This window comes from Carcharhinus amblyrhynchos, chromosome 2, assembly GCF_965287045.1.
Source record: "Carcharhinus amblyrhynchos chromosome 2, sCarAmb.v2.hapA, whole genome shotgun sequence".
In the NCBI taxonomy this organism is placed as follows: domain Eukaryota; kingdom Metazoa; phylum Chordata; class Chondrichthyes; order Carcharhiniformes; family Carcharhinidae; genus Carcharhinus; species Carcharhinus amblyrhynchos.
Window position 1 is genome coordinate 150,362,146 of NC_137325.1, and position 66,029 is coordinate 150,428,174.

The 66,029-nt window shown below is 49.7% G+C and overlaps 2 protein-coding genes across 2 annotated transcripts; both read right to left on the reverse strand.

Annotated features, from left to right (window-relative positions):
• Positions 1–3,339: 3,339 nt before the first annotated feature.
• Positions 3,340–22,973, reverse strand: LOC145359648 (uncharacterized). The gene is made up of 7 exons (XM_080214367.1): positions 22,622–22,973; positions 17,740–17,881; positions 13,062–13,255; positions 10,062–10,197; positions 9,735–9,785; positions 9,201–9,302; positions 3,340–4,318 (listed from the first exon to the last, which is right to left on the reverse strand). Exons 1-7 carry the CDS (start codon positions 22,855–22,857, stop codon positions 3,356–3,358), a joined length of 1,824 nt encoding a protein of 607 aa, XP_080070493.1. The 5' UTR covers positions 22,858–22,973; the 3' UTR covers positions 3,340–3,355.
• A 4,484-nt stretch (positions 22,974–27,457) lies between these two features.
• LOC145360072 (spectrin beta chain, erythrocytic-like) lies at positions 27,458–58,568 on the reverse strand. Its single transcript, XM_080215015.1, has 6 exons — positions 58,424–58,568; positions 52,104–52,162; positions 50,958–51,053; positions 48,354–48,452; positions 40,243–40,335; positions 27,458–27,592 (listed from the first exon to the last, which is right to left on the reverse strand). Exons 1-6 carry the CDS (start codon positions 58,464–58,466, stop codon positions 27,458–27,460), a joined length of 525 nt encoding a protein of 174 aa, XP_080071141.1. The 5' UTR covers positions 58,467–58,568.
• Positions 58,569–66,029: the final 7,461 nt, after the last annotated feature.

The following is a 66,029-nucleotide window of genomic DNA, read 5'->3' on the forward strand; positions in this document are numbered from 1 at the left end:
TGTTTCAAATCAAGCTTCCATTTAACTTTTAACAGAATCCAACATCTGGGTTTTTACCACTTCCCCTTCAGGATTTCTTTGACTTGACTGTTGTACAAACTGTTCACAATTGTTTTAACTCTCAATTCCCAGACTTGATAAAAATGGCATCAGATTTTTGATTTATCTCCGAAGTCTGCTTCCCCATTTCAAATCTGGCCCCTGTAACTATCTCAAAGTCAGAGTCAAACTGGACTGCGAATTGGATCTGATTGTTACTGGTCTAAACCTTGATGACTCGAATTGGATGAGGTTTTTAATTGTGATTCTTATTGATTGGATATCTATGCAGTTGATAAAGAGACACATCTTCATTTTGTACATGTTGTCCATGTTGCTCTGACAACATTCATTTTGTTTATAACTCTTTATTCATACTTCATCCAGGGAGTTTCAATTTGAGATATGTGGGGGGTGGGGGGCGTTAAACATCCACATTATTAAAACTGATTAGTCACACTGTAACTTAATTCATGAATAACTCAATCAGGCTTTTGGGGAGAATTACAATTGATTGCTTTCCTACAATGATATTAAGATATAAAATAACATTGTCTAATTAGTCAAGATGTTGGTGTCACATAATGAATATACATCGAATCATCAAAATCTGCCTACAAAAGATTAAGAACCAGAGGGTACAGGCTTTAAGCTAATTAGCAAAAGAAATATAGGCGACATGAGGAAAGTTTTTTACACTGTGGTTAGGATCTGGAATGTACTGTCTAAGAGTGTTGTGGAGACAGATTTACACAGCGAGTGGGTAGGATCTGGAACGCACTGTCTGAGAGTGTGGTGGAGACAGACTCACACAGTGGTTAGGATCTGGAATGCACTGTTTGAGAGTGTGGTGGAGACAGATTCAATTGAGGCTTTCAAGAGAACATTCGATGATTATGTAAATAAAATCAACATGCGGGGTATGGGAAAAAGGCAGCAGAACGGCACTGAGTCATGATGCTTGTTTGGAGAGCTGGTGCAGACATGTTTTGTCAAATGGCTTCTTGCAATATAACAATTCTGTGATTAGCTTTCCAAATAATCTGCTGTACCTGCATACAAACCTGTGATGCGTGCACTCAGACACCCAAATCCCTCTGCCTTACAGAACTCTGTAATCTCTCACCATTTAGATAAAAACTTCTTTTGTTCTATTCTTGAAATGGACAATTGTAACATCAGATTTAGCAATGATACCTTCAGTCCATTCATTCAAGTCATTTATATAAACTGTAAAATGTTGAGGCCCCAGTACTGATCCCAGTGGTATATAACATGTTACACCCTCCAACCAGATAAAGACCCATTTATGCAAACTGTTTCCGTTTATCTGCCTATCTTCCATCGCTGAGAAGATGTTACCTCCTAATTCATATCCTTAAATCTGCTCTCATACCAATTAATCTCTGAGAATCCAAGCACACGATATCCACAGCTCTCCCTTTCCTTACAGTATCTGTTACTCCTTCAAAACCCAATAGGTTGGTTAAACATGATTTCTGTTTGCAAAACTATACTGACTCTGCCTGATTAGATTGAATTTTCTGAGTGCCCTGCTGCAACATCTTTAATAACGGCTTCTAACATTTTCCCAATGACAGGTATTAGACTAACTGGTCTGTAGTAATGTTTTTTTGAATAATGGAGTTCTGTTTGCTATTTTCCAATCGGATTAAACCTTCCTTGAATCGAGAGAGATTAAACCTTCGCAGCATCGACTCACTGGCTCCTTACTTTAAGGCTCTAAGATGAAGTCCATCTGCACCCAGGGATTTTTCAGCCGACATCTCCAACAATTACCTCAGTACCACTTTCTAGCTGATTGCAATTTTCCTGAGATTTTCTCTCTCTTCCATATCCTGAATTAGACATTTCTGGAATGTTACTTGTAACCTCTGTAGAAAATTCCTGCACCTCCTTATTTTCCATTATTAATTCCCCATTCTCCTACTGTAGGATCAGTGCTCACTGTGCTAACTTGTAAATAAACTCTTAAAGAGTTTAGAGGGAGCTTTACTCTTGTGTCTAACCCCATGCTGTACCTGTCCTGGGAGTGTTTGATGGCGACAGTGTAGAGGGAGCTTTACTCTGTATCTAACCCCGTGCTGTACCTGTCCTGGGAGTGTTTGATGGGGGACAGTGTAGAAGGAAATTTACTCTGTATCTAACCCTGTGCTGTACCTGTCCTGGGAGTGTTTGATGGGGGACAGTGTAGAGGCAGCTTTACTCTGTATCTAACCCCGTGCTGTACCTGTCCTGGGTGTGTTTGATGGGGGGACAGTGTAGAGGGAGCTTTACTCTGTATCTAACCCTGTGCTGTACCTGTCCTGGGAGTGTTTGATGGGGGGACAGTGTAGAGGCAGCTTTACTCTGTATCTAACCCCGTGCTGTACCTGTCCTGGGAGTGTTTGATGGGGGGACAGTGTAGAGGGAGCTTTACTCTGTATCTAACCCCATGCTGTACCTGTCCTGGGAGTGTTTGATGGGGGACAGTGTAGAGGGAGCTTTACTCTGTATCTAACCCCGTGCTGTACCTGTCCTGGGAGTGTTTGATTTAAAGTTTAATTGTTAGAGTCATAAGTATGCTTGCATTAACCCTGCACCCTGGGGGCGGTGACGGGGGCACAGTTTGTGTTTTTAACTCAGATCGCCAGCATCCAGCGATGTTGCTGTTACTGCTGTGATATCGCTGTCTGCGGAGCGAGAACCTTTCTCATTGTTAACACTTCATTTGAATAGTCACTGAAATTATTCTGGGAGATTATTTACTGAAAACCGGATTGGGAGAAGTGATTCGCACAGTGTGAACCCTTCTCCGTACCCCAACCCCCTTCACCCTTCACCCCCCACCCCTTCACCCCACCCCTAACCACCTTATTCCCCCAACCATAACCTAACCCCCAACCGTCACACCCCCCACCCCTTACCCCCAACCCCCCCCCTCCCCATCCCACCAACCCTAACCCAAATCCCGAATCCCCCAACCTTAACCCCCCCACTTACCCCTGACCGCCCACAAACTCCCATCCCGAGCCACACCACCAACTGCAAAACCCCTCCCCCAACCCTCTCATTCCCATCCGCTCACCCCTAACCCCCCTCAAACCCTGAACCTTGTACCTTCCACTCCCTGACCTTTGACCTTCACCCCCTGAACCCCACCCCTCCCTAACCCCTGAACCTCTTCTCAGTCATGAACCTCGCCACATGAACTCCCCCCCCCTCCCAACCCCAGAACACACCCAACACCTCTTGAATCGCAGAACACCAGCCATGAACCCCTTAAATCTTCCTTCACCCCCTCTTCCCCTGAACACTATCTTTGAACTGACATGAAGTCCACTTCCTCGACCTGAGCTTCAGTGCTGAGTGGATTGTGGGTGTTCAGAGATCCACTCCCCCTGAGGGGAAGGAGCAGTAGGCCAGTTCCAGGGTCACGGACACAGATACGGGTCAGTTGCAGGTAGGTGAGATTCTGCTGAGTGTTGGGGTCAAAGAAACCCTTTGTGTCATCGCTGGGGTCAGAGAGTGTGGCATGGAGCTCCCGGTCAAACAGACCACGCCGGTAGGCAGTCTCCACGGGCAACCGGTGACTGTGCTGAGGGTCAATGATGCCCCCAGTGGCCACCTGAGCTTCAAGGAGACGGAGAGCATGAGTGTGGACAATCAGGCCTTTCTTCATGGCCTGGAAGAGGGAGATGAGATCACCTGAATCAGGATCAGTGTACCCAGTCACTGCCCGCTCAGCCGATAACAGCTTATCCATAAGATCCCGGCTAACCAGTCCCTTCCTCACTGCCTGCTGCACAGTTAACCTGAGATTCCGCACAGGATCCACCATGAAGCCTGTGGCTGCCTGGGCCTCCAGGAGCAGGAAGCCTGTGCCAGGCCGCACTCTCTGCTCCAGCATTGCCTGAAAAATGGATAACTTCCTGTTGCTCTCTCTGAGCAGGATGCCTGCCACACAGCTCGATCCCTCCAGGTAGGTGCGAATGTTACGGCTCACCTCCTCAACCGAGGCCTCTCCCTCCTCCAGCTTCTGAGCTGTCGAAGGGTCGATAATCTCAGCGTCCAGCAACTGCTCAATGGTCACTCTCCTCCGCAGCCCACGGAACTGGGGTCTCCGATTTAACAGCGCACTCTCCCGTGGCTGGACCGATTCTCCAGCCTCACAGTCCCCCTCCAGCTGCCCCCTCGCACTGCCTGGGTGAGGGTGGCTCATTGCAGAAGGCTGACTCCTCCCAAAGGATCTGCCAAAGGATCCCACAACCTCCATCACCTGTGAACAGGATAACTGATTGAGGACACAAGCTGGAACTCCTTCATCACCACACGGATCAAAACTCCCCTTTCACTGAAACTCTCTCTTACCCACAGCTTCAGTTCAGCTTAGGAACGACTGAGTTCAATGGTCAAAGTTCAATTCCCACAAGAGATTTCAGTGGAATATCTGCTAGCATTCAGTGTGTGTCACTGAGAGGGTGAAGATGAACAAGAATCACAAACAAAGAAAATTCCAGCACAGGAACAGGCCCTTCGGCCCCTCCAAGCCTGCACCGACCATGCTGCCCGACTGAACTAAAACCCCCTACCCTTCCGGGTACCATATCCCTCTATTCCCATCCTATTCATGTACTTGTCCCTTAAAATCTCTACCATATCCGCTTCCACTCCCTCCCCCCGGCAGCGAGTTCCAGGCACCCACCACCCTCTGTGTAAAAAATCTGCCTCGTACATCTCCTTTAAACCTTGCCCCTCGCACCTTAAACCTGTGCCCTCTAGTAATTGACTCTTCCACCCTGGGAAAAAGCTTCTGACTATCCAAACCCCTCTGGTGGTACCATAGAATCCCTACAGTACAGAAGGAGGCCATTTGGCCCTTTGGGTCTGTACCATCCCTCCAAAAGAGCATCTTACCCAGGTAGGGAGAAGGTGCAGCCTTTACACATAGTCATTCAAGCTGGGAATCAAAAAAGTATGTAACTATTGGCTGATCAGCTAAACATCTATTGTTAGAAAAATTGTTGGTGATAATTAAGGAAATAATCGCAGCATATTTGGAAAACCACAATCTTATCAAGCGGAGTCGGCATGGTTCATATCTGACTAATTTATTAGAGTTTTTTCACAGTCTCAAGCAGAGTGGATAGAGGGGAACCAGTAGGTGTGTTGTATTTGGACAAAAGATGAAGTTATAAGATAAGAACAGTGGTGTTGAAGGTGGTTTATTGGCACAGATAGAGAATTGGTGAACGCACAGGAAACAGTGAGTGGGGATACGGGGTTCTTTTTCAGGTTGGTGACCTGTAACCAGTGAGATTCCACAGGGATCAGCGCTGGGACTGCAACTGTTTACAGTAAATATTAATGACTTGGAGGAAGGAAGTGACTGTACTGTAGCCAGATTTACAGACAATACACAAACAGATGGGAAGACAAGTTGCGAGAGGGATACAGTTTATAAAGATGTTGATAGATTCAGGAAGTTGGCAAAAAAAACTTGGCAAATGGTGTATAATGTGGGAAGATCTTCGTTTTGGAAAGGAGAACAGAAGAGCAGAGAATTATTTAAATGGAGAAAAACTGTAGAAAGCTGCAGCACAAAGCAACTTGAGCATGAAAGCTCGCTCACAGGTACAGCAGGTAATCAGGAAGGGTAATGGAATGCTGGCCCCTATTTCAAGGGGGTTCGAGTATAAGAATGGAGAAGTCTTGCTGCAGTTGTACAAGGTGCTGGTGAGACCACATCTGGAGCACTGGGAGCAGTTTTGGTTCCCTTATCGAAGGAAAGGTATTATTTGATAGGAGGCAGTTCGGAGAAGGTTCACTAGGATGACCCCTGGTACAGAAGGAGTGTCTTATGAGGAAAGGTTAAACAGGTTGGGACTCATTGGAATTTAGAAGTGAGGTGATTTCATTGAAACATAGAGGATTCTTAATGGGTTTGACAGGGTAAATGCTGAGGGGATGTTTCCTCTCATGGGAGAGTCTAGGATCAGAGGGCTCAGTCTCAGAATAAAGGGGAACCAATTTAAAACTGACATGAGGGGGAATTTCTTCTCTGAATGTTTTGATTCATTGGAGCTGTGGGGACAGAGTGTGGCAACTAGGGGGGATTTCATAGTAACTTCATTGCAGTGTTAATGTAAGCCTTATTTGTGACACTAATAAATAAACTTTTTAACTGAGGGGGTCAGAGTCCTTGTGTATAGTTAAGGCTGAGATAGATTTTTGATCAGAAAGGGAATCGAGGATTACGGGGAAAGGGCAGGAAAGCAGACATGAAGAATATTAGATAAGACATGACCCTACTGAATGATGGATAAGGCTCAAGGGGCCAAATGGCCTACACCTATTCCTACTTCTTGGATATTGTCCAGGTCTTGCTGCATTTCCACATGGACTGCTTCAGTATCTGAGGAGTCTCGAATGTGCTGAACATTGTGTAATCATCAGTGAACATCCTCACTTCTGACCGTGTGGCAGAGGGAAGGTCATTGATGAAGCAGCTGAAGATGGTTGGGTCTCAGACACTCCCCAGAGGGACTCCTGCAGAGGTGTCCCGGAGCTGGGATGACTGACCCTCCACAACCATCTTCCCATGTACCAGGTATGATTCCAACCAGCGGAGAGCTTACCCCGATTCCCATTGACTCCAGCTTTGCTCCTTAATGCCACACTTGGTCAGATGCTGTCCTGATGTCAGGGGCACATTATATCTGAAATAGTTACGTGAATATTATAGATATTGTGATATTATAGTGAGTATTATTGATAGGTGGAGCTAGGTCTCTTCTCCCTGGAGGGACGAAGGTTGAGAGGCAACCTGATAGAGGTTTATAAAATGTTGAGAGGTATAGATCGGGTGGATTCTCAGAGGCTTTTTCCCAGGGCTGAAATGGTCGCTATGAGAGGACACAGGTTTAAGGTGCAGGGAAGCAAGTACAGAGGAAATGTTAGGGGTAAGTTTTTCACTCAGAGGGTGGTGAGTGAATGGAATCGGCTGCCGTCAGTGGTGGTGGAGGTGAACTCGCTGGGGTCTTTTAAAAGACTTCTGGATGAGTATATGGGGTTTTATGGGATTGGGAGTTACAGATAGTTCTATGGCCTGGTAGGTATGGGTGTGATTGGTGCAACTTGTGGGCCGAAGGACCTGTTTGTGCTGTAGTGTTCTATTAAAGCAATTCCATTTGTAAATTGAAGAAGGAGAGTGACACAGGGTTAGCATTGCTGCGTCACAGTACCAGGGACCCAGGTTTAATTCTGGCCTTGGGTCACTGGCTGTGTGGAGATTACATGTTCTCGGTCTGCATGGGTTTCCTCCTACAGTCCAAAGATGTGTGGGTTACGTTGTTTGGTCAAGCTAAATTAACCCTTAGTGTCAGGGGAGTGGCAGGGTTCCAGGGATAGGGTCTGGTTGGAATTGTGTCAGTGTAGGCTCAAAGGGCCAAATGGCCTTTTCTGCATTGTAGGGATCCTATAATTCTAATTCCTATTGATTGTATGGAGCTGTTTATTGTCATGGTAAAGATTCCAACTTCTTTCAATCAATGACTGGCCAGGAATCTCTCCTCCTTTGAATGATTGTCATTGTGGGTGTTGGAAGAATTTCTAGGTTGAGGTTCAATCTATTTCCCTGTGTTACACCATCAATTCATAGTCTGGGATTTGGATTTGAACTTTCCGCCAGGGCCACAGGAAATCCTCCTCAGAAATCTGCTATAGACCTAAACATAGTAAAAAAAAAACTGTAAGAGGGCAACTTGGAACCAAAAATTGGATTTGGGCGGGGGGCAGGGGGCAGGGCTGAGGTATTAAATCAATATTTAGCACCTGTCTTTACTGTGGAAAAAGATAGTGTGCAGGCCATGGTGACAGAGGGGGTCATTCCAACACAAGAGGGGTTTAAAATTGATAAGGATGAAGTATTGGAAAGGCTGACTGTATTTAAACTTAATACATCACCAGGACTGGATTAGATATATCTGAGGAAGGATAGAAACTGCAAAGGCACTGGCTTTTAATCCCTAATTCTCCTTGGATAGAGGGTTGGTGCCAGCAGACTGAATAATTGTAAATGTTACTCTCTTGTCCAAAAAAAAAGCATGTTAGTTTAACCTTTGTGGTGGGGCTGCTTTAGAAATGATAATCCAAGATAAAATGATTGGTCTCTTGGGCAAATCCGGGGTAATTAAGGAAAGACAGCTTGGATTTCTCACGGACAAGTCGTGTCTTAACTAACATAAGAACATAAGAAATAGGAGCAGGAGTAGGCCATCTGGCCCTTCGAGCCTGCCCCGCCATTCAATAAGATCATGGCTGATCTGTCGTGGCTCAGTTCCACTTTCCCGCTTTCTCCCCATAACCCTTAATCCCCTCTCTTATCAAAAACCCATCAACCCGCGTCTTAAAAATATTTAGCGAGGTAGCCTCCACCACTTCAACGGGCAAAGAATTCCAGAGATTCACCACCCTTTGAGTGAAGAAGTTCCTCCTCAACTCCGTTCTAAACCGCCCCCCTTTATCTTGAGGCTGTGCCCCCTAGTCCTACTGTCCTTTCTGAGCGGGAAGAGTCTCTTCACCTCTATCCTATACATTCCATTCATCATCTTATACGTCTCAATGAGATCTCCCCTCATTCTTCTAAACTCTAACGAGTACTAACTAGCATTTTGAAAAGGTGACTGAGAGGATTGGTGAGGGCAGTGTTGTTGATGTGGCTTCCAAAAGGTGTTTGATACTGTGCCACACAACAGCCTTGAGAGAAGTTAGAGCTCTTGGAATAACAGGGACAGAGTTGAGTGAGTGACTGAAAACAGGGAGTAACGTTGAATGGATATATTTCAGACTGAAGCAAGGTTTGTAGTGCTGTTCCTTAGAGGTCATTTTGGGACCCGTGCTTTTCCTGATATTTAATAATGAGCTAGAATTTGGTGTGCAAGGGACAATATCATAACTTAGAGACAGCAGGAAGCTTGGAAGGATTGTGAAGTGTGGGGAGGACAGTTAGAAGTTCAAAAGGACAGAGACAAGTTAGTGAAATAAGCAGACAAGTGGCAGCTTCAATTCAATGTGAAGTGATTGATTTGATAGGAAAAACATGGAAGGATTTTTTTCAGGAACAGTCAGTAAAAGGACACTTTATTTAATTCACTCCTCACCTGGTGAAATATTGTCTCCAGCGCTGAGCTGGTTTGCTCTGTCACTGGCCACATGTCTGGTTCAACTAAGCAGCGAAACACTGCCGCCTGTACCTCGTATCTCTGGGCAATGGGGAAAGCAGAGGAACAAACATTACAACTGTGACCAGACTCCCCGAATAATCTATTCCCTGATACTGAACGCACCCCTCCGACCCCACTCCCTCCCCCAAACTCCCCAACCTAACCCTGACCCCCGAAACCATACCCCCTCCCAAAAACCTGCCCATCCTTAAACCAAACCCTGTCCCTGAGCCCCGTCCTGCTCCAAATCCCACTGCTCTGTAATCTCCGCTCCCTCTGTGAACCCAGGATAGTGCTGAGTTTCTGAAGTGTTGTTGGAGCTCCAGCCATCCAGAGAACCTTCCATCACCCTCCTGACTTGTTGCTGGTGGAGAGGCTTCAGGGAGTTAGGAGGTGAGTTAATAATAATAATGAGTCTGAAGCTCCCAGAGGGTGAGGCAGTTTGCTGTAAATATTCCTGTGGTTAATTACCTGACAGGCTGCAACATACAGTCCCCCCGATTCCACCAACAGCTCCAGCTCCTGTAACACACAACAAACTAACTCAACTTCAGGGGCAGCAATACAACACCCAGTCTGTGAGACACAGATGGTCACCGCGAGGGGCCCCCCCCCACTCACCGTGAGGCCCCCCCCCCACTCACCGCGAGGGGCCACCCCCCCCCCCACTCACCGCGAGAGGCCACCCCATTCACCCACCGTTCAGGGTCCCCTCACTCACGGTGTCTGTACAGAGTTTCTTCCAGAATAACTGTGTGTACTCCCTTCACCCTGAGCTGCTCTGTCTCAGCTTCCTACCTTTCTGCTCCTTTGCTGATTGTTGTGTTCACTGTGGATGTGAGTTGGTCCCACAGGCTGCACACGTTGCTGTACTTTCTGATAACACTCCTCATATCTCCTCAATCTGAGAGATACAACCTCCAGAGAAATCAGTCTGTGAGATACAGAGAAAGGATCACCCTCAGCGACAGAGTGGATCACCCATCACCCTCAGCGACCAAATGGATCACCCTCAGTGATGGAGTGGATCACCTAACTCACAAAATAACAGAGTGGATCACTCCACACTCAGCGACAAAGTGGATCACTCATCGCCTACAGCAGCAGGGTAGATCACACCCTATCTCACTCTCGTTCTCACTCACTCTCAGTTACTCGGTCAAGTGTATTAACCAGGGTTGAAGGTAAACACATTCCTCTGAGAGTGAAAGGCAAGGCTGGTAGAGGTTGGGAACCCTGGGTGTCTCGGGATATTGAGACCCTGATCAAGAGGAAGAAAGAGGCACATGACATGCATAGGCAGCTGGGATCAAGTGGATCCCTTGGAGAGTATAGGCGATGTAGGAGTAGAGTCAGAGAGAAATCAGGAGGGCAAAAAGGGGACACAAGATTGTTTTGGCAGAGAAGGCAAAGGAGAATCCAAAGAACTTCAATAAATACATAAAGGGCAAAAGAGTAACAAGGGAGAGGATAGCGCCTCTAAAGAATCAACAAGATCATCTATGTGTGGATCCACAAGAGATGGTGAGATCCTAAATGAATATTTCTCATCAGTTTTTACTGTTGAGAAACACATGGATGTTAGGGAACTTGGGAAATAAATAGTGATGTTTTGAGGAGTGTACATATTACAGAGAAGGAGGTGCTGGAAGTCTTAAAGTGCATCAAGGTAGATAAATCCCTGGGACCTGATGAAGTGTATCCCAGGACATTGTGGGAGGCGAGGGAGGAAATTGCGGGTCCCCTAGCCGAGATACTTGAATCATCGATAGTCACGGGTGAGATGCCTGAAGATTGGAGAGTGGCAAATGTTGTGCCTTTGTTTAAAAAGGGCTGCAGGGAAAAGCCTGGGAACTACAGGCCAGTGAGTCTCACATCTGTGGTGGGTAAATTGTTGGAAGATATTTTGAGAGACAGGATCTACAGGCATTTAGAGATGCAAGGCCTGATTAGGGACAGTCAGCATGGCTTTGTGAGTGGAAAATCATGTCTCACAAATTTGATTGAGTTTTTTGAAGGGGTAACCAAGAAGGTAGATGAGGGCAGTGCAGTTGATGTTGTCTACATGGACTTTAGCAAGGCCTTTGACAAGGTACCGCATGGTAGGTTGTTGCATAAAGTTAAATCTCACAGGATCCAGGGGGAGGTACCTAAATGGATACAAAATTGGCTTCTTGACAGAATGTGGGTATGCCGGCGTTGGACTGGCGTAAACACAGTAAAAAGTCTGACAACACCAGGTTTTAGTCCAACCTATTTATTTGATAATAAACTCACAAGCTTTCGGGGTTAGTCCCTTCGTCAGGTGAATGGAGAGTTCTGGCCTCAGACAGAGCATATAAAGCACAGACAGTTTAGAGATTACTGATTAGAATGCGAATCCTTACACCTAACCTGCTGTTCAAGACCTGAAGTGGCTGATAATGTGAGTGGAAGGAGCACTGATCACTCACTATACTGTCTGGAGACAATACACATCTCTTTAAACTGTGATCAGTGATCCTTCCTCTCACATTATCAGCCACTTCAGGTCTTGAACAGCAGGTTAGGTGTAAAGATTCGCATTCTAATCAGTAATCTCTAAACTGTCTGTGCTTTATATGCTCTGTCTGAGGCCAGAACTCTCCATTCACCTGACGAAGGGGCTAACCCCGAAAGCTTGTGAGTATATTATCAAATAAATAGTTTGGACTAAAACCTGTTCTTGACAGAAGCCAGAGGGTGGTTGTAGGGAGTTGTTTTACAGACTGGAGGCCTATGACCAGCGGTGTGCCTCAGGGATCAGTGCTGGGTCCACTGTTATTTGTCATTTATATTAATGATTTGGATGAGAATATAGGGGGCGTGGTTAGTAAGTTTGCAGATGACACTAAGATTGGTGGCATAGTGGACAGTGAAGAAAGTTATCTCCAATTGCAACGGGATCTTGATCAATTGGGCCAGTGGGCTGACGAATGGCAGATTGAGTTTAATTTAGATAAATGCGAGATGATGCATTTTGGTAGATTGAACCAGGGCAGGACTTACTCAGTTAATGGTAGGGCGTTGGGGAGAGTTACAGAACAAAGAGATCTAGGGGTACATGTTCATAGCTCCTTGAAAGTGGAGTCACAGGTGGATAGAGTGGTGAAGAAGGTATTCGGCATGCTTGGTTTCATTGGTCAGAACATTGAATACAGGAGTTGGGACGTCTTGTTGAAGTTGTACAAGACATTGGTAAGGACACACTTGGAATACTGTGTGCAATTCTGGTCACCCTATTACAAAAAGGATATTATTAAACTAGAAAGAGTGCAGAAAAGATTTACTAGGATGTTACCGGGACTTGACGGATTGAGTTATAAGGAGAGGTTGGATAGACTGGGACTTTTTTCTCTGGAGTGTAGGAGGCTGAGGGGTGACCTTATAGAGGTCTATAAAATAATGAGGGGCACAGATCAGCTAGATAGTCAATATCTTTTCCCAAAGGTAGGGGAGTCTAAAACTAGAGGGTATAGGTTTGAGGTGAGAGGGGAGAGATACAAAAGTGTCCAGAGGGGCAATTTTTTCACACAGAGGGTGGTGAGTGTCTGGAACAAGCTGCCAGAGGTAGTAGTAGAGGTGGGTACAATTTTATCTTTCAAAAAGCATTTAGACAGTTACATGGGTAAGAAATTGGGATTAGCTTAGGGGTTTTAAAAAAAAGGCAGCAGGAACAAGTTGGGCTGAAGGGCCTGGTTCCGTGTTGTAAACCCCTATGACTCTCTGATACTCACGCTCACTCACACTCACTCATTTACTCAGATTCAAGTGCCTCACCTTCTGTGTATCTCTCCATTCACTCGTTCCCAGCGTTGAACTGTGTCTTTCAGGCAGTCTTTATATTTGTCCAGTTTGATGATCCAGCTCTGAGCACACTCTCTCACTCTCCCATTTATCTTCTCCACTTCCTTTACGCTGCTCGCCATCTCCTTGTAAAGTTCCTGCTCCAATTTCAGCCGATTGTCCAGACTCTACAGAAGCAAACATGCCCAAGGTTAATCCCCAGGCAGTCACTCCCCACCAGTCAACACAGATTCAAAATGGAGCCTGTCTGTGTTCAAGAGTCAGAGGGAGAAATCAGGATGTCTTCTCATTCGTGTGTGTTCTACACACGTGTATCAGTGTGTGTATCAGTGTGCGTGTGTGTGCAGAGCTGGAATAAATCCCTGCTGCCTCCCACAACCCCACTGCCGTGCTGCCTTTAACTCTCCAATGTGCATTGATTGACCATCAGACAGGCGTTTGGCCCTGACTGGAGAGAAGATCCCACCTCAGTGATCTACCAGCCAATCGCCAGTCTGCAGTGACAGCAGGAGAACCTTCTAGAATCATAGAGCAATGATGCATGGAAACAGACCCTTCGGCCCACTGATCCATGCTGACCATGGCACCCTCCCAGCTGGTCCCAATTGCCTGCGTTTGGCCCATATCCCTCACATCCTTTCCCATCCATGTACTAATCCAAATGCTTTTTAAATGTGGCTATTGAACTAGCCTCAACCACTTTCTCTGGCAGCTTATTCCATACACGTATCACCCTTTGTGTAATTAAGTTACCCGCAAGTCCCTTTTAAACAGGGTCAGGAATGGATGTTGCAGGTTCCGGGGTACAAATGCTTTAGTCGGAGTAGAGAAGAAGGTAGAAGGGGGGGTGGGGTAGCATTGCTAGTCAAGGACTGTATCACAGTGTCGGAGAGAAAGTTTGATGAGGACTTGTCAGTTGAGGTAGTATGGGCGGAGATTAGAAATAGGAGAGGAGAGGTCACCCTGTTGGGAGTCTTTTATAGACCTCCTAAAAGTTCTAGAGAGGTTGAGGAAAGGATTGCGGAGACAATCCTGGTTAGGAGTGAAAGTAATAGGGTAATTGTTATGGGGGACTTTAACTTTACTAATATTGATTGGAGTTGTTATAGTTCTAGCTCGCTAGAGGGGTCAGTGTTTGTACAAAGCGTGCAGGAAGGTTTTTTGTCTCAGTATGTAGATAGGCCAACTAGAGGTGAGACTATATTGGATTTGGTGCTGGGAAATGAGCCAGACCAGGTGCTAGACTTGGAAGTTGGTGTGCATTTTGGTGATAGTGACCACAATTCGGTTACGTTCACCTTAGTGATGGGAAGAGATAGGCATGAACCTCGGGTCAGCAATTTTAGCTGGGGTAAGGGCGATTATGAGGCTATCAGGAGTGAATTAGGAAGCATGGATTGGATTAGGGGATTACAGGGACTGGGAACGTCTGAAATGTGGAGTTTTTTCAAGGAGCAGCTACTGCGAGTCCTTGATAGGTATGTCCCTGTCAGGCATGGTGGATTTGGTAGATCTAGGGAACCGTGGTGCACTAAAAGAGTTGAGTCGATGGTTAAAAAGAAAAAGGAGGCTTATGTTCGGATGAGATTGGAGGGCTCAGATAGTGCACTAGAAAGCTTTAGATTGGCTAGGAGGGAGTTGAAGAGTGAGTTGAGAAGGGCTAAAAGAGGACATGAGAAGACTTTGGCTGATAGGATTAAGGAGAATCCTAAGGCGTTCTATAGGTATGTCAAGAACAGAAGGTTGGTCAGGGCAAGATTAGGGCCAGTTACAGACAGCAGGGGGAAGTTGTGTGTGGAACCGGAGGAGATTGGAGAAGTATTGAACCAATATTTCTCTTCGGTGTTCACGCAGGGGGACATGAATATAGCTGAGGAGGACATTGGGTTGCAGGGGTGTAAAATAGACAGTATTACGGTTGATAAAGAGGATGTGCTGGAAATCCTTGAGGGGCTGAAAATAGATAAGTCCCCTGGTCCGGATGGGATCTACCCTAGGATTCTCTGGGAGGCTAGAGAGGTGATTGCAGAGCCTCTGGCTCAGATCTTCAGGTCGTCATTGGTCTCTGGTGTAGTCCCGGAGGATTGGAGGATAGCGAATGTTGTCCCATTGTTTAAGAAGGGGAACAGAGACTTTGCCGGGAATTATAGACCGGTGAGTCTTACTTCTGTTGTGGGCAAGGTTTTAGAAAAAATTATTAGGGATAGGATTTATAGTTATTTGGAGTGTAATGAATTGATTAGAAATAGTCAGCATGGTTTTGTAGCGGGTAGGTCGTGCCTTACTAACCTTATTGAGTTTTTTGAGAAGGTGACCAAAGAGGTGGATGGGGGTAAGGCAGTTGACGTGGTATACATGGATTTTAGTAAGGCGTTTGATAAGGTTCACCATGGTAGGCTTCTGCAGAAAATGCAGATGTATGGGATTGTGGGTAATCTAGGAAGTTGGATCAGGAATTGGCTATCAGATAGGAGACAGAGGGTGGTGGTGGATGGTAAATATTCATCATGGAGTGCAGTTACGAGTGGTGTGCCTCAGGGATCTGTTTTGGGGCCACTGTTGTTTGTAATTTTTATTAATGATCTGGATGAGGGTATAGTTGGGTGGATTAGTAAATTTGCTGATGACACCAAAATTGGAGGTGTGGTAGATTGTGAGGAAGGGTGTCATAGTCTGTAGGGAGACTTAGATAGGTTGCAGAGCTGGGCCGAGAGGTGGCGGATGGAATTTAATGCGGAGAAGTGTGAGGTAATTCACTTTGGTAGGAATAACAGATGTGTAGAGTATAGGGCTAACGGGAGGACTTTGAATAGTGTGGATGAACAGAGGGATCTAGGTGTGTGTGTACATAGATCCCTGAAAGTTGGGAATCAAGTAGATAAGGTTGTCAAGAAGGCGTACGGTGTCTTGGCGTTTATTGGTAGGGGGATTGAATTTAGGAGTCGCAGTGTAATGTTGCAACTGTACACTACTCTAGTGCGGCCGCACTTGGAGTACTGTGTGCAGTTCTGGTCCCCGCATTACAAGAAGGATGTGGAGGCGTTGGAGAGGGTGCAGAGGAGGTTTACTAGGATGTTGCCTGGTATGGAGGGGAGGTCGTATGAGGAGAGACTGAGGGATCTAGGGTTGTTTTCGTTGGAAAGAAGGCGGCTAAGAGGGGATCTTATTGAAACATATAAGATGATTAGAGGTTTAGATAGGGTGGATAGTGATAGCCTTTTTCCTCGGATGGAGAAAGCTAGCACGAGGGGGCATGGCTTTAAATTAAGGGGGGGTAGCTACAGGACGGATGTCAGGGGTAGGTTCTTTACCCAGCGGGTGGTGAGGGATTGGAATGCCCTGCCTGCTGCAGTTGTAAATGCGTCTAGTTTGGGGGCGTTTAAGAGATCTCTATTAGGTTTATGGACGAAATGGGATTGGTATAGGCTAGTGGGTCATTGTTTTTGTAACTGGTCGGCGCAACATCGTGGGCCGAAGGGCCTGTTCTGCGCTGTAATGTTCTATGTTCTATGTTCTATGTTCTAAACCTTTCCCCTCTGGGAAGTGACAGGAGAGGTAACTGTCCAGGGTACCGGGGAGGTAGAAGCAGTCTTCAGATGCTATCAATTCCCAGGCAAAAGGTTTGGGATGGTGGGGGCTGGAGGAAGGTCCAGGGGAGTGGTGACCCTCTGAAAGAGACAACTTCCCAGCTCTTTACCCTTTCCTGTGATATGGCTATCCCTGACTATCCCTGACTATCCCTGTGTTATTGCCCACAAAGAACAGTACAGGCCCTTCGGCCCTCCCAGCCTGTGCCGATCATGATGCCCTAACTAAACTAAACAAAAACCTTCTGCCCTCACTCGGTCCGTATCCCTCTATTCCCTCCCTATTCATGTACCCATCTAGATGCCTCTTAAATGTTGCTATTGTGTCTGTTTCCACCACCTCCTCTGGCAGAGCATTCCAGGCACCCACCACTCTCTGTGTGAAAAACCTCCCCCATACATCTCCCTTAAACTTTCCCCCTCTCACCTTGAACCTGTGTCCCCCCGTGTAACTGACACTTCCACCCTGGGGAAAAGTCTGTATGTCTTTGTGTGTGTAAGAGAGAGTGTGTGAGTGTGTTTGTGAGAGAGTGAGTGTGTGTGTGTGTGTGTTTAAGAAGAGAAATAGACTCCTGGAAGGGGGTGAAGAGTCACAGGGAAATGTTGGGAGAATGGGTTTGAGAAATTTATCAGCCAGGATCAAATGGTAGAGCAGGTTTAATGGGCCAAATGGCCTAATTCTGCTCCTGTGCAACCATGTGTGTGAAAGTGTTTGTGTGAGGGGTGGGAGGGTTAGGGGGATGTGAGGATAAACCTTTTTACCCAGAGAGTGGTGAGGGTCTGGAATGCACTGCCTGGGAGGGTGGGGGAGGCGGGATGCCTCACATCCTTGAGAAAGTCTCCAGATGAGCACTTGGCACATCATAACATTCAGGGTATGGACCAAGTGCTGGGAAAAGGGATTAGATGGGCAGGTCAGGTGTTTCTAATGTGTCAGTGTAGACTCAATGGGCTGAAGGGCCTCTTGTACATTGGATGGTTCTATGTGAGTGTCTGAGTGGTTGAGAGTGTGTGTGTGTCTCTGTGTTGCAGAGTGTATGTAGATTAGTGTGTCTGAACCATACCTGCAGTAGTTTTCTGTGTCTCTCAGTCTCTGTGAGGTTGCTGAGGATCTTGTTCCTGATTTCCAGCAGCTGCTGTTCACCCTCCTGGAGTGATTTACAGATTCGAAACAAGTTGCCCACAGAGACCTGGATAATGTTAAACCTGAGAGAGAGAGAGACCAACCGAGGGTGAGGATCACTCCCAGACCAGCCCAGGGTGAGGATCACTCCCAGACCAGCCCAGGGCAAGGGTTGTTCCCAGGCCATCCGAGGGCGAGGGTCACTCCCGGGCCAGCCCAGGGCGAGGGTCACTCCCTGACCAGCCCAGGGCGAGGGTCGCTCCCTGACCAGCCCAGGGCGAGGGTCACTCCCTGACCAGCCCAGGGCGAGGGTCACTCCCTGACCAGCCCAGGGCGAGGGTCACTCCCTGACCAGCCCAGGGCGAGGGTCGCTCCCGGGCCATTCGAGGGCGAGGGTCACTCCCTGACCAGCCCAGGGCGAGGGTCACTCCCTGACCAGCCCAGGGCGAGGGTCACTCCCTGACCAGCCCAGGGCGAGGGTCACTCCCTGACCAGCCCAGGGCGAGGGTCACTCCCGGACCAGCCCAGGGCGAGGGTCGCTCCCGGGCCATCCGAGGGCGAGGGTCGCTCCCTGACCAGCCCAGGGCGAGGGTCACTCCCTGACCAGCCCAGGGCGAGGGTCGCTCCCTGACCAGCCCAGGGCGAGGGTCACTCCCTGACCAGCCCAGGGCGAGGGTCACTCCCGGGCCATCCGAGGGCGAGGGTCGCTCCCTGACCAGCCCAGGGCGAGGGTCACTCCCGGACCATCCGAGGGCGAGGGTCGCTCCCTGACCATCCGAGGGCGAGGGTCACTCCCTGACCAGCCCAGGGCGAGGGTCACTCCCGGGCCATCCGAGGGCGAGGGTCACTCCCTGACCAGCCCAGGGCGAGGGTCACTCCCGGGCCATCCGAGGGCGAGGGTCACTCCCTGACCAGCCCAGGGCGAGGGTCACTCCCGGTCCATCCGAGGGCGAGGGTCACTCCCTGACCAGCCCAGGGCGAGGGTCACTCCCGGGCCATCCGAGGGCGAGGGTCACTCCCTGACCAGCCCAGGGCGAGGGTCACTCCCGGGCCATCCGAGGGCGAGGGTCGCTCCCTGACCAGCCCAGGGCGAGGGTCACTCCCGGTCCATCCGAGGGCGAGGGTCACTCCCTGACCAGCCCAGGGCGAGGGTCGCTCCCGGACCAGCCCAGGGCGAGGGTCACTCCCGGGCCATCCGAGGGCGAGGGTCGCTCCCAGGCCATCCGAGGGCGAGGGTCGCTCCCAGGCCATCCGAGGGCGAGGGTCGCTCCCAGGCCATCCGAGGGCGAGGGTCGCTCCCAGACCAGCCCAGGGCGAGGGTCGCTCCCGGGCCATCCGAGGGCGAGGGTCACTCCCTGACCATCCGAGGGCGAGGGTCGCTCCCGGGCCATCCGAGGGCGAGGGTCACTCCCAGACCAGCCCAGGGCGAGGGTCACTCCCTGACCAGCCCAGGGCGAGGGTCACTCCCTGACCAGCCCAGGGCGAGGGTCACTCCCTGACCAGCCCAGGGCGAGGGTCACTCCCTGACCAGCCCAGGGCGAGGGTCACTCCCTGACCATCCGAGGGCGAGGGTCACTCCCGGGCCATCCGAGGGCGAGGGTCGCTCCCTGACCAGCCCAGGGCGAGGGTCGCTCCCTGACCAGCCCAGGGCGAGGGTCGCTCCCTGACCAGCCCAGGGCGAGGGTCACTCCCTGACCAGCCCAGGGCGAGGGTCACTCCCTGACCAGCCCAGGGCGAGGGTCGCTCCCAGGCCATCCGAGGGCGAGGGTCGCTCCCGGGCCATCCGAGGGCGAGGGTCACTCCCTGACCAGCCCAGGGCGAGGGTCACTCCCTGACCATCCGAGGGCGAGGGTCGCTCCCTGACCATCCGAGGGCGAGGGTCGCTCCCAGACCAGCCCAGGGCGAGGGTCGCTCCCGGGCCATCCGAGGGTGAGGGTCACTCCCGGACCAGCCCCTGTCCCACCCACACCCCCACATCCACCCCATCCCCCCACACGCCCCCTGGGACCTCAGCTAATGATACCATTTGGAGGAAGCACTGAGGGTGGTGGGTGCAGGATGTGTTCTGGGTGGGGAATTCAGTGTCCATCACCAAAACTGCTTCATCTTCACCTTCCCTCCATCATAACGTTCGCCACTCCTCACATACTGAAACAACCCCGGTCTAAATGCAGCAAGATCTGGACAATATCCAGGACTGGCAGTAACATTCACGCCACACAACAGCCAGGCAATGACCACCACCAACCACAAAAATTTAACCATTATTCCTTGATATTCAATGGTGTTACCATTACTGAATCCCCATTGTCAATATCCTGGGGATTATCACTGAGCAGAAACACTGCAATAACCGTATAAACACTGGGGCCACCAGAGCAGCTCAGAGGCTGGGAATCCTGCAATGAGGAACTCACCTCCTGACTCCCCAAATCCTATCCGCCATCTACAAGATACAAGCCAGCAGTGTGATGGAATACTCCCCACTTGCCTGGATGGGTGCAGCTCCAACATTCCAGAAGCTCAACACCATCCAGGATGAAGCAGCCCCACTTGATTGGCACCCCATCCACAAACATCCACTCCCTCCACCACCAACACACAGTGACAGCCGTGTGTACCATCTACAAGATGCACTGCAGCAACTCACCAAGGCTCCTTAGGCAGCACCTTCCAAACCCACCACCACTTCCATCTAGAAGGACAGGAGCAGCAGATACCTGGGAACACCCTCCACCTGGAGATTCCCCTCCGAGTCACTCACTATCCTGATTTGGAAATATATCGGCCGTTCCTTCACTGTCGCTGGGTCAGAATCCTGGAACTTGCTTCTGATTCTGAAAAGCCATTGCCCAGTGTTTCCTGTCCCTATTTAATGTCCCTGTTCTTTTTAACCAATAGAATAACAGAATAGTTTTAGTATAGGAGAGAGTTTGGGCTGACAATGTATGGTTAGTAACAGGAGGAGGTCTGTGGTTGATGCAATGTAATGGTGAGAAGTATATTACTTACGTGGCGAAAAACTGCAGCAGGCGACGGTGCAGAGGGACCTCGGGGTCCTTGTGCATGAATCGCAAAAACCCAGCTTGCAGGTGCAGCAGGTGGTCAGGAAGGCGAATGGGATGCTGGCCTTCATAGCGAGGGGGATTGAATATAAAAGTAGGGAGGTCTTGCTGCAGCTGTATAGGGCATTGGTGAGGCCGCAGCTGGAGTACTGTGTGCAGTTTTGGGCGCCACACCTGCGCAAGGATATTTTGGCCCTGGAGGGAGTGCAGAGGAGGTTTACTAGGCTGATACCGGAGTTGAGGGGATTGAGCTATGAGGAGAGGCTGAATAAACTAGGCTTGTACTCGTTAGAGTTTAGAAGAATGAGGGGAGATCTCATTGAGACGTATAAGATGATGAATGGGATGGATAGGATAGAGGTGGAGAGACTCTTCCCACTCAAAAAAGACAGTAGGACTAGGGGGCACAGCCTCAAGATAAAGGGGGGGCGGTTTAGAACGGAGTTGAGGAGGAACTTCTTCACTCAAAGGGTGGTGAATCTCTGGAATTCTCTGCCCGTTGAAGTGGTGGAGGCTGCCTCGCTAAATATTTTTAAGAAGCGGGTTGATGGGTTTTTGATAAGAGAGGGGATTAAGGGTTATGGGGAGAGGGCGGGAATGTGGAACTGAGCCACGACAGATCAGCCATGATCTTATTGAATGGCGGGGCAGGCTCGAAGGGCTAGATGGCCTACTCCTGCTCCTATTTCTTATGTTCTTATGTATACACTGGTATGTTTTGGAAGGAGATAGTGGTAATTGTTACTGTCTTGGTAATTCAGAGATCCAGGGTAAAGCTCTGGGGACCCGACTTCAATTCCACCATTGAATTCAATAAAAGTCTGGAATTAAAATTCTAATAATGGCCATGAAAGCATTGTCGATTGTTACAAAAACCTTCCGGGCTTCAGTAATATCCCTTCAGGAAAGAAAGAACAAAGAAAATTCCAGCACAGGAACAGGCCCTTCGGCCCCTCCAAGCCTGCACCGACCATGAATCTCTGGAATTCTCTGCCCGTTGAAGTGGTGGAGGCTGCCTTGCTAAATATTTTTAAGACGCGGGTTGATGGGTTTTTGATAAGAGAGGGGATTAAGGGTTATGGGGAGAGGGTGGGAAAGTGGAACTGAGCCACAACAGATCAGCCATGATCTTATTGAATGGCGGGGCAGGCTCAAAGGGCTAGATGGCCTACTCCTGCTCCTATTTCTTATGTTCTTATGCTGCCCGACTGAACTAAAACCCCCTACCCTTCCGGGGACCATATCCCTCTATTCCCATCTCATTCACGTATTTGTCAAGATACTTCTTATCTGCTGTCTTTACCCAGTCTGGCTCCAGGAAAACATCCTGAAGCCCTTCCCAAGAGAAGCTGTGCCAGGGATTCACTCAAATAGTTCCAGGGAGTTCAGTGAATGTGGAGAGGCTGCGATTATTGTCCTCGGAGCAGAGGAGATTTCATCAGTGCTCAGAATCAGAAGTGTTTTTTGATGGAGAAAATGATGTGAAAATGTCCTCAGTGAGGGACAGAGGGACAGAGATTGAAGGTGAATCAGAGAAGGAGATGTGGAAACACACTTTACACAGTGAGTTATTGTGATCTGGAAGGTGCTGCCTGAATAGAGAGTGGAATCAGATTCAAGAGAAACTTTCAAAGGAATTGGGTAAGTACGTGAAGAGCTGATATTTACAGGGCTACAGAAATAGAGCAGGCAGTTATTAGGAAAGCTCCTTTGAAGATGTACAATAGGCCAGACGGTCATTTTCATTGTCACACTCACATTTCCATGTAGAGGCTGGCCACTTCACGAAGGTGTTTCAATTCAGAGAGAGTGTCCTGGAGTTCCCTCGGTGAATTTCTCATCCAGCCAGTCACACTGAAACAATCCAATGTTCCTGCTGCTTCTTGATGAACATTCTCAACTTTCACCATCTGTTCCTGCAGCCCAGAGAGTGCTGCCTTCCACAGAGAATAGACAAGGTCACAAGTATTGGACAGGAATACAAACAGGGTCATTAGATAGAGAATTAAACTGCCTATGTCCCTTCAAACACTCCCAGAGCAGCTTTAACATCAGCTTGTGGCTGGAAATCTCCCATCCCACCTGCCACTGGAATTTTAGCGGGTGGGTTGCGGAGAACATCAAACCCCATCGACGATCAGGCAGGATTCAGCCAGAAAATTCCATCCTGTGTGTTCAGATAGGAGGGAGGAAGGAACTGGAGTTGGGGCCAGGGTCAGGTCAGCAATATTAGAAACTGGGAACAACAGGAGGACAGTCTGCTCCACGTTCGATATGATCAGAGTTGATCCTCAATCTTTATGTCATATTCCTGCTTTCTCCCACACCCTTGCTGCCATTAAAATGTCCATTTCAATCCCAATAACTCTTCCATAGAACAGTTCTGCAGAAGCATCGAACAGGCACAAAACATTAACTCTGTTTCTCTGAAGGTATTGCCAGACCTGCTGCCATCTCCAGTATTTTATCTTTTTGGTTCAGATTTCCAGTATCCACAGTCTTTTCTTTTATGATCTTATTGAATGCTGGAGCAAGCTTGATGATAAATGATCCTCTCTGCACTGTCCCCATCAAACACTCCCAGGACAGGTACAGCACGGGGTTAGGTACAGAGTAAAGCTCCCTCTACACTGTCCCCCCATCAAACACTCCCAGGACAGGTACAGCACAGGGTTAGATACAGAGTAAAGCTCCCTCTACACTGTCCCCCCATCAAACACTCCCAGGACAGGTACAGCACGGGATTAGATACAGAGTAAAGCTCCCTCTACACTGTCCCCCATCAAACACTCCCAGGACAGGTACAGCACAGGGTTAGATACAGAGTAAAGCTCCCTCTACACTGTCCCCCCATCAAACACTCCCAGGACAGGTACAGCACGGGATTAGATACAGAGTAAAGCTCCCTCTACACTGTCCCCCCATCAAACACTCCCAGGACAGGTACAGCACGGGGTTAGATACAGAGTAAAGCTCCCTCTACACTGTCCCCCCATCAAACACTCCCAGGACAGGTACAGCACGGGTTAGATACAGAGTAAAGCTCCCTCTACACTGTCCCCCCATCAAACACTCCCAGGACAGGTACAGCACGGGGTTAGATAGAGAGTAAAGCTCCCTCTACACTGTCCCCATCAAACAGTCCCAGGACAGGTACAGCACGGGGTTAGATACAGAGTAACACTCCCTCTACACTGTCCCCCATCAAAGATGCGGGTAAGATTAAGGAGAATCCCAAGGCCTTCTATAAATATGTGAAAGGTAAAAGGATAAGAAAAGAATGGATAGGACCTATAAAAGGTGAGGGGGGAAAGGTCTGTGTGGAACCAGAAGAAATGGCAGAGGTGCTTAACGAGTACTTCGCCTCAGTATTCACAGTGGAAGCTGATCTGGGAGATTTTGTTATGGATTTGCAGCAGATGGAAAAGATTGAGTATGTGGATATTAAGGAGGAGGATGTGTTGGAACTTTTGAATTCTATCAAGATAGATAAGTCGCCGGGACCAGATGGGATGTACCCCAGGATACTGTGGGAAGCGAGGGAAGTGATTGCAGAGCCCCTGGCGATGATCTTTGCGTCGTCAATGGAGACGGGAGAGGTTCCAGAGGATTGGAGGATTGTGGATGTAGTTCCTATTTTCAAGAAAGGGAACAGAGATAGCCCGGGAAATTACCGACCGGTGAGTCTGACCTCAGTAGTTGGTAAGCTGATGGAGAGGCTTCTGAGGGACAAGATTTACGACCATTTGGAGAGGTTTGACGTGATCAGGAATAGTCAGCATGGATTTGTCAAGGGCAGGTCGTGCCTTACAAGCCTAGTTGAGTTCTTCGATAATGTGACTGAACACATTGACGAAGGAAGTGCCGTGGACGTGGTGTACATGGACTTCAGCAAGGCGTTTGATAAGGTCCCCCATGCAAGACTTCTTGAGAAGGTGAGAGGGCATGGGATCCAAGGGCCTTTGGCCTTGTGGATCCAGAACTGGCTTGCCTGCAGAAGGCAGAGAGTGGTTGTGGATGGGGCTTTTTCTGAATGGAGGTCAGTCACCAGTGGAGTGCCCCAGGGATCTGTTCTGGGACCCTTACTGTTTGTCATTTTCATAAATGACCTGGATGAGGAAGTGGAGGGATGGGTTAGTAAGTTCGCTGATGACACGAAGGTCGGTGGTGTTGTGGATGGTCTGGAAGGATGTCAAAAGTTGCAGCAGGACATAAATAGGATGCAGGACTGGGCGGAGAAGTGGCAGATGGACTTCAACGTGGATAAATGCGTAGTCGTCCATTTTGGCAGAACCAACGGGATGAACGAGTACACTATCAAGGGCAGGAGTCTGAGTAGTGTTGAGGAGCAGAAGGATCTTGGGGTCCGGGTCCACAGGACTCTTAAATCGGCCTCGCAGGTGGAGGATGTGGTCAAGAAGGCGTATGGTGTACTGGCCTTCATAAATCGAGGGATTGAGTTTAGGAGTCGGGAGGTAATGCTGGAACTTTATAAGACCCTTGTCAGGCCTCATTTGGAGTACTGTGCGCAGTTCTGGTCGCCTCACTATAGGAAAGATGTAGAAGCTATTGGAAGGGTACAGAGGAGATTTACAAGGATGTTGCCTGGACTGGGAGGCATGCCTTATGAAGTTAGGTTGAGGGAGCTGGGACTCTTTTCCCTGGAGAGACGAAGGTTGAGAGGCGACCTGATAGAAGTTTATAAAATGTTGAGAGGAATAGATAGGGTGGATTCTCAGAGGCTATTTCCCCGGGTTGAAATGGTCACTACGAGAGGACACAGATTTAAGGTGCAAGGAGGGAAGTTCAGAAGTGATGTTAGGGGTAAGTTTTTCACTCAGAGGGTGGTGAGTGAATGGAATCGGCTGCCGTCAGTGGTGGTGGAGGCGAACTCGCTGGGGTCTTTTAAAAGACTTCTGGATGAGTATATGGGGTTTAATGAGATTGAGGGTTATAGATAGGTCTGTAGGTTGGTAGGTGTTGATGTGATCGGCGCAACTTGTGGGACGAAGGGCCTGTTTGTGCTGTAGTGTTCTATGTTCTATGTTAAACACTCCCAGGACAGGTACAGCACGGGGTTAGATACAGAGTAAAGCTCCCTCTACACTGTCCCCATCAAACACTCCCAGGACAGGTACAGCACGGGGTTAGATACAGAGTAAAGCTCCCTCTACACTGTCCCCCATCAAACACTCCCAGGACAGGTACAGCACGGGGTTAGATACAGAGTAAAGCTCCCTCTACACTGTCCCCCCATCAAACACTCCCAGGACAGGTACAGCACGGGGTTAGATACAGAGTAAAGCTCCCTCTACACTGTCCCCCATCGAACACTCCCAGGACAGGTACAGCACGGGGTTAGATACAGAGTAAAGCTCCCTCTACACTGTCCTCCCATCAAACACTCCCAGGACAGGTACAGCACGGGGTTAGATACAGAGTAAAGCTCCCTCTACACTGTCCCCCCATCAAACACTCCCAGGACAGGTACAGCACGGGGTTAGATACAGAGTAAAGCTCCCTCTACACTGTCCCCCCATCAAACACTCCCAGGACAGGTACAGCACGGGGTTAGATACAGAGTAAAGCTCCCTCTACACTGTCCCCCCATCAAACACTCCCAGGACAGGTACAGCACGGGGTTAGATACAGAGTAAAGCTCCCTCTACACTGTCCCCCCATCAAACACTCCCAGGACAGGTACAGCACGGGGTTAGATACAGAGTAAAGCTCCCTCTACACTGTCCCCCCATCAAACACTCCCAGGACAGGTACAGCACGGGGTTAGATACAGAGTAAAGCTCCCTCTACACTGTCCCCCATCAAACACTCCCAGGACAGGTACAGCACGGGGTTAGATACAGAGTAAAGCTCCCTCTACACTGTCCCCCCATCAAACACTCCCAGGACAGGTACAGCACGGGGTTAGATACAGAGTAAAGCTCCCTCTACACTGTCCCCATCAAACACTCCCAGGACAGGTACAGCACGGGGTTAGATACAGAGTAAAGCTCCCTCTACACTGTCCCCATCAAACACTCCCAGGACAGGTACAGCACGGGGTTAGATACAGAGTAAAGCTCCCTCTACACTGTCCCCATCAAACACTCCCAGGACAGGTACAGCACGGGGTTAGATACAGAGTAAAGCTCCCTCTACACTGTCCCCCCATCAAACACTCCCAGGACAGGGACAGCACGGGGTTAGATACAGAGTAAAGCTCCCTCTACACTGTCCCCCCATCAAACACTCCCAGGACAGGTACAGCACGGGGTTAGATACAGAGTAAAGCTCCCTCTACACTGTCCCCATCAAACACTCCCAGGACAGGTACAGCACGGGGTTAGATACAGAGTAAAGCTCCCTCTACACTGTCCCCATCAAACACTCCCAGGACAGGTACAGCACGGGGTTAGATACAGAGTAAAGCTCCCTCTACACTGTCCCCATCAAACACTCCCAGGACAGGTACAGCACGGGGTTAGATACAGAGTAAAGCTCCCTCTACACTGTCCCCATCAAACACTCCCAGGACAGGTACAGCACGGGGTTAGATACAGAGTAAAGCTCCCTCTATGCTGTTTGTACTGAACTTCAGCAACAGTTTTTAAAGCAGTGACTTACAGAGGTTCTGGTGTTGCTGCCATTCTTACTGTTTGGGTGGAAGTCCTCGAGCCAGGATTGAACAGATTCCATTTTTTGCTTGTGTTTTTTAATATCCTTGTGAATCTGGATATAAAAGTCAGAGTGTGGAAAGGATCATATAGAACACTGTGCTTACATCTTGTTTACATCTGTGCTTACTTCTTGTTTAAGAAGGGGAACAGAGACTTCCCCGGGAATTATAGACCGGTGAGTCTCACTTCTGTTGTGGGCAAGGTTTTGGAAAAAATTATTCGGGATAGGATTTATAGTTATTTGGAGAGTAATGAATTGATTAGAGATAGTCAGCATGGTTTTGTAGCGGGTAGGTCGTGCCTTACTAACCTTATTGAGTTTTTTGAGAAAGTGACCAAAGAGGTGGATGGGGGTAAGGCAGTGGACGTGGTATATATGGATTTTAGTAAGGCGTTTGATAAGGTTCACCATGGTAGGCTTCTGCAGAAAATGCAGATGTATGGGATTGAGGGTAATCTAGGAAATTGGATCAGGAATTGGCTAGCGGATAGGAGACAGAGGGTGGTGGTTGATGGTAAATATTCGTCATGGAGTTCGGTTTCGAGTGGTGTGCCTCAGGGATCTGTTTTGGGGCCACTGCTGTTTGTAATTTTTATTAATGATCTGGATGAGGGTATAGTTGGGTGGATCAGTAAATTTGCTGATGACACCAAAGTCGGAGGTGTGGTAGATTGTGAGGAAGGGTGTCATAGTTTGCAGGAAGACTTAGACAGGTTGCAGAGCTGGACCGAGAGGTGGCGGATGGAGTTTAATGCAGAGAAATGTGAGGTAATTCACTTTGGTAGGAATAACAGATGTGTTGAGTATAGGGCTAACGGGAGGACTTTGAATAGTGTGGAGGAGCAGAGGGATCTAGGTGTATGTGTACATAGATCCCTGAAAGTTGGGAATCAAGTAGATAAGGTTGTTAAGAAGGCATACAGTGTCTTGGCGTTTATTGGTAGGGGGATTGAATTTAGGAATCGTAGAGTTATGTTGCAACTGTACACAACTCTGGTGCGACCGCACTTGGAGTACTGTGTGCAGTTCTGGTCCCCACATTACAGGAAGGATGTGGAGGCTTTGGAGAGGGTGCAGAGGAGGTTTACCAGGATGTTGCCTGGTATGGAGGGGAGATCCTATGAGGAGAGGCTGAGGGATTTGGGGTTGTTTTCGCTGGAAAGAAGGCGGCTAAGAGGGGATCTTATTGAAACATATAAGATGATTAGAGGTTTAGATAGGGTGGATAGTGATAGCCTTTTTCCTCGGATGGAGAAAGCTAGCACGAGGGGGCATGGCTTTAAATTAAGGGGGGGTAGTTATAGGACGGATGTCAGGGGTAGGTTCTTTACCCAGAGGGTGGTGAGGGATTGGAATGCCCTGCCTGCTGCAGTTGTAAATGCGCCTAGTTTGGGGGCGTTTAAGAGATCCGTGGATAGGTTTATGGATGGTAAGGGTTTGGTTTAGGTTAGAGGGTCATTGTTTTTTAACTGGTCGGCGCAACATCGTGGGCCGAAGGGCCTGTTCTGCGCTGTAATGTTCTATGTTCTATGTTCTATGTAAATCAGGACAACATCAGTTTGTTTGTGGTGGCCCTTCCTCTCCCTGAGAATGTTGTCACCTCTGTTCTAAAGTGAAGGTTGGTTCCCCGTCTGAGAACTCACACCGAAACACCCAAAGAGGAGAAGCTCACTCTATAATCTGTAAAAGAGTGTGTGATACGGTGTAATTGGGATTCGGGAGACATGGCTGCAGGGTGACCAGGGATGGGAACTGAATGTTCCAGGATATTCAATATTTAGGAAGGGCAGACATAAAGGAAAAGGTGGTGGAGTGGCACAGCTGGTTAAAGAGGAAATTTACACAATAGTGAGAAAGGATATTCGCTCTGACATCGTGGAGTCTGTATGGGTAGAGTTGAGAAATACCAAGGGACAAAAAACATTACTGCGTGTGATATACAGACCCCAAACTGCAGCGGTGATGTTGGGAATGGCATTAAACACAAAATTAGAGATGCGTGTGATAAGGGAATATCGGTGATGATGGGTGATTTTAATCTGCACATAGATTGGGCAAATCAAATTAGCCACAATGCCATAGAGCAGGAATTCCTGGAGTGTATACGGGATGGTTTTCTTCACCAATATGTGGAGGAACCAACCAGAGAGCAGGCCATCTTAGACTGGGCACTGTGTAATGAGAAGGGAATCATTGCCAATCCAGCTGTACCAGACCCTGTGGAGATGAGCGACTAGAACATGATAGAATTTTTATTCAAGATGGAGAGTGAAGTAGTTGATTCGGAGACTAGGGTGCTGAATCTTTATAAAGGAAACTATGGGAATATGAGGCACGAGTTGGCCTTGACAGATTGGGGAGAGTTACTTAAAGGGATGCCAGTGGATAGACAATGGCAAACATTCAGGGAACACATGGGGGAACTGCAGCAAGTGTTTATTCCTGTCTGGCACAAAAACAAAATGGGCCAATCCATGGCTTACAAAGGAAATTAGAGAGAGTGTCCGATCTAAGGAAGAAGCATACAGATTGGCCAAGAAAACTAATCGGCCTGAGGATTGGGAGCAGCATAGAATTCATAAGAACATAAGAACATAAGAAATAGGAGCAGGAGTAGGCCATCTAGCCCTTCGAGCCTGCCCCGCCATTCAATAAGATCATGGCTGATCTGTCGTGGCTCAGTTCCACATTCCCGCCCTCTCCCCATAACCCTTAATCCCCTCTCTTATCAAAAACCCATCAACCCGCTTCTTAAAAATATTTAGCGAGGCAGCCTCCACCACTTCAACGGGCAGAGAATTCCAGAGATTCACCACCCTTTGAGTGAAGAAGTTCCTCCTCAACTCCGTTCTAAACCGCCCCCCCTTTATCTTGAGGCTGTGCCCCCTAGTCCTACTGTCTTTTTTGAGCGAGAAGAGTCTCTCCACCTCTATCCTATCCATCCCATTCATCATCTTATACGTCTCAATGAGATCTCCCCTCATTCTTCTAAACTCTAACGAGTACAAGCCTAGTTTATTCAGCCTCTCCTCATAGCTCAATCCCCTCAACTCCGGTATCAGCCTAGTAAACCTCCTCTGCACTCCCTCCAGGGCCAAAATATCCTTGCGCAGGTGCGGCGCCCAAAACTGCACACAGTACTCCAGCTGCGGCCTCACCAATGCCCTATACAGCTGCAGCAAGACCTCCCTACTTTTATATTCAATCCCCCTCGCTATGAAGGCCAGCATCCCATTCGCCTTCCTGACCACCTGCTGCACCTGCAAGCTGGGTTTTTGCGACTCATGCACAAGGACCCCGAGGTCCCTCTGCACCGTCGCCTGCTGCAGTTTTTCTCCCCGTAAGTAATAGTCCTTCCTACCATTATTCCTACCAAAGTGGACCACCTCACATTTGCCAACATTAAATTCCATTTGCCATTTCCTGGCCCATTCGCCCAGCCTATCTAGATCCTTCTGCAGACTCTCCACACCCTCCGCACAATTTGCCTTTCCTCCAATCTTGGTGTCATCAGCAAATTTCGACACCATACACTCGGTTCCCTCCTCCAGATCATCTATATAAATGGTAAAAAGCTGAGGCCCCAGCACCGACCCCTGGGGCACTCCACTAGTCACCAACCGCCAATCCGAATAGCACCCATTGACCCCCACTCTCTGCCTCCTATTTGACAACCAATCCTCTATCCACGCTAACACCCTACCCCCAACTCCATGTCCCTCGACCTTCTGCAATAACCTCTTGTGAGGTACTTTGTCAAACGCCTTCTGAAAATCCAGAAAGACCACATCCACTGGCTCTCCTCTATCCACCGCCCTAGACACATCCTCATAGAACTCCAGTAAATTTGTCAGACACGATTTCCCTTTAATGAAACCATGTTGCGTCTGCCCTATCAAGCAATTCCCTTCAAGATGCCTCGCAATTTCCTCCTTAATGACGGATTCTAACATTTTACCTACAACCAGCAAAGAAGGACCAAGGGATTGATTAAGAAGGGGAAAATACAGTACGAAAGTAAGCTTGTAGGGAACATAAAGACTAACAGTAAGAGTTTCTATAGATATGTGAAGAGAAAGAGGTTGGTGAAGACAAATGTAGGTTCTCATGAACTTGATTGAGTTTTTCGAGGAAGTGACAAAGATGATTGATGAGGGTAGGGCAGTGGATGTTGTCTACATGGACTTCAGTAAGGCCTTTGACAAGGTCTCTCATGGCAGACTGGTGCAGAAGGTGAAGTCACACGGGATCAGAGGTGAGCTGGCAAGGTGGATACAGAACTGGCTCGGTCAAAGGGGACAGAGGGTAGCAGTGGAAGGGTGTGTTTCTGAATGGAGGGCTGTGACAAGTGGTGTTCCTCAGGGATCAGTGCTGGGACAAAGAGATCTAGGGGTACATGTTCATAGCTCCTTGAAAATGGAGTCACAGGTGGACAGAGTGGTGAAGAAGGCATTCAGCATGCTTGGTTTCATCGGTCAGAACATTGAATACAGGAGTTGGGACGTCTTGTTGAAGTTGTACAAGACATTGGTAAGGACACACTTGGAATACTGTGTACAATTCTGGTCACCCTATTATAGAAAGGATATTATTAAACTAGAAAGAGTGCCGAAAAGATTTACTAGGATGTTACCGGGACTTGATGGATTGAGTTATAAGGAGAGGCTGGATAGAACAAAGAACAGTACAGAACAGGAAACAGGCCCTTCGGCCCTCCAAGCCTGTGCCACTCATTGGTCCAACTAAACCATTCTTCTGCATCCCTCCATTCCCAGTCTGCTCGTGTGACTATCCAGATAAGTCTTAAACAATCCCAGCGTGTCCTCCTCCACCACTCTGTTTGGCAGTTCATTCCAGGCCCCCACCACCCTCTGTGTAAAATACATCCCTCTGATATCTGAGTTAAACCTCGCCCCTCTCACCTTGAACCTGTGACCACTCGTGATCGTCACCTCTGGGTGATAGATAGACTGATAGAATTCTAAGAGCAGCAGACAGGGTAGATGGATGTAGGAAGAATGTTCCTGATGGTGGGGGAGTCCAGAACCAGGGGTGATAGATAGATAGACAATAGACTGGGACTTTTTTCTCTGGAGTGTAGGAGGCTGAGGGGTGATCTTATAGAGGTCTATAAAATAATGAGGGGCACAGATCAGCTAGATAGTCAATATCTTTTCCCAAAGGTAGGGGAGTTTAAAACTAGAGGGTATAGGTTTGAGGGGAGAGATACAAAAGTGTCCAGAGGGACAATTTTTTCACACAGAGGGTGGTGAGTGTCTGGAACAAGCTGCCAGAGGTAGTAATAGAGGCGGGTACAATTTTGTCTTTTAAAAAGCATTTAGACAGTTACATGGGTACAATGGGTATAGAGGGATACGGGCCAAATGCGGGCAATTGGGATTAGCTTAGGGGTTTAAAAAAATGGTAGCATGGACAAGTTGGGCCGAAGGGCCTGTTTCCATACTGTAAACCTCTGTGACTCTATGACCTCGAATTCAAAATCCTGTTCCCTTTAGCCCCAAGAGCGAAATCTAATTTCTTCTTGAAATCAACATTTTAGCCTCAGCTACATTCTGTGGGAGTGAATTCCACCCATTCACCACCCTCTGGGTGAAGAAATTTCTCCCCACCTCAGTTCTAAAAGGTTTATCCATTATCCTTGAACTATGACCCCTAGTTCTAGACTCCCCCACCATTGGGAACATTCTTTCTGAATCTACCCAATCTAACCCTGTTAGAATTTTACACGTTTCTATGAGATCCCCTCTCACTCCGAACTCCAGTGAATATAATCCTAACCCACTCAGTCTCTCCTCATATGACAGACCTGCCATCCCAGGAATCAGCCTGGTAAACCTTCACTGTACTCCCTCTATAGCAAGGACATCCTTCCTCAGATAAGGACACCAAAACTGTACATAATACTCTAGGTGTGGCCTCACCAACACCCTATACAATTGCAGCAAAACACCCCAATCCCTATACTCAAATCTTCTCGCTATGAAGATCAACATACCATTTGCCTTCTTTACTGTCTGCTGTACCTGCATACTTACCTTCAGTGACTGATGCACGAGGATACCAAGGTCTCACTGAATGCCCACCTCTCTCAATTTACATGCATTCAAATAATAATCTGCCTTCCTATTATTGCTCCCAAAGTGGATAACCTCACATTTATTCCATTATACTGTATCTGCCATGCAGATACCCACACACTCAGCCTATCCAAATCACACTGAAGCATCTCTGTATCCTCCTCACAGCTCACCCTCCCACCCAACTTTGTATCAAATTTGGAGATAATACATTCAATTCCCTCTTCCAAATCATTAATATATAATGTGAACAGTTGGGGTCCCAGCACAGATCCCTGTGGAACCCCACTAGTCACTGCCTACCAATCAGAAAAAGACCCATTTATGCCAACTCATTGCTTCCTATCTGCTAACCAGCTTTCTATCCATCTCATGGCATTTGCTGCAATCTCATGTATTTTAACTTTACATATTAGTCGGTCATGAGGATTTGTTGAAAACGTTCTGAAAGTCTAAATAAACCACATCCACTGGTTCTCCTCCATCAATTCTTCTAGTTACATACCTATAAAAACTTTTACACTCAGTTTTCATGTTGTTGCTAGCTTATTCTCATACCTTTTTTAAATCAATCCCTTGCTCCTCCTTCGCTGAATTTTAAACTGCTCCCAATCCTCAGGCCTATTGCTTTTTCTTGCCAATTTGTATATTTCTTCCTGGAATCTGATACTTATACGCTGACTAATTTGACTCTCCTAATCTAAATGCAGATTAAAGTTGCCCATAGTCACAGATGTTCCTGTAACACATGCCTGTCTGATTCCCTGTCTAATACTTTTCCCAACATTACCATTACAGTTTGGTGATCTGTATAACACCCTCACCAATGTTTTTTGCCCCTTGCTGATTCTTAACTTGACCCATAGAGATTCCACATTATCTATGCTAATATCCTTCCTCAATATCATATTAAAATCACCTTGAATCAACAATGCAATTCCACCACCTTTTCCTTTCCGTCTGTCCTTCCTAAACACTAAATAACCCTCAAAGTTCAGTTCCCATCCTTTCTCACCTTGGAGCCACGTCTCCGTAATGCCAACTATATCATCCCCCTTTACATCTATCTGTGTAACTAATTCACCCATTTTGTTTCCAATGTTCCGATCGTTCAGGTACAAAACCTTAAGGTGGCACTTTTAACATTTCTTTTCCCTTTCCTACTATTTTGTACTCAGTCTTTATCTGACTCTGGCTCTTGACTTCTCTGTCTCTCACTTTCCTGATTCTCCTCACTGTCTTTTCCTCTTGTTTTTAATTCCCTTGCTCTGAATCCTTACCAAGGTTCCCATCCCCCTGCCAGATTAGTTTAAACCCTCCCCAACCAATCTAGCAAGTACCCCCCCCCCCCCCCCCTTCCCCACCCCACGAATATCAGCCCAGGTGTCACTCCTCCCACAGAACCAGTCCCAATGCCCCGGGAACCTGAAACCCTTTCCCTCACACCATCTGTTCAGCCAATACTAATATTGATTGGAATTGTTATAGCTCTAGCTCATTAGAGGGGTCAGTTTTTGTTCAAAGCGAGCAGGAAGGTTTTTTGACTCAGTATGTAGATAGGCCGACTAGAGGTGAGGCTATATTGGATTTGGTGCTGGGAAATGAGCCAGACCAGGTGCTGGACTTGGAAGTTGGTGTGCATTTTGGTGATAGTGACCACAATTCGGTTACGTTCACCTTAGTGATGGAAAGGGATAGGCATGAACCTTGGGCCAGTGGTTTTAGCTGGGGGAAGGGTAATTATGAGGCTATTAGGAGAGAATTAGGAAGCATAGGTTGGACTAGGAGATTACAGGAACTGGGAACATCCGAAATGTGGAATTTTTTCAAGGAGCAGCTACTGCGAGTCCGTGATAGGTATGTCCCTGTCAGGCAAGGAGGAATTGGTAGGGCTAGGGAACCGTGGTGCACCAAAAAAGTTTTTTCGTTGGTTAAAAAGAAAAAGGAGGCTTATTTTCGGATGAGACTTGAGGGCTCGGGTAGTGCACTAGAGAGCTTTAGATTGGCTAGGAGGGAGTTGAAGAGTGAGCTAAGAAGGGCTAAAAGAGGACATGAGAAGACTTTGGCTGATAGGGTTAAGGAGAATCCTAAAGCGTTCTATAGGTATGTTAAGAACAGAAAGTTGGTTAGGGCAAGATTAGGGCCAGTTATAGACAGCAGAGGGAAGTTATGTGTGGAACCGGAGGAGATTGGAGAGGCATTGAACCAATATTTCTCTTCGGTGTTCACGCAGGGGGACATGGATATAGCTGAGGAGGACACTGGGTTGCAGGGGAGTAGAATTGACAGTGTTGCAGTTGATACGGGGGATGTGCTGGATATTCTGGAGGGTTTGAAAATAGATAAGTCCCCTGGTCCGGATGGGATTTACCCCAGGATTCTCTGGGAGGCAAGAGAAGTGATTGCAGAGCCTCTGGCTCTGATCTTCAGGTCGTCGTTGGCCTCTGGTATAGTACCGGAAGATTGGAGGTTAGCGAATGTTGTCCCATTGTTTAAGAAGGGGAACAGAGACTTCCCCGGGAATTATAGACCGGTGAGTCTCACTTCTGTTGTGGGCAAGGTTTTAGAAAAAATTATTAGGGATAGGATTTATAGTTATTTGGAGAGTAATGAGTTGATTGGAGATAGTCAGCATGGTTTTGTGGAGGGTAGGTCGTGCCTTACTAACCTTATTGAGTTTTTTGAGAAAGTGACCAAAGAGGTGGATGGGGGTAAGGCAGTGGACGTGGTGTATATGGATTTTAGTAAGGCGTTTGATAAGGTTCACCATGGTAGGCTTCTGCAGAAAATGCAGATGTATGGGATTGGGGGTGATCTAGGGAATTGGATTAGGAATTGGCTAGCGGATAGGAGACAGAGGGTAGTGGTTGACGGTAAATATTCATCATGGAGTTCGGTTACGAGTGGTGTGCCTCAGGGATCTGTTCTGGGGCCACTGCTGTTTGTAATTTTTATTAATGATCTGGATGAGGGTATAGTTGGGTGGATCAGTAAATTTGCTGATGACACCAAAGTCGGAGGTGTGGTAGATTGTGAGGAAGGGTGTCATAGTTTGCAGGAAGACTTAGACAGGTTGCAGAGCTGGGCCGCGAGGTGGCGGATGGAGTTTAATGCGGAGAAGTGTGAGGTAATTCACTTTGGTAGGAATAACAGATGTGTTGAGTATAGGGCTAACGGGAGGACTTTGAATAGTGTGGATGAACAGAGGGATCTAGGTGTATGTGTACATAGATCCCTGAAAGTTGGGAATCAAGTAGATAAGGTTGTTAAGAAGGCATACGGTGTCTTGGCGTTTATTGGTAGGGGGATTGAATTTAGGAGTCGCAGCGTCATGTTGCAACTGTACACAACTCTGGTGCAGCCGCACTTGGAGTATTGTGTGCAGTTCTGGTCCCCACATTACAGGAAGGATGTGGAGGCTTTGGAGAGGGTGCAGAGGAGGTTTACCAGGATGTTGCCTGGTATGGAGGGGAGGTCCTATGAGGAGAGACTGAGGGATTTGGGGTTGTTTTCACTGGAAAGAAGGCGGCTAAGAGGGGACCTTATTGAAACATATAAGATGATTAGAGGTTTGGATAGGGTGGATAGTGATAGCCTTTTTCCTCGGATGGAGAAAGCTAGCACGAGGGGGCATGGCTTTAAATTAAGGGGGGGTAGTTATAGGACGGATGTCAGGGGTAGGTTCTTTACCCAGAGGGTGGTGAGGGATTGGAATGCCCTGCCTGCTGCAGTTGTAAATGCGCCTAGTTTGGGGGCGTTTAAGAGATCCGTGGATAGGTTTATGGACGAAAAGGGATTGGTTTAGGTTAGAGGGTCATTGTTTTTTAACTGGTCGGTGCAACATCGTGGGCTGAAGGGCCTGTTCTGCGCTGTAATGTTCTATGTTCTATGTTCTACATATTCATCCTCCTGTCCTGCTGTTTCTGCTCTGACCAGCATTGGCATGATGTGGAGATGCCGGCGTTGGACTGGGGTAAACACAGTGAGAAATCTCACCAGGATAAGGAACAGCGTTTCCGAAATCTTGTGGGTTTATTGTGAAATGCACTGGCACAGGCATTACTACTTTTCAGCTCCTACTTTTCAGCTTGCTTCCTAGCTCCTTATATTCTGCTTTTAGGCCCCCATCCTGTTTGTCCCACTGTAAACCATGAGCACTGGCTGGTCACCCTCCCCCTTCAGAATGTCCTGCAGACACTCTGAGACATCGTTTACCTGAGCACCGAAAGGAGGCAATAAACTATCCTGGAGTCTCGTTTGCAAGCACAGAAACACCTCTCTATTCCCCTCTATAACTATCACATTCCCAGTATTTGGCTGCTGCTGGGCCAGTTAGTTTGAGCCCTCGGAGTGAAGGGATTGAAGGGGAGTTGGGATCAGGATGGCAGTGAATGATGGAGCAGGATCTGTTTATAGTTTCTATGTTTCGCTCTGTCTCAGCTTATCCGTTCTTTGTTTCTCCTCAAATCGACTGTTCCAACCCACAAATCCTTTCCTACGTTCTCATTCTGAAAAGCTGAAGCCATTTATAAGTCTGCTCCATGTTTTAACACAAGTTCCCCTATCACCCCCGGTGTTTGGTATCTACACTGACTCCCAGCCAAGTAAAGCCACAGTTTTCAAATCCCTCCATGACCTCTCCCTGTCCCACAGTAGAGCTTGAAACTCCTCCAATTCTGGCTTCTCAAGTGTTTCCAGTTTAAATCACTCCACCAGCTGCTGTCATCCTCTCTGTAATCCCCTGCCCTTCCTCCTCTCTCCCCCACCCTCCACCTTTAAGACCCTCCTTCAAACTCACCTCTTTGACAAGGTTCTTGCCCAATCTCACCTGGTGTGTCTCTGTCACTCCCTGTCAAACTGCGGGAGTGGTTTAATTCAGTGAAAGGAACCATTTAAAACATGGGGGCAGGGAGGGGGTGGGGGGAGAGGGGATGGGGGAGGGGGCAGGGATGGGGGGAGGGGAGAAGGGGGTGGGAAGGGGTCGGGGAGAGGGCTAGGAGGGAGTGGGGGGAGAGGGGAGGGGTCGTGGGAGGGCGTTGGGGGAGGGGTTGGGGAAGGGGAAGGGGGTGGGGGAGGTGGGAGGGAGAGGTGGTGGAGGCAGGGATGGGGAGGGGAGAAAGGGGTGGGAAGGGGTCAGGGGATCATAGAACATAGAACATTACAGCGCAGAACAGGCCCTTCGGCCCACGATGTTGCACCGACCAGTTAAAAAACAATGACCCTCTAACCTAAACCAATCCCTTTCCATCCATAAACCTATCCACGGATCTCTTAAACGCCCCCAAACTAGGCGCATTTATAACTGCAGCAGGCAGGGCATTCCAATCCCTCACCACCCTCTGGGTAAAGAACCTACCCCTGACATCCGTCCTATAACTACCCCCCCTTAATTTAAAGCCATGCCCCCTCGTGCTAGCTTTCTCCATCCGAGGAAAAAGGCTATCACTGTCCACCCTATCTAAACCTCTAATCATCTTATATGTTTCAATAAGATCCCCTCTTAGCCGCCTTCTTTCCAGCGAAAACAACCCTAAATCCCTCAGTCTCTCCTCATAGGACCTCCCCTCCATACCAGGCAACATCCTGGTAAACCTCCTCTGCACCCTCTCCAAAGCCTCCACATCCTTCCTGTAATGTGGGGACCAGAACTGCACACAGTACTCCAAGTGCGGCCGCACCAGAGTTGTGTACAGTTACAACATGACGCTGCGACTCCTAAATTCAATCCCCCTACCAATAAACGCCAAGACACCGTATGCCTTCTTAACAACCTTATCTACTTGATTCCCAACTTTCAGGGATCTATGTACACATACACCTAGATCCCTCTGTTCATCCACACTATTCAAAGTCCTCCCGTTAGCCCTATACTCGACACATCTGTTATTCCTACCAAAGTGAATTACCTCACACTTCTCCGCATTAAATTCCATCCGCCACCTCTCGGCCCAGCTCTGCAACCTGTCTAAGTCTTCCTGCAAACTATGACACCCTTCATCACTATCTACCACACCTCCGACTTTGGTGTCATCAGCAAATTTACTAATCCACCCAACTATACCCTCATCCAGATCATTAATAAAAATTACAAACAGAGGGGAGAGGGCTGGGAGGGGGTGGGGGAGGTGGGGGGGGAGGTGGGGGTGGGGGGGAGGAGTTGGGAGGGGGTGGGGGAGATAGGAGGGGGTGCGGGGGTGGGGGAGGTGGGAGGGGGGGTGGGGGTGGGGGAGGTGGGAGAGGATGGGTTAGGAGCCGGGGAAGGGACGGGGAGGGGACGGGGAGGGGGACGGGGAGGAGACGGGGAGGGGGACGGGGAGGGGGACGGGGTGGGGGACGGGGTGGGGGATGGGGAGTGGGATGGGGAGGGGGATGGGGTGGAGACGGGGTGGAGACGGCTATGGGGGTCAGACAGGAAAGGGGAATGAAGACGCACCCAGATGAATGTGATCTTACTGAGTGACAGAGCAGGCTCACAGGGCTGACTGGCCGTCTCCTGCTCAGATCCCTGTGTCCGTGTGGAAATCAGATTTGGAAATGGGAATATTTTCCCAATAGCGAGAGACTGAGAGCTCGAATCGCTGCAAAGTCCAGTGGTCCACGTACCTGATAGTGAGCGACCAGCCTGCCAATCAGGCAAAGAGTCACCCTGCGGTTTCCAGAGACAATTTCAGCAGTTGTGATATTTCTCAGGTTTATCTGCAGCGAGAGAGAGAGAATAATCCCTTAATATCTCACTGCTACCTCTGCACATTGGGTCAGTTACCTCCAGGGTCTGCTGGTCTTCCATTCTCCCACTGGCATCATCCACTGTGCACTGGATATGGTGTACAGAATATCACCACCCCGTCAAACTGTACCCAGTGAGGGCCAGAGCACACCGAACTGTACCCAGTGAGGGCCAGAGCGCACCGAACTGTACCCAGTGAGGGCCAGGGCGCACCGAACTGTACCCAGTGAGGGCCAGAGCGCACCGAACACTACCCAGTGAGGGCCAGAGCGCACCGAACTGTACCCAGCGAGGGCCAGAGCACACCGAACTGTACCCAGTGAGGGCCAGAGCGCACTGAACTGTACCCACTGAGGGTCAGAGCGCACCGAACTGTACCCAGCGAGGGCCAGAGCGCACCGAACTGTACCCAGTGAGGGCCAGAGCGCACCGAACTGTACCCAGTGAGGGCCAGGGCGCACCGAACTGTACCCAGTGAGGGCCAGAGCGCACCGAACTGTACCCAGCGAGGGCCAGAGCGCACCGAACTGTACCCAGTGAGGGCCAGAGCGCACCGAACTGTACCCAGTGAGGGCCAGAGCGCACCGAACTGTACCCAGTGAGGGCCAGAGCGCACCGAACTGTACCCAGTGAGGGCCAGGGCGCACCGAACTGTACCCAGTGAGGGCCAGAGCGCACCGAACTGTACCCAGCGACGGCCAGAGCGCACCGAACTGTACCCAGCGAGGGCCAGAGCGCACAGAACTGTACCCAGCGAGGGCCAGAGCGCACCGAACTGTACCCAGCGACGGCCAGAGCGCACGAACTGTACCCAGTGAGGGCCAGAGCGCACCGAACTGTACCCAGTGAGGGCCAGAGCGCACCGAACTGTACCCAGTGAGGGCCAGAGCGCACCGAACTGTACCCAGCGAGGGCCAGAGCGCACCGAACTGTACCCAGCGAGGGCCAGAGCGCACCGAACTGTACCCAGCGAGGGCCAGAGCGCACAGAACTGTACCCAGCGAGGGCCAGAGCGCACCGAACTGTACCCAGCGAGGGCCAGAGCGCACCGAACTGTACCCAGTGAGGGCCAGAGCGCACCGAACTGTACCCAGCGAGGGCCAGAGCGCACCGAACTGTACCCAGCGAGGGCCAGAGCGCACCGAACTGTACCCAGCGAGGGCCAGAGCGCACCGAACTGTACCCAGCGAGGGCCAGAGCGCACCGAACTGTACCCAGCGAGGGCCAGAGCGCACCGAACTGTACCCAGCGAGGGCCAGAGCGCACCGAACTGTACCCAGTGAGGGCCAGAGCGCACCGAACTGTACCCAGTGAGGGCCAGAGCGCACAGAACTGTACCCAGCGAGGGCCAGAGCGCACCGAACTGTACCCAGCGAGGGCCAGAGCGCACCGAACTGTACCCAGCGAGGGCCAGAGCGCACCGAACTGTACCCAGCGAGGGCCAGAGCGCACCGAACTGTACCCAGCGAGGGCCAGAGCGCACCGAACTGTACCCAGTGAGGGCCAGAGCGCACCGAACTGTACCCAGTGAGGGCCAGAGCGCACAGAACTGTACCCAGCGAGGGCCAGAGCGCACCGAACTGTACCCAGCGAGGGCCAGAGCGCACCGAACTGTACCCAGCGAGGGCCAGAGCGCACCGAACTGTACCCAGCGAGGGCGAGAGCGCACCGAACTGTACCCAGTGAGGGCCAGAGCGCACAGAACTGTACCCAGCGAGGGCCAGAGCGCACCGAACTGTACCCAGCGAGGGCCAGAGCGCACCGAACTGTACCCAGCGAGGGCCAGAGCGCACCGAACTGTACCCAGTGAGGGCGAGAGCGCACTGAACTGTACCCAGTGAGGGCCAGAGCGCACCGAACTGTACCCAGCGAGGGCCAGAGCGCACCGAACTGTACCCAGCGAGGGCCAGAGCGCACCGAACTGTACCCAGCGAGGGCCAGAGCGCACCGAACTGTACCCAGCGAGGGCCAGAGCGCACCGAACTGTACCCAGCGAGGGCCAGAGCGCACCGAACTGTACCCAGCGAGGGCCAGAGCGCACCGAACTGTACCCAGCGAGGGCCAGAGCGCACCGAACTGTACCCAGTGAGGGCCAGAGCGCACCGAACTGTACCCAGTGAGGGCCAGAGCGCACAGAACTGTACCCAGCGAGGGCCAGAGCGCACCGAACTGTACCCAGCGAGGGCCAGAGCGCACCGAACTGTACCCAGCGAGGGCCAGAGCGCACCGAACTGTACCCAGCGAGGGCCAGAGCGCACCGAACTGTACCCAGCGAGGGCCAGAGCGCACCGAACTGTACCCAGTGAGGGCCAGAGCGCACCGAACTGTACCCAGTGAGGGCCAGAGCGCACAGAACTGTACCCAGCGAGGGCCAGAGCGCACCGAACTGTACCCAGCGAGGGCCAGAGCGCACCGAACTGTACCCAGCGAGGGCCAGAGCGCACCGAACTGTACCCAGTGAGGGCCAGAGCGCACCGAACTGTACCCAGCGAGGGCCAGAGCGCACCGAACTGTACCCAGCGAGGGCGAGAGCGCACCGAACTGTACCCAGTGAGGGCCAGAGCGCACAGAACTGTACCCAGCGAGGGCCAGAGCGCACCGAACTGTACCCAGCGAGGGCCAGAGCGCACCGAACTGTACCCAGCGAGGGCCAGAGCGCACCGAACTGTACCAGCGAGGGCCAGAGCGCACCGAACTGTAATAAAAGCAAATACTGTGGTTGTTGGAGCTCTGAAATAAATCTGGAAATGCTGTATGAAGGCAGCGTGTCTATGGAGAGGGGAAGAAAATCGAGGTTGTGGACAATACAAACTCTAACCATTGACTCTGCTTCTCTCTCCACAGATGCTGCCAGACCTGGTGAGTTCTTTCAGTATTTTCCGATTTTATTGTGTTGAATTCTGCCCGTTTCTCCTCATTCTCCAGAAGATTGAATCAAACTGAAAGGAGCGTTTCCAATTGGAAATAACGTGAACGGAATCATTCTGGGTTCATGAGTCTGTTAGTGATGGATCAGGGCTCAGGAACTGACGGATGATTGGCTAAGTGGCTCTGGTATTGTGGGCGATTCAAGATGGCAGCTCTCCACCCCCTTCCTCGAGGGCAGCTCTCCGCCCCCTTCCTCGAGGGCACTCTCCACCCCCTTCCTCGAGGGCGCTCTCCACCCCCTTCCTCGAGGGCGCTCTCCACCCCCTTCCTCGAGGGCGCTCTCCACCCCCTTCCTCGAGGGCGCTCTCCACCCCCTTCCTCGAGGGCGCTCTCCACCCCCTTCCTCGAGGGCGCTCTCCACCCCTTCCTCGAGGGCAGCTCTCCGCCCCCTTCCTCGAGGGCGCTCTCCACCCCCTTCCTCGAGGGCGCTCTCCACCCCCTTCCTCGAGGGCGCTCTCCACCCCCTTCCTCGAGGGCGCTCTCCACCCCCTTCCTCGAGGGCGCTCTCCACCCCCTTCCTCGAGGGCGCTCTCCACCCCCTTCCTCGAGGGCACTCACCGCCCCCTTCCTCGAGGGCGCTCTCCACCCCCTTCCTCGAGGGCGCTCTCCACCCCCTTCCTCGAGGGCGCTCTCCACCCCCTTCCTCGAGGGCACTCACCGCCCCCTTCCTCGAGGGCGCTCTCCACCCCCTTCCTCGAGGGCGCTCTCCACCCCCTTCCTCGAGGGCGCTCTCCACCCCCTTCCTCGAGGGCGCTCTCCACCCCCTTCCTCGAGGGCGCTCTCCACCCCCTTCCTCGAGGGCACTCACCGCCCCCTTCCTCGAGGGCGCTCTCCACCCCCTTCCTCGAGGGCGCTCTCCACCCCCTTCCTCGAGGGCGCTCTCCACCCCCTTCCTCGAGGGCGCTCTCCACCCCCTTCGTCAAGGGTGCTCTCCACCCCCTTCCTCGAGGGCGCTCTCCACCCCCTTCCTCGAGGGCGCTCTCCACCCCCTTCCTCGAGGGCGCTCTCCACCCCCTTCCTCGAGGGCGCTCTCCACCCCCTTCCTCGAGGGCGCTCTCCACCCCCTTCCTCGAGGGCGCTCTCCACCCCCTTCCTCGAGGGCGCTCTCCACCCCCTTCCTCGAGGGCGCTCTCCACCCCCTTCCTCGAGGGCGCTCTCCACCCCCTTCCTCGAGGGCGCTCTCCACCCCCTTCCTCGAGGGCGCTCTCCACCCCCTTCCTCGAGGGCGCTCTCCGCCCCCTTCCTCGAGGGCGCTCTCCGCCCCCTTCCTCGAGGGCGCTCTCCACCCCCTTCCTCGAGGGCACTCTCCACCCCCTTCCTCGAGGGCACTCTCCAAGGCGGCCTTCACCAGAGCTGCTGAGCAGAGACCCATAGCCAAGTTCCTCAATGAGGACAGCCTCAACCAGGATAAACATAGAACCACAGAAACCCTATAGTGTAGAAAGAGGCCCTTCAGCCCATCGAGCCTGCACCAACCACAGTCCCACCCAGGCCCTATACCCAAACCGTACATATTTTACCCACTAATCCCTCTAACCTATACATCGACAGTCAGTTTTAGCACGGCCAATCAACCTCACCCACACATCTTTGGACTGTGGGAGGAAACCAGAGAGCCTGGAGAAAACCCACACAGACACAAGGAGAATGTGCAAACAGTGATTCAATCCAGGAATCGTACCCAGTTCCCTGGAGTTGTGAAGCAGCAGCGCTGACCACTGTGCTTGGTTCATGGGATCTTGGGTTCATGTCACACTATCTGTAACCCCCACGATTTGCCTGGGTTTGCAAAATCACACTAACTGTCCTGTCTGGAGACAATACACATCTTATCACCTAGATGAGGGTGTAGAAGGATGGATTAGTAAATTTGCGGACAACACCAAAGTCGGAGGAGTTGTAGACAGTGAGGATGGATGATAGGTTTACTAGGCTGATACCGGAGTTGAGGGGGTTGAGCTATGAGGAGAGGCTGAATAAACTAGGCTTGTACTCGTTAGAGTTTAGAAGAATGAGGGGAGATCTCATTGAGACGTATAAGATGATGAAAGGGATGGATAGGATAGAGGTGGAGAGACTCTTCCCACTCAGAAAGGACAGTAGGACTAGGGGGCACAGCCTCAAGATAAAGGGGGGGCGGTTTAGAACGGAGTTGAGGAGGAACTTCTTCACTCAAAGGGTGGTGAATCTCTGGAATTCTCTGCCCGTTGAAGTGGTGGAGGCTGCCTCGCTCAATATTTTTAAGACGCGGGTTGATGGGTTTTTGATAAGAGAGGGGATTAAGGGTTATGGGGAGAGGGCGGGAAAGTGGAACTGAGCCACGACAGATCAGCCATGATCTTATTGAATGGCGGGGCAGGCTCGAAGGGCTAGATGGCCTACTCCTGCTCCTATTTCTTATGTTCTTATGTTCTTAGGTTTACAGTTTGCAGAGGGACATAGATAAGCTGCAGAGCTGGGCTGAGAGGTGGCAGATGGAGTTTAATACGGAAAAGTGTGAGGTGATTCACTTTGGTAAGAGTAACAGGAGTACAGAATATAGGGCTAATGGAAGGGCTCTTGGTAGTGTTGACAAGCAGAGAGGTCTCGGGGTACATGTGCATAGCTCCCTGAAAGTTGGCACCCAGGTTGATAAGGTTGTTAAGAAGGTGTACGGTGTGTTAGCTTTTATTGGTAGAGGGATTGAATTTCGGAGCCGTGAGGTCATGTTACAACTGTACAAAACTCTGGTGTGGCCGCACTTGGAGTATTGCGTACAGTTCTGGTCGCTGCATTATAAGAAAGATGTGGAGGCATTGGAAAGGGTGCAGAGGAGGTTTACCAGGATGTTGCCTGGTATGGTGGGTATGCCTCAGAGGGAGTCCCCCCGAAAGCTTGTGCGTTTACTATCAAATAAATCGGTTGGACTAAAACCTGGTGTTGTCAGACATTTTACTGTGTTTACCCCAGTCCAACGCCGGCACATCCACATCATGCATACAAGATGATCAGAGGGTTAGATAGGGTGGACAGTGAGAGCCTTTTTCCTCGGATGGTGATGGCTAACACGAGGGGACATAGCTTTAAATTAAGGAGTGGTAATTATAGGGCGGATGTCAGAGGTAGGTTCTTTATTCAGAGGGTAGTAAGTGCGTGGAATGCCCTGCCTGCAACAGTTGTGGACTCGCCAACTTTAAGGGCGTTCAAATGGTCAGTGGATAGGCATATGGATAACATTGGAATAGTTTAGGTTAGAGGGTCATTAGATTGGTTCCACTGGTTGGCGCAACATCGAGGGCCGAAGGGCCTGTACTGCGCTGTAATGTTCTATGTTCTATCTCTTTAACCTGTGCTTAACCCTCTCTCCATTCACATTGTCTGTACCTTTAACACTTGATTAGCTGTAAAGACTCACATTCCAACCATTATTCTATAAATCAGTGTGTTTATATGTGCCCTGTTTGTGAACACAAGGTCAATAAATAAGAACATAAGAACATAAGAAATAAGAGCAGGAGTAGGCCATCTAGCCCTTCGAGCCTGCCCCGCCATTCAATAAGATCATGGCTGATCTGTTGTGCTCAGTTCCACTTTCCCACCCTCTCCCCATAACCCTTAATCCCCTCTCTTATCAAGAACCCATCAACCCGCTTCTTAAAAATATTTAGCGAGGCAGCCTCCACCACTTCAACGGGCAGAGAATTCCAGAGATTCACCACCCTTTGAGTGAAGAAGTTCCTCCTCAACTTCCGTTCTAAACCGCCCCCCTTTATCTTGAGGCTGTGCCCCCTAGTCCTACTGTCTTTTTTGAGTGGGAAGAGTCTCTCCACCTCTATCCTATCCATCCCATTCATCATCTTATACGTCTCAATGAGATCTCCTCTCATTCTTCTAAACTCTAACGAGTACAAGCCTAGTTTATTCAGCCTCTCCTCATAGCTCAACCCCCTCAACTCCGGCATCAGCCTAGTAAACCTCCTCTGCACTCCCTCCAAGGCCAAAATATCCTTGCGTAAGTGTGGCGCCCAAAACTGCACACAGTACTCCAGCTGCAGCCTCACCAATGCCCTATGCTGTAGTTTGTGTTTGTCTGACCTTTTCCTGTCTCACAAAGCTCCCGAAAGTCCTCTAATTCTGACCTCTCGAGCATTCCTGATGTCACAATAATACCAGCCAGACAGTGGCGCCCATGTTCCAGGAATGAATAAGGAAAGTTGACTGGTTCTGCAGCTTGGTCAGGTTAAGCATTCCTCATTTTGACACTAAACCCCCAATAACAGACATTCCAGGCTGTTCCTATTGGACAGTAAGAAATCTCACAACACCAGGTTAAAGTCCAACAGGTTTATTTGGTAACACGAGCTTTCAGAGCACTGCCCCTTCATTAGGGTGGCACGGTAACACAGTGGTTAGCACTGCTGTTTCACAGTGCCTGGGTCCTGGGTTCGATTCCAGCTCGGGTCACTGTCTGTGTGGAGTCTGCATGTTCTCCCTGTGTCTGCGTGGGTTTCCTCCGGGTGCTCCGGTTTCCACCCACACTCCAAAGATGTGTGGGTTAGGTGGATTGGCCAAGATAAACTGCTCCTTAGTGTCTTGGCAAGCATGGGTTAGAGGGATTAGCAGGGTAAATATGTAGGGATACAGGGATAGGGTCTGGATGGGATTGTTATTGGTGCAGACTCGATGGGCTGAATGGCCTCTTTCTGCACTATTGGGTTTCTCTGATTTCGAGGTGAGTGGAGAATTTGTTTCACATACAGGGCACATAGAAACAAAACCTCAATACAAGATCATGGTTGGAATGTGAGTCTTGTGAACTCAGCTCTCCACTCGCTTGATGAAGGGACAGTGCTCTGAAAGCTGGTGCCTGTTGGACTTTAACCTGGTCCTGTGTGATGTCTTACTGTCCTCACCCCAGTCCAACGCCGACATCTCCACATCAATCCTATAGGAAATGGACATTCCAGACTGATCCTATCGTTAACAGACACTGGGACTGAACTCAGACCTTTTCCCCAATGCCCACTCTCCCTCTAGCCTTCTCCTGCCCGCCATCTTGCCCTCTGCTGTTTGCCGTTACCTGTTGCTGATTCAGGTAATCCAAGGTGATCTCCACATTCCATCTCTGTCTCCAGTAGGTGAAAAATGCCAGAAAGAGCCAGGGACCAGTGATTCGCGGCTGGAATAAACACACAGACCAATCAGGAGAAGAGAGAATGAGGGAGAGACAAAAAGGTGGGGAAATAGAGGGAGGGACATAAAAGCAGCAGATACCTGGGAACACCCCCCACCTGGAGATTCCCTCCGAGTCACTCACTATCCTGATTTGGAAATATATCGGCCGTTCCTTCACTGTCACTGGGTCAGAATCCTGGAACTCCCTCTCTAACAGCACTGTGGGTGTACCTACACCTCAGGGACTGCAGTGGCTCAAAAAGGCAGCTCCCCAGCACCTTCTGAAGGGGCAATTAGGGATGGGTAATAAAGGCTGACCTAACCAGTGAGACCCACAATCCATAAATAAAATTGAAATATGCCTCTCAAACTGATTCCCACCATTCATAGAGTCACAGGCCCTTCGGCCCAACTTGTCCATGCTGCCCTTATTTTTAACCCATGAGCTAATCCCAATTGCACACAGTTAAGAACATAAGAACATAAGAAATAGGAGCAGGAGTAGGCCATCTAGCCCTTCGAGCCTGCCCCGCCATTCAATAAGATCATGGCTGATCTGTTGTGGCTCAGTTCCACATTCCCGCCCTCTCCCTATAACCCTTAATCCCCTCGCTTATCAAAAACCCATCAACCCGCTTCTTAAAAATATTTAGCGAGGCAGCCTCCACCACTTCAACGGGCAGAGAATTCCAGAGATTCACCACCCTTTGAGTGAAGAAGTTCCTCCTCAACTCCGTTCTAAACCACCCCCCCTTTATCTTGAGGCTGTGCCCCCTAGTCCTACTATCCTTTCTGAGCGGGAAGAGTCTCTCCACCTCTATCCTATCCATCCCATTCATCATCTTATACGTCTCAATGAGATCGCCCCTCATTCTTCTAAACTCTAACGAGTACAAGCCTAGTTTATTTGGCCCATATCCCTCTATACCCATCGTACCCATGTAACTATCTAAATGCTTTTTAAAAGATAAAATTGTACCCGCCTCTACTACTACCACTGCCAGCTTGTTCCAGACACTCACCACCCTCTGTGTGAAAAAATTGCCCCTCTGGACACTTTTGTATCTCTCCCCTCTCACCTTAAACCTATACCCTCTAGTTTTAGACTCCCCTACCTTTGGGAAAAGATATTGACTATCTAGCTGATCTGTGTCCCTCATTATTTTATAGACCTCTATAAGATCACCCCTCAGCCTCCTACGCTCCAGAGAAAAAAGTCCCAGTCTATCCAGCCTCTCCTTATAACTCAATCCATCAAGTCCCGGTAACATCCTAGTAAATCTTTTCTGCACTCTTTCTAGTTTAATAATATCCTTTCTATAATAGGGTGACCAGAATTGTACACAGTATTCCAAGTGTGGCCTTACCAATGTCTTGTACAACTTCAACAAGACGTCCCAACTCCTGTATTCAATGTTCTGACCGATGAAACCAAGCATGCTGAATACCTTCTTCACCACTCTGTCCACCTGTGACTCCACTTTCAAGGAGCTATGAACATGTACCCCTAGATCTCTTTGTTCTGTAACTCTCCCCAACTCCCTACCATTAACTGAGTAAGTCCTGCCCTGGTTCAATCTACCAAAATGCATCACCTCACATTTATCTAAATTAAACTCCATCTGCCATTCGTCAGCCCACTGGCCCAATTGATCAAGATCCCATTGCAATTGGAGATAACTTTCTTCACTGTCCACTATGCCACCAATCTTGGTGTCATCTGCAAACTTACTAACCATGCCCCCTATATTCTCATCCAAATCATTAATATAAATGATAAATAACAGTGGGCCCAGCACTGATCCCTGAGGCACACCGCTGGTCACAGGCCTCCAGTTTGAAAAACAACTCCCTACAACCACCCTCTGGCTTCTGTCAAGAAGCCAATTTTATATCCATTTAGATACCTCCCCCTGGATCCTGTGAGATTTAACTTTATGCAACAACCTACCATGTGGTACCTTGTCAAAGGCCTTGCTAAAGTCCATGTAGACAACATCAACCGCACTGCCCTCATCTACCTTCTTGGTTACCCCTTCAAAAAACTCAATCAAATTTGTGAGACATGATTTTCCACTCACAAAGCCATGCTGACTGTCCCTAATCAGTCCTTGTGTCTCTAAATGCCTGTAGATCCTGTCTCTCAAAATATCTTCCAACAATTTCCCCAGCACAGATGTGAGACTCACTGGCCTGTAGTTCCCAGGCTTTTCCCTGCAGCCCTTTTTAAACAAAGGCACAACATTTGCCACTCTCCAATCTTCAGGGTCGGGGATGGTGTATCTCTTAACCACCTCCAGCAGCCAGCCCTGCTCTCTGACCTTATGCTGCCTCCCCTTTGAACCATAACCCTCCCACTCCGATTCCCTCACTCTTTTTTACTTGAGGTCCCTCCAATTATTCTGGGTTTTGTGTGGGTTTGGAGCTGGTATTGTGGCATGTGTTGGTGCTAGTTTCTGATTGCCAGTGGCTCTGAGCCTGTGGGAGACAGGATGCTGAGCTGACTCACCAGGACATCTCCAGTCAATGCTTCCAGAAAGGTGATGAAGAATTCTCCATCTCGCAAATCCTCAAACAAATTCCACACCCGTCTCAAAGATAGCCTCTGGATAATGGAGAAAACAAACATTACTCTCACAACATGGAGAGACTGCCCATCCCTAAGGTGCTGGGGAGCTGCCTTCACTGCCCATCCCTAATTGCCCCTTCAGAAGGTGCTGCTGAGCTGCCTTCACTGCCCATCCCTAATTGCCCCTTCAGAAGGTGCTGGGGAGCTGCCTTCACTGCCCATCCCTAATTGCCCCTTCAGAAGGTGCTGCTGAGCTGCCTTCTTGAGCTGCTGCAGTCCCTGGGGTGTAGGTACACCCACAGTGCTGTTAGGGAGGGAGTTCCAGGATTCTGACCCAGTGACAGTGAAGGAACGGCCGATATATTTCCAAATCAGGATAGTGAGTGACTCGGAGGGGAATCTCCGGGTGGGGGTGTTCCCAGGTATCTGCTGCTCCTGTCCTGTGGGTTTGGAAGGTGCTGCCTGAGGAATGCTTCAGAGATGGACCATTTCGAGGGGGTGTCAGACAGACAATGTGGGCGATGCTGGAATGGGAGAGGGACAGTGCAGATCCCCGAACCCACCCAGATTCCCAGGATAAAACCAACATGGAATTATAGCACAGGAGGCTCTTCAGCCCATCGTGTTTGTACTGGCTCGTTGAAGAGCTATCCAGAGAAATCTCACTCCTGATGGTTTTTCTCCACAGTCCTGCAATATTTTCCCATCGGAGTATTTATCTAATTCCTGTTTGAAAGATCTTACTGAATCAGTGTCCATTCAGAAATCTCCTGACTCGCTGTGTGGAAACATTCACCTCAACCCTCCTTGGCTTCTTTTCCTGCTTCTCTTTAATCTGTGACCCTCCTGTCACAGAGAACACTTTCTCCTTATTCACTCCTGCACCTCCTTCTCTGAGGAGAACGGTTCCAGTCTCAGCCCTCTCCCCACATTCACTGCACTCCCTCAGCCCAGGGACCATTCCAGTTCCCTATCCCCCCCCCCCGGCCTTCACCACACCCCCTCCCCCCACACTCCTCTGTAGTCAGTGTCGCACAGATTCCGTGTCTCTGAGCAACATTCCCTCTTTCCCACACTCCCACTGACCTTCTCCAACTGGAAATTCATCCATTTCTCAAACACTTCCCTCTGAATCTCCTCATCATCTGAAAAGAGAGAGAAAGGATTACTGAGAAAATATCACTCAGGAGAGGGCAGCCAGCGAGGGGGGGGGGAGCCGGTGAGGGGGGGGTGGTGGGGGCGGCGGAGAGCCAGTGAAGGGGGGGAGCCAGTGAGGGGGGGGGGGAGCCAGTGCGGGGGTGGTGGTGGGGGTGGCGGAGAGCCAGTGAGGGGGGGGAGCCAGTGAGGGGGGTGGAGCCAGTGCCAGTGAGAGGGATGAGCCTCGGAGACTTGGGTGCTGAATCTTTATAAAGGAAACTATGGGAATATGAGGCACGAGTTGGCCTTGACAGATTGGGGAGAGTTACTTAAAGGGATGCCAGTGGATAGACAATGGCAAACATTCAGGGAACACATGGGGGAACTGCAGCAAGTGTTTATTCCTGTCTGGCACAAAAACAAAATGGGCCAATCCATGGCTTACAAAGGAAATTAGAGAGAGTGTCCGATCTAAGGAAGAAGCATACAGATTGGCCAAGAAAAATAATCGGTCTGAGGATTGGGAGCAGTTTAGAATTCAGCAAAGAAGGACCAAGGGATTGATTAAGAAGGGGAAAATACAGTACGAAAGTAAGCTTGCAGGGAACATAAAGACTGACACTAAGAGTTTCTATAGATACGTGAAGAGAAAGAGGTTGGTGAAGACAAATGTAGGTCCCCTACAGACAGAAATGGGGGAATGTATAATAGGGGAGAAAGAAATGGCCAAGAAACTGAATACATATTTTAGTTCTGTCTTCACAAAAGAGACACAAATCAAATACCAGAAATGTTGGAGAATGTAAGATTTAGTGAGAGGGAATATCCAGAGAGATCAATATTAGTAGAGAAATGGTACAGGGAAAATTGATGGGATTGAAGGTGGATAAATCTCCAGTTTGATAATCTACATCCCAGGATACTTAAGGAAGTGGCTTTAGAAATAGTGGATGCATTGGTGGGCATCTTCCAGGATTCTATAGACTCTGGAACAGTCCCCGCAGATTGGAGAGTAGTGAATCTCACTCCAATATTCAAAAAGGGAGGTGGAGAGAAAACAGGGAATTATAGACCAGTAAGCTTAACATCGGCAGTGGGGAAAATTCTCAAATCCATTATCAAGGACTTTATAGCAGAGCATTTAGAAAGCAGTGACAGGATCAGGCAGAGTCAGCATGGATTGATGAAGGGGAAATCATGCTTGATAAATCTGTTGGAATTCTTTGAAGATGTAACTAGTTGAGTTGACAAGGGGGAGCCAGTCAATGTGGTCTATTTGGACTTTCAGAAAGCGTTTGACAAAGTCCCGCACAAGAGATTATTGTGCAAGATTAAAGTGCATGGGATTGGAGGAAATGTGTTGAGATGGATAGAAAACTGGTTGGCAAAGGGGAAACAAAGAGTAGGAATTAATGGGTGCTTTTCAAATTGGCCGGCAGTAACTACTGGGGTGCCACAGGGATCGGTGCTGGGACCCCAGCTATTCACAATATATATTAATGATTTGGATGAGGGAACAAAATGTAACATCTCAAAGTTTGCAGATGATACCAAGTTGGGTGGGAGGGTGAACTGTGACGAGGATACAGAGATCCTTCAGAATGATCTGGACAGGTTGGGTGAGCGGGCTAATCAATGGCAGATGCAGTATAATTTGGATAAATGTGAGATTATTCACTTTGGAAGCAAAAACAAGAAGGCAGATTACTACCTGAATGGCTGTAAATTGGGAGAGGGGAGTGTGCAGAGGGACCTGGGTGTCCTTGTGTACCAGTCACTGAAGGGGCTGTGATGGGGTGGGTCTGTGACAAGGGGTGGGGCTGTGACAGGGGCAGGGCTGTCATGAAGGGGTGTGCGGGGAGCATCAATCCGGGGGGTGGTGTGGGGGGGTGGGGGTGGGGGTGGGGGGGGGGCGGTGGTGGTGATCAGCATACAGGAGATGTTCAGGAGGCAGGGAGGGTGTGATTGGCAGATGGGGGGGGCACAGTGATTGGCAGACAGGAGTCAGTGGTTGGCAGACGGGGTAGTGATTTGTAGACTGGGAGGGTGGTTAGCAGATGGGGGGTAAATGTGGGGTTGTGGAGGGGGTGGTGATGACAAGCTGACTGGGATGTTCCTGATGCCCAATGCCAGTGACCTGTGTTGCTGTCTGTGGAGGGGGAGGAGGGGGGGGGGGGTCGCTGCCACCATTATGCAGGTGTAGGAGGTGTAGGAGGGAGGGGTTCAGATATCCGAACCACTGGGGTCTCTTCCGGGGCAGGTGGGACCTGTACAAGAAGGACGGGTTGCATTAAACTGGAAGGGTATAAATATTCTGGCCGGGAGGTTTGCTAGTGTCACACGGGGGGATTTAAACTAGTTTGACAGGAGGATGGGAACCAGAGTAAAGGTGAATTAGCTGAAGGGGAACCAGAGAGTAGGGGCAGTAAGATTCAGAGAGACAGCAGGCAGGTGGGATTGCTAATCAGAGAGAGTCTGGTGGATTGAAGTGTATTTGTTTCAATGTGAGAAGTGTAACGGGTAAGGCAGATGAACTTAGAGCTTGGATTAGTACTAGGAACTATGATGTTGTTGCCATTACAGAGACTTGGTTAAGGGAAGGACAGGATTGGCAGCTTAACATTCAGGATACAGATGTTTCAGGTGGGATAGAGGGGGATGTAAAAGGGGTGGGGGAGTTACACTACTGGTTAAGGAGAATATCACAGCTTTACTCCGGGAGGACACCTCGAGGGTTCATACAGCGAGGCAATATGGATAGAGCTCAGGAATAGGAAGGGTGCAGTCACAATGTTGAGGGTTTACTATAGACCACCCGAGAGCCAGCGGGAGATAGAGGAACAGATATGTAGGCAGATTTTGGCAAAGTGTAAAAGTAACAGGGTTGTTGTGGTGGGAGATTTTAACTTCCCCGATATTGACTGGGACTCAGTGCTGGGGGTGTGGATGGGGCAGAGATTGTAAGGAGCATCCAGGAGGGCTCCCTGAAACAGTATGTAGATAGTCCAACGAGGGAAAGGGCCATACTGGACCTGGTATTGGGGAATGAGCCCAGCCAGGTAGTCGATGTTTCAGTAGGGGAGCAGTTCGGGAACAGTGACCACAATTTTTATAAATGACCTGGATGAGGAAGTGGAGGGATGGTTAGTAATTCACCGACAATACGAAGGTTGGTGATGTTGTGGATGGTCTGGAGGGATGTCAGAAGTTGCAGTGAGACATAGATAGGATGCAAGACTGGGTGGAGAGTGGCAGATGGACTTCAATGCGGATAAATGTGTAGTGGTCCATTTTGCAGGACCAATGGGATGAAAGGAATACAATATCAAGGGTAGGAGTCTTAGCAGGGTTGAGGAGCAGAAAGACCTTCGGGTCTGGGTCCGTAGGACTCTTAAATCGGGCCCGCGCGAGGTGGAGATGTGGTCAAGAAGGCATATGGTGTACTGGCCTTCATTAATCGAGGGATTGAGTTTAGGAGTCGGGAGGTAATGCTGCAACTTATAAGACCCTTGTCAGACCCCACTTGGAGTACTGTGCGCAGTTCTGGTCGCCTCACTATAGGAAGGATGTGGAAGCTATTGAAAGGGTGCAGAGGAGATTTACAAGAATGTTGCCTGGGATTGGGAGGCATGCCTTATGAGGATAGGTTGAGAGAGCTCGATCTTTTCTTCTTGGAGAGACGAAGGATGAGAGGTGACCTGATAGAGGTGTATAAGATGTTGAGAGGAATAGATAGGGTGGATTCTCAGAGGCTATTTCCTTGACCTTTTGTAGATGTTTGCAGTCTTGGGCAGAGCAGGATCCATACCAAGTTGTGATACAACCAGAAAGAATGCTTTCTATGGGGGCATCTGTAAACGTTGGTGAGAGTCATGGCTGACATGCCAAATTTCCCTTGTCTTCCTGAGAAAGTAGGGGTTGGTGGGCTTTCTTAACTGTAGTCTTGGCATGGCGGGGGAACCAGGACAGGTTGTTGGTGATCTGGACACCTAAAACCTGAAGCTCTCGACCCTTTTCTACTTCATCCCCATTGATGTAGACAGGGGCATGTCCACCTTTACACTTCCTGAGGTTGATGACAATCTCCCTTTGTTTTGTTGACATTGAGGGAGAGATTATGTTGCCGTACCAGTTCACCAGATTCTCGCATTCCAGTTCTCTGTCTCATCATTGTTTGAGATCCGACCCATTTTGGTGGTGTCATCAGCAAACTTGAAAATCGAATTGGAGGGGAATTTGTCCGCACTGTCATAGGTGTATAAGGAGTATAGTAGGGGGCTGAGAACACAGCCTTGTGGGGCACCGGTGTTGAGGATGATCGTGGAGGAGGTGTTGTGATTATCCTTACTGATTGAGTTAGGAAGTTCAGGATCCAGTCACAGAGGAAGGTTCCGAGGCCCAGGCCACGGAGTTTGGAGATGAGTTTCCTGGGAATAATGGTGTTGACTATTGGCTGAGCTGTAATCAATAAATAGGAGTCTGACATAGGGTCATAGAGGTTTTACAGCATGGAAACAGGCCCTTCAGCCCAACTTGTCCTGCTGCCCATTCTTTTTTAAACCCCCTAAGCTAATCCCAATTGCCCACATTTGGCCCGTATCCCTCTATACCCATCGTACCCATGTAACTATCTAAATACTTTTTAAAAGATAAAATTGTACCCCGCCTCTACTACTACCTCTGGCAGCTTGTTCCAGACACTCACCACCCTCTGTGTGAAAAAATTGCCCCTCTGGACACTTTGTATCTCTCCCCCTCTCACCTTAAACCTATACCCTCTAGTTTTAGACTCCCCCTACCTTTGGGAAAAGATATTGACTATCTAGCTGATCTGTGCCCCTCATTATTTTATAGACCTCTATAAGATCATCCCTCAGCCTCCTACACTCCAGAGAAAAAAGTCCCAGTCTATCCAGCCTCTCCTTATAACTCAATCCATCAAGTCCCGGGTAACATCCTAGTAAATCTTTTCTGCACTCTTTCTAGTTTAATAATATCCTTTCTATAATAGGGTGACCAGAATTGCACACAGTATTCCAAGTGTGGCCTTCCCAATGTCTTGTACAACTTCAACAAGACGTCCCAACTCCTGTATTCAATGTTCTGACCGATGAAACCAAGCATGCTGAATGCCTTCTTCACCACTCTGTCCACCTGTGACTCCACTTTCAAGGAGCTATGAACATGTACCCCTAGATCTCTTTGTTCTGTAACTCTCTCTAACGCCCTACCATTAACTGAGTAAGTCCTGCCCTGGTTCAATCTACCAAAATGCATCACCTCACATTTATCTAAATTAAACTCCATCTGCCATTCGTCAGCCCACTGGCCCAATTGATCAAGCTCCCATTGCAATTGGAGATAACCTTCTTCACTGTCCACTATGCCACCAATCTTAGTGTCATCAGTAAACTTACTAAACATGCCTCTTATGTTCTCAATGACAAGTAACAATGACCTAGCACTGATCCCTGAGGCACACTGCTGGTCACTGGCCTCCAGTTTGACAAGGATATAGGTGTCCTTGTTATGTAGGTGTTCCAGGGTTGAGTGCAAGGTCAGGGAGATGGTGTCTGCTGTGGACCTGTTGCAGCTGTGAGCAAACTGTACTGGATCCAGGGAGTCTGGGACGCTGGAATTGATTCATGCCATGACTAACCTTTTGAAGAATTTCATAATGATAAATGAAGATAAGTGTAGACTCAAGTGAAGGTGCTAAACTGGGGGAAGGGCAATTACAACAATATTAGGCTGGAACTGAAGAATGTAGATTGGGGGCAGATCTTTGAAGGCAAATCAACATCTGGCATGTAGGGGGGCTTTCAAGTGTAAGTTGATAGGGAATCAGGCCAGCACATTCCTGGAAATGGATACGATAGTGAGTTTTAAGGAGCATCTTGACAAATACATGAACAGGATGGGAATAGAGGGATATGGTCCCCGGAAGGGTAGGGGGTTTTAGTTCAGTCGGGCAGCATGGTTGGTGCAGGCTTGGAGGGGCCGAAGGGCCTGTTCCTGCGCTGGAATTTTCTGTGTTCTTTGTGGGGACTGGGAGGGGGTTGTCTCCCCAGTGTGCACTAGGAGATCGGGGGGCCCGAGTGCTCTGAATCCCTTTACCCGACGTACATAGGCTCCTGACTCCCACCCCGCCCCCAGCATGACTGGTGTGAATCTCCCTGCTGGCGAAGTGTGGGAAGATCACCCCAAATAACTGGGCTGAAAGATTCCCATTTCCCCATTGATTGGTGAACTGGTGCCCGTGTACTGACCTGTGTCCATATGGAGTGTCTCGGTGTTAATCCCTGGCTCCATGTTGATTTGATTCTATGTCGCGATCTTCTCCAGTCTCTCTCTTGTTGATTTGACTGAGTTTCAGTTCCTGTTGTGTTTGATTTGCGTGTCATCCTCTCTCTCTGGGCTCTCACCTGTCTAACTCCACCTTCTTCACAAACACAAACCACAAAGCCACATGCAAATCCTGCACATTCCCTCAACCCTTCACCTCATCATCCTGATACAAATCTAGCTGCAGGATTTCTGGCCTCATTTTACTGTGAGATTGCTGACTGCACCTCAGCTTTTCCCCAAAATTCTCTCAGTGTTTACAATGAAACAAAGCTTCCAATTAATCTCGGCAAATTCTGTCCTGTGAACCCAGAAGATTGGGACACATCTTTACTTCAGCCTCTGATGGAGCTGAGTGAAGTATCAGGTGTTTGGGACGGTTTCCATCCAGTGGAGACATGGCAGTCGCGAGTGGGACTTTCTGACCTTGTTGTGCCCACTGCAGATCACCCCAAACCTGGAAATCAGCCGAAAAATCAATCTCACACCCAACGTTTAACAATTGTTCCATTCCCTTTCCAATGATTCAACCCGATCCTGCTCAGAAAGGCTGCATTTAACATATTTAAATATGCAAAGCTTGTCCGATGCCAGATTCTCCCAGCTGTCTGACCCTCAGGCACGGTGAGGGGGAAGTGAGGAGAATTAAGGGGACCCATTGGGAGGACCCCAATGCTGGTGGTGTTTTGGGGAGGAGATACTGTTGATGAGGGGGAGGAGGATGTCTGTGGGAGTGGGGAGGGGGGGGTGTCTCTCTCTGCGCTGTGAGATCGGGCCACTCTTCCCGGATGGAGCCTGGTCGATCTGTAGCCAGACTGACCGCTCTCCCACAGTGAGTGTGGGGTTATCGCTGGACAGACCAGCAACGATCATTCCGGGTTCCTCACTGTTCTGATTCTTGCTGCAATCTTATCAGCTCACTGTGTCGATTAGCACCTTGCTGCCAGGAGGTAACATAAGACAAATCCAACTCATGCCCTGCACCAACCGGCTTGTGATCATCTCATCTCCCTTTGTTACTGCCACAAACCATCTCAAACCCAAAACCAGCCTGAGCTTGATGAGTGTGAATCAGAACAGATTTCAATGTTCTCGGTGAGTTTGACGGGCAATCCTCCCCCCCCGGATGCTCGGCACCTCTCCGGTCTGATGACACAGTGATGTGAGTCAAGGCCTGATCACCAACCCCCAGGATACAGGACGGCCTGGGGTCCCAGCCACTGCCATAGTGTGGGCTGGGCTGGGGGGGGCGGTTCAGGTACAACGGCTTTCAGGGGGCTCATTTGGGGTTGGGGGTCGGCGCTGGGTCAGAGGTCAGCACTGGGTCAGAGGTCAGTGCCTGGGTCGGTCGGGGCGGCGGCGCTGGGCGCTGGGTCAGGAGGGTCGTGGTCTGGGCAGGGTCGGCGCTGGGTCAGAGGTCAGTGCTGGGTGGGGGTCGGCGCTGGGTCAGAGGTCAGCACTGGTCAGGGTCAGAGCAGGGTGGCGGTCGCGGCGCGCTGGGTCAGAGGTCAGTGCTGGGTCAGGGGTCGGCGCTGGGTCAGAGGTCAGTGCTGGGTGGGGTTGGGCGGCGCGGGCTGGGGGCTCCTGCTGCTCACATTCCCCTTACCCAGTGAACCACAACCCTGAGCTGCCAATGAGGTCAACTCCCAACCTCACTGACACCGCTGAGGGGGAGGAGAGAGGGGAGGGGAGGGAGGAGGGGGAAGGGAGGGGAAGAGGAGGGGGAGGGGGAGTGGGAATGGAGAGGGAGGAGGAGGGGGAGGGGGGAGGAGGAGGGGAATGGAGGGGGGGGAAGGAGGAGGAGGGAGGGGGAGGGGGGAAGGAGGGGAAGGAGGGGAAGGAGGAGATCATGGCAAAGTCCACGGGCAGGACAATGGCTCATTCGGAGAGTGAGGAGGTTATAGAAAGGAGCTATCAGCAGGTAGTCACACCAGGGCAACGGGATGAGGGCACTTGGGTAACTATTAGGAAGGGGAAAACACGGGTGATGGGGAGCACTCCGGTGGATGTCCCCCTTCAAAATAAGTACTCCGGCCTGAGTACTACTGGGGGGACAGCTCATCTGAGGGAGGAAGCGATGGCCAGCTCTCTGGAGCTGAGCCAGTGAGCCAAAAAATCAAAAAGGGAAGCAGAAAGGTAGTATTAATAGGGGACTCCCCAGTGAGGGGCGCGGACAGGCGTTTTTGTGGACGTAGACGGGAGTCGCGGATGGTGGTTTGTCTCCCTGGGGCTGGGATCCGGGATGTCTCTGGGCGGGTCCCAGACATCCTGAAAGGGGAGGGTGAGGAACCAGAGGTTGTAGTGCATATAGGTACTACTGATGTAGGCTAAGAAGAGGGAGGCACTCGTGAAAAAAGGGACTATAGGATCTGGGTAGGCAGCTGAGGAAGAGAAAGGCACTCGTGAAAAAGGGACTATAGGGATCTGGGTAGGCAGCTGAGGAAGAGAAAAGCGAAGGTAGTAATCTCAGGATTGCTGCCTGTGCCACGGGAGAATGAGGGAAGAAATGAAATGAGGTGGAGGGTGAATGCGTGGCTGAGGGACTGGTGTAGAGGGCAGGGATTTCGGTTCCTAGATCACTGGGACCTCTTTAGGGGCAGGTGTGACCTGTACAGTAAAGACGGGTGGCACTTAAATACCAGGGGGACTAGTATCTTGGTGGGAAGACTGGCTAAGGCTACCGGGGGGACTTTAAACTAGAAAGGATGGGGGGAGGGAACTGTGTTGGGGAAACTGGGACGGAGGAGGTTCGCTCCCAGGTAGGGGAGGACTGCAGGCAGTATGAGAGGGAGATTAGACAGTGGGTGGAGAAGGGAAATGCCCAGACTGAGGGGCTGAAGTGTATATATTTTAACGCCAGGAGTGTAGTGAATAAGGTAGATGAGCTTAGGGCGTGGATTGCTGCTTGGGAATGTGATGTGGTGGCCATTACGGAGACTTGGATGTCTCAGGGACAGGACTGGGTACTTCAGGTGCCAGGATTCAGATGCTTCAGGAAGGACAGGGAGGGTGGCAGAAGAAGTGGTGGAGTGGCACTGTTGATCAGGGACAGTGTCATGGCTACAGAGAAGGAGGATGCCATGGAGGGACTGTCTACAGAGTCTCTGTGGGTGGAAGTTACAAACAGCAAAGGGTCGAAAACTTTGCTGGGTGTATTCTATAGGCCACCCAATAGTGACAGGGAAGTTGACGTGCAAATAGGGAAACAGATTCTAGAGAGATGTTTTAATAACAGAGTTGTCGTGATGGGAGACTTCAATTTCCCAAACATCGACTGGAATATCCCTAGGGTAAGGGGTTTGGATGGGGAGGAGTTTGTTAGGTGTGTTCAGGAAGGTTTCCTGACACAGTATGTGGATAAGCCTACGAGGGGAGAGGCTGTACTTGACCTGGTACTGGCGAATGAACCAGGACAGGTGATGGATCTCTCGGTAGGAGAGCATCTTGGATATGGTGACCATAATTCTATCTCCTTCACAATTGCGTTGGAACGAGATAGGATCAGGCAGGCTAGGAAGGTGTTTGTCTGGAGTAAGGGGAGATATGAAGAAGTCAGGAAGTTACTTGGACAAATAAACTGGAAGGAGGCGTTCTTAGGGAAAAGTACCGAAGGAAGGTGGCGGATATTCAAGGAATGTTTGTCTGGAGCTCTGCATGACAACGTTCCGATGAGACAAGGAGGTTTTGGTAGGTCGCGGGAACCGTGGTGCACGAAGGCTGTGGTGAACCTAGTAAGGAGGAAAAGGAAGGTGTACAAGAGGTTCAGGGAACTAGGAGAGGTTAAGGATCTTGAGGAGTATAAGGACTGTAGAAAGGAGCTTAAAAGGGAAATTAGGAGAGCCAGAAGGGGTCATGAGAAGACCTTGGCGGGTAAGATTAAGGAGAATCCCAAGGCCTTCTATAAATATGTGAAAGGTAAAAGGATGAGAAGAGAAGGGATAGGACCTATAAAAGGTGAAGGGGGAAAGGTCTGTGTGGAACCAGAAGAAATGGCAGAGGTGCTTAATGAGTACTTCGCCTCAGTATTCACAGTGGAAACTGATCAGGGAGATTTTGCTACGGATTTGCAGCAGATGGAAAAGATTGAGTTTGTGGATATTAAGGAGGAGGATGTGTTAGAACTTTTGAATTCTATCAAGATAGATAAGTCGCCGGGACCAGATGGGATGTACCCCAGGATACTGTGGGAGGCGAGGGAAGTGATTGCAGAGCCCCTGGCGATGATCTTTGCGTCGTCAATGGAGACGAGAGAGGTTCCAGAAGATTGGAGGATTGCGGATGTAGTTCCTATTTTCAAGAAAGGGAACAGAGATAGCCCGGGAAATTACCGACCGGTGAGTCTGACCTCAGTGGTTGGTAAGCTGATGGAGAGGCTTCTGAGGGACAAGATTTACGAACATTTGGAGAGGTTTGACATGATCAGGAATAGTCAGCATGGATTTGTCAAGGGCAGGTCGTGCCTTATGAGCCTAGTTGAGTTCTTCGAAAATGTGACTGAACACATTGACGAAGGAAGTGCAGTGGACGTGGTGTACATGGACTTCAGCAAGGTGTTTAATAAGGTCCCCCATGCAAGACTTCTTGAGAAGGTGAGAGGGCATGGGATCCAAGGGCCTTTGGCCTTGTGGATCCAGAACTGGCTTGCCTGCAGAAGGCAGAGAGTGGTTGTGGATGGGTCTTTTTCGGCATGGAGGTCAGTCACCAGTGGAGTGCCCCAGGGATCTGTTCTAGGACCCTTGCTGTTTGTCATTTTCATAAATGACCTGGATGAGGAAGTGGAGGGGTGGGTAAGTAAGTTCGCTGATGACACGAAGATCGGTGGTGTTGTGGATGGTCTGGAAAGTTGACAAAGTACCTCACAAGAGGTTATTACAGAAGGTCGAGGGACATGGAGTTGGGGGTAGGGTGTTAGCGTGGATAGAGGATTGGTTGACAAATAGGAGGCAGAGAGTGGGGGTCAATGGGTGCTATTCGGATTGGCGGTTGGTGACAAGTGGGGTGCCCCAGGGGTCGGTGCTGGGGCCTCAGCTATTTACCATTTATATAGATGATCTGGAGGAGGGAACCGAGTGTAGGGTGTCGAAATTTGCTGATGACACCAAGATTGGGGGAAAGGCAAATTGTGCGGAGGGTGCGGAGAGTCTACAGAAGGATCTAGATAGGCTGGGCGAATGGGCCAGGAAATGGCAAATGGAATTTAATGTTGGCAAGTGTGAGGTGGTCCACTTTGGTAGGAAGAATGGTAGGAAGGACTATTACTTCCGTGGCGAAAAACTGCAGCAGGCGACGGTGCAGAGGGACCTCAGGGTCCTTGTGCATGAGTCACAAAAACCCAGCTTGCAGGTGCAGCAGGTGGTCAGGAAGGCGAATGGGATGCTGGCCTTCATAGCGAGGGGGATTGAATATAAAAGTAGGGAGGTCTTGCTGCAGCTGTATAGGGCATTGGTGAGGCCACAGCTGGAGTACTGTGTGCAGTTTTGGGCGCCGCACCTGCGCAAAGATATTTTGGCCTTGGAGGGAGTGCAGAGGAGGTTTACTAGGCTGATACCGGAGTTGAGGGGATTGAGCTATGAGGAGAGGCTGAATAAACTAGGCTTGTACTCGTTGGAGTTTAGAAGAATGAGGGGAGATCTCATTGAGACGTATAAGATGATGAATGGGATGGATAGGATGGAGGTGGAGAGACTCTTCCCGCTCAGAAAGGACAGTAGGACTAGGGGGCACAGCCTCAAGATAAAGGGGGGCGGTTTAGAACGGAGTTGAGGAGGAACTTCTTCACTCAAAGGGTGGTGAATCTCTGGAATTCTCTGCCCGTTGAAGTGGTGGAGGCTGCCTCGCTAAATATTTTTAAGAAGCGGGTTGATGGGTTTTTGATAAGAGAGGGGATTAAGGGTTATGGGGAGAGGGCGGGAAAGTGGAACTGAGCCACGACAGATCAGCCATGATCTTATTGAATGGCGGGGCAGGCTCGAGGGGCTAGATGGCCTACTCCTGCTCCTATTTCTTATGTTCTTATGAAAGATGTCAAAAGTTGCAGCAGGACATAAATAGGATGCAGGACTGGGCGGAGAAGTGGCAGATGGACTTCAACGCGGATAAATGTGTAGTCGTCCATTTTGGCAGGACCAATGGGATGAACGAGTACACTATCAAGGGCAGGAGTCTTAGTAGTGTTGAAGAGCAGAAGGATCTTGGGGTCCGGGTCCACAGGACTCTTAAATCGGCCTCGCAGGTGGAGGAGGTGGTCAAGAAGGCGTATGGTGTACTGGCCTTCATTAATCGAGGGATTGAGTTTAGGAGTCGGGAGGTAATGCTGCAACTTTATAAGACCCTTGTCAGTCCTCATTTGGAGTACTGTGCGCAGTTCTGGTCGCCTCACTACAGGAAGGATGTGGAAGCTATTGAAAGGGTACAGAGGAGATTTAGAACATAGAACATAGAACATAGAACATTACAGCGCGGAACAGGCCCTTCGGCCCACAATGTTGCGCCGACCAGTCTTATTTTAAAAAAAAACATTGACCCACTAATCTAAACCAATCCCTTTTCGTCCATAAACCTATCCACCAATCTCTTAAACGCCCCCAAACTAGGCGCATTTACAACTGCAGCAGGCAGGGCATTCCAATCCCTCACCACCCTCTGGGTAAAGAACCTACCCCTGACATCCGTCCTATAACTACCCCCCCTTAATTTAAAGCCATGCCCCCTCGTGCTAGATTTCTCCATCAGAGGAAAAAGGCTATCACTATCCACCCTATCTAAACCTCTAATCATCTTATATGTTTCAATAAGATCCCCTCTTAGCCGCCTTCTTTCCAGTGAAAACAACCCCAAATCCCTCAGTCTCTCCTCATAGGATCTCCCCTCCATACCAGGCAACATCCTGGTAAACCTCCTCTGCACCCTCTCCAAAGCCTCCACATCCTTCCTGTAATGTGGGGACCAGAACTGCACACAGTACTCCAAGTGCGGCCGCACCAGAGTTGTGTACAGTTGCAACATGACGCTGCGACTCCTAAATTCAATCCCCCTACCAATAAACGCCAAGACACCGTACGCCTTTACAAGGATTTACAAGGATGTTGCCTGGACTGGGAGGCATGCCTTATGAAGTTAGGTTGAGGGAGCTGGGTCTCTTTTCCCTGGAGAGACGAAGGTTGAGAGGCGACCTGATAGAGGTTTATAAAATGTTGAGAGGAATAGATAGGGTGGATTCTCAGAGGCTATTTCCCAGGGCTGAAATGGTCGCTACGAGAGGACACAGATTTAAGGTGCGGGGAGGAAAGTACAGAAGTGATGTTAGGGGTAAGTTTTTCACTCAGAGGGTGGTGAGTGAATGGAATCGGCTGCCGTCAGTGGTGGTAGAGGCGAACTCGCTGGGGTCTTTTAAAAGACTTCTGGATGAGTATATGGGGTTTAATGAGATTGGGGGTTATGGATAGGTCTATGGATTGGTAGGTATTGATGTGATCGGCGCAACTTGTGGGCCAAAGGGCCTGTTTGTGCTGTAGTGTTCTATGTTCTAAT

Coding starts and splice junctions, on each gene's coding strand:
- LOC145359648 (XM_080214367.1), bottom strand. CDS start 22,857: ATGACCCTGTTTGTATTCCTGTCCAATACTTGTGACCTTGTCTATTCT. Junction 13,256..17,739: donor GACACAGAAAACTACTGCAG/GTATGGTTCAGA, acceptor TTGCTTCTGTAG/AGTCTGGACAATCGGCTGAA. Junction 10,198..13,061: donor AATGGAGAGATACACAGAAG/GTGAGGCACTTG, acceptor TGTATCTCACAG/ACTGATTTCTCTGGAGGTTG.
- LOC145360072 (XM_080215015.1), bottom strand. CDS start 58,466: ATGGAGCCAGGGATTAACACCGAGACACTCCATATGGACACAG. Junction 51,054..52,103: donor TGAATTTCCAGTTGGAGAAG/GTCAGTGGGAGT, acceptor TCCATTATCCAG/AGGCTATCTTTGAGACGGGT. Junction 27,593..40,242: donor GGCTGGTCGCTCACTATCAG/GTACGTGGACCA, acceptor TTTTATATCCAG/ATTCACAAGGATATTAAAAA.